A 59,777-nucleotide genomic window follows, 5' to 3' on the forward strand; every position below is an offset into this window, starting at 1 on the left:
TCCAGCCCTCTGTATAGTTCGTGCAGGGGTCATAGGACTCAGCGGAGTCCATATCTGATTGCTGGTTATCGTAGTCCAGCTGGTCTACGTAGGACTCAGCCATGTCCGACCACGAACCATATCCTGGGTCCCCCCAAAATCGTCCAGCGGGTTCCTCCCTCATCAAGGATCCCTGGAGCGACACAGACACACACACAGACACACACACACATTTGAGGGGGGAGGAGCTATACCGTGACACTTATCATTTTCATCCAACATAGAATATAATCTTGTGAATCCCAATTATTATCTGTGAAGATTTTTGACACACTAACCATCCCAGAAGTACTATTTTCAAATACTATTTAGTATAAAAGTATGCAATTTTGGATGCATACTAAATGTGCCTCAATGTACTCTAACTTGATTCATTTAGCGCTGCTTAGTACAAGTCTGGAGATCTTTTTTTTAATCATTATCAAACTTTCTCACAAAATAATTTGATTGTCTACCATTGTATGATAAGAAATGACAGGTATCCTATATCAGAAAGCAGATACATTTTTCCCCCTAGTGTTGACTTCTCTCTCATGCCCAAATCATCCTCTAGATTGTAGTGATACTGACCATTGAAGAAATGAAATTAGGTGAAAGGCAAAGCCTTCTTTTCTGCTTATGCAGACATTCCATTGCCTGCTTTAAATAGTTTTATCCAGTTTTTGATTGCATATAATACTGTGGTAGTAGCAAGTGAAAAGACATGCGAGTAAACTGGAAATGGCATGTGTTTTTGTGCTTTTTATGCAGGAGACTAAAATCAAATCGAATCTCACACTGGGGAAGCATTTTATTGAGAAGTGTAAACAGAATCCGGTCAAAGTATATCCAGATACGGACATAAAACACATGCTAATGCAAGGTGTAAACAGGCCTCAAGATTTGAAAACCACATGATAATGGTCTTTCTGGGAGTTGGTATTTCTGCATGCAGCTCCATACAGGTATTTTACTCACTTGGAAGAACAGGTAGAACAATGTGCTAATGACCCCAAGGTCATAAGTTCAATTCCCAGAGAGGTCTCATACTGTCTAATGAAAATGGCATGTAAATCCCTCTGAATAAGACATCTGCTGAATATGTAAATATAGTTTTATTACTGTTGATAAGTTCTTAATGAACAGTTAATGATTTCATTTTAAACTGTATTCATAGTTTAGAAAAACACATACATTTTTGGCCCCTTTACAATGTTTTCATCAGAACCTGGTAATAAACTGCAGTCTGGGATTCTCGAACTGATATTTTTCTGTTTTTCAATAATAGGAATCCACTCCACTCACCTGCCCATGTTTATCTATTACAATCAGATGCATGAGCAGATGTCCTCTCTCCCAGTGATTATTTAATTGTGATTGTTTCTCTAAGCAGACCACAAGCCTACAAAAAGTGTTTAGTGACTGCATCTAAGTTAAATGAAGTAGTGTGATATATTTGGGTTTCTTACAAAAAAAAAAAATGCGGGTTGATTTTTTGTTGCAATCAGTTTGCGCAAAACTGAAATGGTGCTATTTCACAATTGCGCCAGTAGATGGCAGCAATAGTAAAAAGAAAAAACCTCTGGTTTCTTCCGTTTCACAGAAAACTAGGATGGCTAGAAAATGCGCTAAATGCACATTTGTGGCCATAGCCAATAGACAGTATGCATCTGAAATTTTAATTATTTTGAATTTAACATGATTTTGTTTAAAGCAGCGTTTATAAAAAAAGTTATTTTGCATTTTAAATCTGATGCATCAAAAAAAGGAAACAGAACTAAAGTCATCTGTGTAGAATTTGCTCATAATAGGATTTGTAATAATGTTGCTCATTTTCTTTCACAAAAATCTTGTAAATTGTGATATTCCAAATATTTAGGTTGTTGTTTTTTTTATTTTATTTTATGACAATATGCATAACGACTACCTGGTTCTTTAAAGTCTATGTTGAGCATGTCTGGTTACGCCCTTTCAATGTCACCGCATTGTTGAAAATGGTCGGCGGTTTTAGCTGCACCCTTTGCACATCTGAAATATATAATGGCCTTTTAACTACAGTACACTGGCTGATTAACACTGTACCACTTAAGAGTACCAGAATTTGATAGATAATCGATTAAGAAATGTCTTTATGTAGCTGTTAGGATGGCTTTGCACGAAAAGTGATAGGCCTAGGATGGCGCGCGAATTGTGTTGTAAATAGTCTTTTTCTGTTTACAGTAGTACTGCTGCTTTAAACGGAACCAATTTAGAAATTACACATTTGCCAGTCGCGTTATTATGTTCTCTCTAGCACACATATTGTATCGGTGCGCAAATTGTATCGCTACGGTGAAATGTTCTTATTATTTACATATTATCAACATTATATCACGCGACCTGGTAATCCCATGTCCTCTTTCGGCAACCGTCTCCAGATTGGCACTAGTTAGTGTCGAATGAATCACCACTTAATACATTTAGGAATAATAAATTAAAGACTAATGGTCTAACTTAGACTGTATTTACAGAATGAATGCAAAATTGAAAGTGTGTCTTTCTTAAACGCTACCTTAAACAAATACACATTGTTTCATAGTAGTTGCATGTGTGGTCGCGGATTTGGCACGCACGTAGCCCTGCCCAAGCGGAATCCCAGTTTGCCTCTGTTTTTAGGGTCTCCTCGTGCAGTCCGCTAGCAGGGTCTGGGCTATTTATATCCCCGTGGCGCTGTTTCGCCGCTGTCGGCATCTCAGTGCGTCCGCAATGCTAAAACAAACCGAGAGCTCTGTCCCGGCTATATGCTACCGCTCGTTTCTTAAAATAACCAGGAGGAGAGTCGTGATCAGCTCGCCCTTGAAAGCCTTGTCTTGAGAGGGAAAAAAATCTGAGGGATTATGGACTGATACAAATAGTCACTCGCACCAACTTTGCTCCCTTGCTCTGGTTGAATTAATGCGCCGCTATTTTTAGAACTCCCGTGTTTCCAGGGGAAACCTAATGACGCAATGACGTCAATGCAGGTCAATAGCTGACTGGAGGAATTGAGCGCTTCCATTAGATTTTGCAGTATTTTCAGAAACAAGGAGAGGACTAAATGGAAATGTTTTAGAACGCTAACAAATTACTGCTTTTAAACGTTTGCTTTAATGGCGACACCCTTCCATCATAACAGCGTCAGTAACGGGTGTAGTAATGTATGTCCAAGGAATGTGTTTTCCTCTTCCACTGGAAGAGCATGCCCTAACTGATGTGGAGTAATGGTGTCTGAACAAGAGCGGGCGGCGTTTTCGTGTTCTCGACCTATTCGTTTCCAAAATGCTCGCTGCGCCCGGTGAAATGACTCTCTCGATATCTTTAAGATACGCGATGTGGCTCATCCATTGAGATTCATTCGCATTTGATGGTAAAAGCGTCATTGGGGTCTCTGAAGAACGTTCGTGGTTTTCTACCAAGAACAGTCAGGCATTCCCGAATTCGTCTACACATGTCAAAGGTAAAACATACCTGGACCTCACCATTTTGATTTTATGCAAAACATGATTAAGTTTGGTTGTTGTGTTAATAGAACTGTGCAGTCTCTTCGTTTTATCAGCACATGTATTTATAATATTCACTTAATGTTATAGGAAAGAAGGTGTGAAACAATTAATCAGTTGGCTAAATATAATGAAATACCATTTGGGTGTTTTTAACTGGACTAGGGATGCACGTGATGGGCATTCTGAATGCAGCCACGAAGAACAACCGAGTAGCTCAGTCCGATAACAGAAAGGTAAAATTGGCGATATCTTTGATAAAGTTGGTGTCATATGTCTCCGATTTATGCAGAATTTTAAAAACAACATCAAATCCATCGTTTTTCTCATTGTCAGTGAACTGAATATGATATACTTTTTCTTTTTCCTTTTCTTTTCTAATAATATGTGCACATATATGAAGCTGGGCAATAATTTATACACTTTCATAACATCTTTCGATTCTTACTCGTTTTGTACATAAAACATGCACGACAAAACGTGAAATGTGTTGATTTCATAGGAACAGATTGTGCCACTATGCATGCGCTGAGGCGCACGAATGTTTCCTTATGAAAATTGTTCAGAAATGTATTCGGATCGTTTGCCTATCTTTTAAATATGTGTAGCAATCGCATGATGTTTTTTTCCAGGTTGGGTTGTGAAATACAGAAGCGTTTCACATTTTTTCCTACACACTTTGACGTGCAGGGCGTTACCGACGCGGCAGGCGTGCGTTCGAGTTCAGCACCGCGGACAGTTCCCCGTGTTGCGGCCATAGTACACTCCGGACACGCGCGCGCACACACACGTGTAGCTAACCCCCACCTCCAACACACACACATACACACACACACACACACACACACACACACACACACACACACACACACACACACACACACACACACACACACACACACCTTATTTAACGTGAAGCTGGAAAAAAAATAACTATATATGATTGCATGTACATAAATTACATGTACATACATCATAAATAACAGAGTATTGTATCAAAAGTTTTAACTGTGCTTTTAAAATTAGGTTTAAATTCAGTTTTGTCCTAGTCTAAAACATTAAATATTGAGTGAATAATTTACTCCAATACTAAACTTAAGATATGTGGAGGGAAACCAATGCCATGTGTGGCGTACAAGCTGTCTGACTATGAACGTTCTGTTCTTCTTTGAAGTGCATATCTCACACTAGGCACCTGTAAGAGTGAGGACTACTTGTGGGCCTGTTCCATTAGAACACTGGTTCACCTGTTGGTTCTGTTCAGCCTCCTAACATTGATAATGAACCTGTATCAGCCACACCAAAATACTGTATTTTTAAAACCGAAGATGATCATAAAATGACAAAACAGATATATCTCTCAAATTTTAAATGAATACACATTTCCACTACACCAATGGACAGCTAAGGTGAAGTGGAACAAGAGAACAGTTTTCAGCGGAAGTGTTTCCTGATGTATTCTAATTTAGCTTTGCTTTCTTTCTATCTTCATATGGCTTAATCATTTTTTAAATAGTGGTTATTTGATTACATTTTGACAATTGTGCAAATGATGTTTGATTTAGTTGATATTCTTATAACCATATTTCTAAAATTCAGTGATCAAAATCCTCTTTTCATTTTGGTAAGTGAACCCTGAGTAGAATCTACTATGTTATGATTCCTATGCCTATATGTTAAATTTACAATAGCAATGGCAATACCAAACTATTATTAGTTTTTGAATCCTTCATGCATGAAATAAACTGATATAAAATCAATTTTATATCCAAATACCACACATATTCTATAAAATGTGAATACATATTCTATAGCTAGTTTACACATTTGAAGATGAATTCCTGAAAGCAGAGCCCATGTGGAAAAAAGCTCATGAAGAAGCTCAGAACACATTTTGATCAATAAAATCATTTTCATTCACAAACATTTACACTTAAATCCAATTAAGGATCAAAAGTAAAGATTATTGTTTGAATGGCCCCTTTTAGTGGCTATACTGTGTAAATATAAAAAAATAAAAAATCTGTTTTAGTGAAACAAACGTCTGGTCTCTAAAAGTGGGAACAGCCAATAATCCAGCATTAAAGTTTGCCTTAGTAAGTATGTAGGAGTTTGCTACTAAACATGCATAAATGTAAACATACTATTTCTATTTTTTATTAAATGTTTGTGTGAAGTGCAGTAATAATAGGACCTATTAGTATGTGGAATAGAATGAAGTACAATGATAAATTAAACAATACTCACAAATTGCAACTGAAAAGAGTCAGTGTAGCTAGTGCTCATCCTCTGTCTCATGCATTATTAAGACACCTGATGATACAGGCTAGGTTTAATAAAAACTGAATCACAGCATGTGTGTAATTTAATAGAGCAAATGATGTCACCCTGATTCTCCTGTAGGTAATAAGGTGTTTATAGCATGTTCCCCACCTGCATGTCAATTTATGTGACATATAGCTAAAGACAGATTAGATGATTATACATTTTAGAACCCTAAATGTATTTGTCAGGATTGTTTTCAACAGGCTTTCCTATTTAATCAAGACAAATCCAATAAAACCATAATGTATTTATGTTTAATGATAAAAGTTTATTTGTGCTTTTGATGCATGCTAATCTATAATAAAAGGAATCTATGTTTCTCATCTGATGACTTTATATTATAAATTACACACTGAGCAATGATGTCACATGTGGTATAGACCCATTTCTTTTCATACAGAGCCAATATAAATTAGTATGTTAATTTGTCATTTAAAAAAAATCTAATTTCATTGTAAAATAAAAGCATATTTTAAATTATTTCCACTTCAGGAACCTAGAATACCAGCATATCAATTTTAAGTTTCCTCCACCATTTTGAAATTGCATTGGCAGGAGCTTAGCTCATTTTGCTCAAGGTCTGTCTATAATACTGGAATAATTTACTCTAGATATTTTGAGAGTTTCCAGATATTAATAACCTTTTTAAAAATGTTATCCATTATGTCTGACGTCATGCTTACTTTTCAGATAGCGTCCTTCCCCATCTTCCTCATGATTGATGGTTATCTACTGCAATTCTTTGTCTCGAGTGATAAAACTCTTTATTGGCAATAAATCAGATCTCTAAATTGTTGACTATTGCTGTTGAAAGATGTTAATTTCCTTCTTTTTAAGAAGAAAATTCTATCAGACAGGACAAACACATTTTCTGATTTCATACTTGCTGTGTTAGTTATAGGAACCAATTTTCAAATATTAAAAAATGAACATTGTATTTCACAGTACATTCATTCATCCTGATATTGTTTTTTGTTTGGACAGTATTTTCTCAGTGAAGTTTCATATTCGTACGATGTGCTCATTTTTCGGTCTAAACACTACTACACTTCTTTTCATGAAGACATCTTCAGAATTTTACAAGGTTTCTGAACTATGACTGAATTATAAAAATATATATATAATTAGAATTTAAATATCAGTGATGAAGCTATTAACTCAATAAAATACATTACAAATGCAAATAGATTTACTGTATTTACAATCCTCAATTGCTTCAACTAAATTATATCATATATCAACATCAGTTATTTAGATGTCATATGAATGCAGTTATCAGCATGTTGATAATTGAAATTATTCCAGTACCAAAAAAAGACTGAACTTTCTCCATGCAGATGAACAGATGGACTGACCATACGCTTCTGTTTTTTAGATCCAGCATGAACTCCTAAAAGTGTACGATCAGCTTTGTGCTCCTGATTCTCTTCCCCTCTTCTGCCCTTCCCAAGCCTTTTTGCGGTCTGGGCTTGCTGTTCCGTAACCCAGTAGCCAGGAAGCCCTTACCCCAAAAAGTATTTGTGGAGGGTTAAGACAGCACATACTTCTCAACTCTCAGACTCAACATCAGGACAACTAAGACCCTGTGCACTTTCGTATGTCCGGTTTTTATGAAAAGAATTCTTCACCAACTAACACATGCCCTGTCTGGTCACCTACAGTAACATTAGTTGTTTATCTGATTCTACATCTTATTTGAGAAATTAGTTTAATATGAATACAGTAAGATTGATGTGACTTATTAGTCAGTAAGCAACATTGTTCAATTTGTTTCAGAACAGTCGCAACAGTTCTAAGCCGTAAGATATTACAGATGATCCTATACTGTATTATTGAACCTATGAAGTAATCATTAAACCAACCTGTTTTCTAAATTCCTCTTATAATTTCTTACTTTCAATAAACTAATTGTGTAGTTATTGTTATATGATAATTCATATCTAATTGTATTCCATGTGGGCACTTACATATCCTGGACATTTTTAACACTTTTACAGCATAGTTCGCTCTTCTATGCTTTTTCATAAAACAGCCACTAGATGGAGCACCTCCCCCTTTTCTACACAAGTGGCGGGGTGCATAGTTGAAACATTCCAAGGTGTATAGAAATTATTTTTAAAATTTAGACAGCTTTGGCTTTATTCAGTCGAATCATATTTTTAAAATGCATTTTACATTACTCATTTGACCTCAATGTTCGTTCTATTCCTAGGTAAAAATGTTGTGCCAGGTAATGTTTTTAACATTGGTTACCTAATGGCAGTCACGTGAGAAGCTTGGAGACGCTGGTAGTACTTTTAGCATACGCTTCAGCAAAATTTCCGTTACAGGTGTTTGGCGATCCTCGGGTTACAAGGTGTAGACTTTTAAAAATGTAAAATCTACGCATATAGATACATAGTGATTGGACATTGGCTAATATTAGCAAAATGAGCGAAATTTATCAAATTTCTCGACCACTTCAGTTTTTCTGTTACGTATCAACATTGTCCTTTACAGTGACCTTGTAAAAGGACAACAGTGTTGTGTTTGGTGGTTGTGAAAGGGAGAAGAAATACTCCACAGACACTTAAGCCACATAGGCCTATGATCCTTCTCTGGAGTAGACATACCGTTGTTTCGTAGTTTGTGTGGTTCAGAAGTGCATAGCGTTGTACATGCCATGGTAAAATGTCTGAACTGGGGGAAATTACATCAGACCTGACTAAATGTGACGCAAAGTACATCCTATATGAAATGACCACATTAATTCCAACACATATTTCATTGCATGTTTAATGTGTGGGGAGTATAATGTACCATCCCGAGCACAACCAGCTAAATCAACTCCATACTTTACACGAGCACTGCAGAAGTGTGATTTGTTTTACTGATTAGCTAAGTCTTGGAAAAGGGGGATGCCATTTTTTAGTAATCCCTTAACATGAAACATTATTTAAGATGTTAGAGCTTAAGGGGGGTGGGGGGGTTGTCTTCTTGTTTTTCTATAGTAAGCAGAGAATAGCAGTGGCTGATCTTTGGGCAGTTCCTATGACACATGCAAACCACAAGGTCAGGATGCAGAGTTGTGTCCAAGATCACTGAGAGAGTGTGGAAGACGTTATCCAAAACAAGTGAGAATTCGCTACACAGAATGAAACTATTAATAAGTGCCGGCTCCTTACATGACATTTGAGCATGTATGCATGCATATTTCTTGTACAACCTCCCAGAGTTAATTCTGAATCTGTAACCCCAGCCTGCTTCATTTCTGGACCTACAGACGCCTTCTGTTAATACTCATTTTACACCTTGAGTTGCTTGTTTTCCTTTCAGAGACAGATTTGCTCATGTGATGTACGGTCTATAATTTGATCTCCATTGTCTCTGCTAAAACAGTATTGTGGTTTTAAATATTTCTGCAAAAAATCTAAATATTTCTGTAAGGTGTGGCTTCCTCGATGTTGCTCTTTGATTTATTGTTTATTTTGTCTACCTTCTGTAAGTAACAAATCATTTGTACATGTGGTCAGAGTCAAATTTTTGTTTTGTTTTGTTTTTTTTTGTTTCAAAATATAAAATGAGAAATTTACAGTACTAGTTTGTTACAGATTATGCTGTAACAACCATCTTTGAATGTAAAAGCACATGACTGACTATTTCACTAAATTTCACAATTTTCCATGTGTTTAACATTTGCTGCTTTTGCCCTTTTAACACACACACACACACACACACACACACACACACACACACACACATACACACAAGCACACCAAAACACAGACCAGCTGATAATTTAATACAAATTTAATACAAATTTGATCATTTAAATACAAATACAGAAATAAATCCGTAATACAAAAAATAAAGTAGAAATATTCTTCCTGGAAATTGAGTGCAACACATGAAGAGTGCCTCCTCCTTGACAAAAATGTTACATGGAGCAAAAATGAAAAAGGACAGTTTACATTCATTAACATTCCTAGAATTCCTCTGATGTTGCCTGTTCTTGGAATCCTTTAATCCGGACTCAAGGCTTTTTGTGTATGTGTGCATTTCTGTTCAAATATTAATTTTACTGGTGGCTGATGTTAAAATGTTTTATAACTATTCATATGCTCATAAAAATTATATGCTCAGAAGGTCACTGGTGGCACATTCTGATTGCAGAAAATGTCCTAATCCAGGGCATGGAAAAATTGCTACTCTATCATTTCTCCTGTCTCAGAGAGTGAAAATGACCTGTCCTGCCCCAGAAAGCAGCCAAGCCTCAGTGTGGCCCACTACACCCTTGGGAACTGTGGTTCGTTTATGAGTTCTGCTCTGCACTTGGTGACTTCAACTTGGAGAGGCCCATGGATCAGAAATAGGTGGCTCTGAGGAGTGCTGATGCCATGGTACAGATGTTCTCATTTGCGCTAGAACAGCAAGAATCTCTGTCAGGGCTAACCCTGTAAAATACCCCCATCCTCCACCCAACAACCTGAGGTTCAGTGTCATTGATCATTCAGAAAGCATGGCATTGGTTGGACATCTTTCCCTCTTTATCTATTATAGTATTGCCCTGCAACACACATGTATAGTCTAGTTGTATATGTATTGTCTATCTAAAAGCAAGTTTTATCAAACCCAAATGAACACCTGATACCTCTCTATTATGAAACAAACTCCAGGCCTTGTAATGAAAAGATAAAGCACTTATCCCTTTAACCTTAGTCTGAGAATGCCCCTGTAGTTATTTAATATTTTTCAACAAGAATATATTTGCCAAACTATTAGAAGGGTCCTGTATACAGTACTTGCAATGTTCTATTAATCTAGATATAAATTTAGTATAACTACTGAAGAATAATAATAATAATAATAATAATAATAATAATAATAATAATAATAATAATAATGACAGAAAAATAAGTGGTGAGCTATTTGCAGCACATCCTCAGTGTGAGAAACAATGGAATGTGTGATAACAGTGGTTGATAAATGAGTGAGAGTCTGCTTCATCTCCTCAGTGAGACATGAAGAACCAGACGAGCTGTGGCCTCTGTAGCCAAGCAGAAAACTTCCTCACTGGAACCACATTCCAAACTCTGTTTCCAAACTCCCCTCACACATCTCCCTTTATATCAGTACGTGCTGCTGTAAGAGTTCTGAGAAACACTCCATCAAGGCAGAAACATGCACTTGGTGTCCAGTGTCAACACGGGACTCGGACTTTAGATTCTGAGCCAAAGCTTTTCTCAAAGACTCGATATCTCACATCTAACTCCATGGGTATAGTCATGTCCTTTTAAAGCCATGGTATTTATTATAAAATGCCACGGCTTAAAACTAAAATCTACACTGGCTGTGCCGTTAATGTGTGCATAGGTGCAGCTTACTCTGCAAGTACTGGTGTACTTACTCTGCTCAGAAGAAATAATGCCTGTTACATACCAAGGCATCATGGATTACATTGTTTTGACTTTTTACCCTTGAGCGGATTTTGCACTTCAATTATTATTATTGTTGTTGTTGTTGTCGTCATCAGATCACACACCCACAAGGACATTCTCGAACAATTCATGGTCCTATCTCTTCCTTCTACGCAGAGCAGGACCCTGGAGGCCAAATAAAAACCTCACCAGAAACAGAACACACACACGCACACACGTACACGTGTATGTGTGCCAGAAACAGGAGCAAGAATACAGGAATAGAAACATTTCCTGTGCGTGTATTTTCCCTGTATTCCCGTAACTTCAACTGCAAATGCATGACCGTGGCGTCGCATGGCCAGGCAACATGGAACTCATTCGGGAGTCATTTGTGATTCCTGTAACCATGTGCAAATGTGTCTCTGGATCGCTGTTTAAGTCATATTTGTCGGACAGAATCCTGAGGCAGCACGAAATCTTCGAGTAGACGGTTGTGTGATGCTGACACTGCTCGGCGTGAATGTGAATCACAGGATAAACAACAAAGTTGTCGATCGTACTGTAATGTTGCCATTTGTGAAGTCACACACCGATTCAGCTGACAACACGAAGAAAGAGCGTGTGTTTAGATTCTGGGATGTGGGCATTTAGCCATCATCGGGCCTGCTGCCAGAAGCTGATCACTTACAGAAGATTCTTAGCACAAATCCTACGGCCAGAGATGGACTAGAGACACTAATTTTGAACCTAGAAGACGCAGGAGGTGTTGCTAACAAAAGGCTGTTGAGCGTGATAATACAGATCTAAACGTGGACGTTAGCCACATTTGGCCAAAAAGTTGATTCTATGCCCACTCGGTCAGTCCGACGTAGTCGCAGCCAGGAGAAAGTGTGTTGTGTACAAATCTTTGAGAAGCATGACCTAGAAGAGTTTGCTGTTGTTGTTGTTGTTGTTGTTGTTGTTGTTGTTGCAAATAGTGAATACGGAAGTGCTCAGCGGAAATAATTAAACTCTAATCATAAAAAAACAGCATTTCCCCGCTGTTTTCCTCCTGTTTTTTTTTTGTTTTGTTTTTTTTGGTGTGTGTGTCATTACGTGTTGTGTACTGATTCGTTCGACTTAAAGTTTCATATTCCTAACTCAGATTCCATTTCTTTCTCTTCGATAAGGCATGACTCACAAATCTTGTATTTCCTAGCGTCTGGGGGAAGCTGAGATATTCCTAATGAGCTCACATAGTGAATCAATTGTACCTGTTGTTACCGTGCTTGTGTTTGTGCAATCAGCAAAGAGGAGAGGATGGAAATGAGATCCCTCTCTATCTCATTTTGTGGGAGATTACTTGGGTCTTGTCATGGCCTACACCCACCATACAATTAGCATGTTCGTCATGCGATTCTGATCTCACAGCGCGAAGCCCGCACGTAACTGCGTACACCGGCGTCGGTGTGCCAACGTGAACACCCGCGACGGAAGCGTTCCAGTTGTTGCGCCACACCAGCCGAACACTCGACAGGAAATAGGATGACACCTCCAAGAGAACAAGGATGACCAAGAGATTGTGTTTAGCAGATAATTGGTGAATGGCATGTTACAACTCAGTAAAAAAGGAAACTAAAGAAAGGTTACGTGAAATACGTAATTACATAAGTGCCAAACATTGTACTAGCACCATTTTTAAATAAGCAATTTGTTTTTGAGATGTAAACACTGACGAAGGGCAAATCCACAACACGACGGTGTGCACCTAAATAGTGCAAATGACACCCAAAAAGTGCAAGTGACATACATTTTAGACACAGAAGGGTTTCTGTCGAAACAGTTGCTTATCATGCACTATGATCTACATCATCCTGTGAGTCACATACACTGAGCAACACCTATAGAACGCTCACAAGCCCACACGAGCATTTATGAACTATTATGCCAACACAGTAAAAAGCTGCAGTTTCTTTTCAGGGTGCAAGGAGGATACTCAAGTTTTTGGTGGACATTTAGGATGAGATGATGGGTGGGGATCCCCCAGGTGGGGATCGGCTTAGGGAAACATGGGCAAGTTACAAAAAACATGGCTCCTTGAGGCAATCTGAACATAGCACAGCCTTGGACCCCAGACCCTCAGTGAGCCATGTCATCTGATATACACAAACACCACAGAAGGTAAAATTACTCTATAAGACCATTCCATTACACCCATAATATTTTCCACAATGTTTGCAGAATGAATATGGGTAATATCCTCGCTACATAATTTGTTCTTCTTAATGTATTTGTCAGTTTTGAATTACACCCATCCTAAAAAGTGACATCTGTTCTTGAAAAAGATGCAGTAAGCACATCTGACACTGCATGGACTACCCAGTGAACTGAACATAAATATTTATGAGTTTATAGATGTGGGTGTGTGTTTGCTGAAAGTGAGTGGGGTCTAGTAAGGGGGGGGGGGGGGGGGGGGGCGTCCCCTTCTCCCAGTTCTGCTGTGGGACAGTTTGGCAGGACAGCCTGAGGTGATTCATTGATGAGTCAACAACCATCAACTATAAAGCCTGAGCACTGATGGAGGTTAAGCATGACACAGCTCTCTCATCTAAAGGTAAGTGCCCTCTCTCTGTTTGTACAGCTCTACCGTTTGCTACACTGATATTATTTAAAGTCTACATGGTTAGTTTACTCTAATATGCAATTAATATCCAGCACCTGCAATTAATCACTATTTAAAAAATATCAAAATGGAGAAAAACTCAATTTTAGATTGTTCTTTGGGAATTTGGGAAACCCAGTGTTAGCTGATAAGACAGCAGACCAAGTTATGGAAACTAAGAAATTTAAATTAAATTATTTGTTAACTGTTTGGTGCTGTAATGTCAAGGTTACCTGTACATTCTTAAATTCAATACATGAAATAAGGAAAATGTAGTCATCTTAATTGTTTTTACAGCAAAGTTTTTTTTTTCAAAAGGTATTTGCAAACAAATGTATTTAACTAGTGAATGCAACAAGATTATAGGTCAGGTAAAGTTTAATAGTGTAAACATTTGGAAGAATATCTGAGTATCTCTCTCTCTCTCTCTCTCTATATATATATATATATATATATATATATAGAGAGAGAGAGAGAGATCGATCAGGAAGCGCAATTTTTACTCCTGTTCACCTGCATTCCCTTAAACAGTAATACAGGTTTTAGTGTTTTTTCAGTCGGCAGGTACAGCTGGACTCCTGCAGAGGCACAGCCCCCTAGAAAGCATGACGCCCACCCTGTTTTACTCCTGCCTTGTGAGCATGCTCACACTGTGCCATGGCCTCCCAGTCCCTGCAGACAGCGTCAAAAACTTTGTCAAAATGCAGGCTGATAACATCATCACCAGGATCCAGAGACACAAAGATGAGGTAATGCCAGTTTTATGCCAAAAGAAGTTCTATGAAAAGATATTAAGTAAAACCTTACTATAACTCCTTTATTATGTGTTCTCACCTCGATACAAATACATAAAATATGTCCAACAATAGCAATTTGCAAAAATGTATTATAATTGCACAAATTAAATAAATCCATACTGTGAAGAAACAAATTCATGCTGAGCCAGTGCCTTCAACCATAGTTGCAGATATTCCATAAGATGGTCCTGGACAGCCCCGAATTACTACCCGAGCTATCCTCTGATAAGCCCATCGAGGGCCTTGGCTCCATGGTGGACACCCTGAGCACCTTCCAGAGTGTCCTGCATAGCCTGCCCAAGGGCCATGCCAGCCAGCTCCGCGTGGACATCTCTGCCCTGCAGTCTTTTCTGGAGGAGCGGGCACGTTCGCTGCAGTGCACACACCGCAAAGCCACCACAGAGAAGACGCTGGAGGCCTTCCTGAAGGACAATGGCACATATCATATCACGCTGGGCCATGTGGCTTTGGACAGACTGCAGATATACCTGCAAAAGCTTACACGCAAGCTAGACCATCTGAAAACCTGTTAAAAGTGTAATCTCTCTGCTATCAGACATTTTAATACCAATTTACTTTATTTATTTATAAACATATTTATAGACCAAATAACTATTTTTTGCAACTAGGTTTTAAAAAGTATGCAAAGTTTTGTATAATGTATTTTAAATGCATAAAGCTTATAAGGGGTTGTTGAGAAAGCCATTGAGAATGTAATAGCAAATGGCATTTAGAAAGGCAACAATTCAAGTGAGTGTGAATGCTCATACATCTATGCACACACACAAGCCTATACATATACAAATGAAGCACATCCTCCGTATACCTGCTGACCTCACTACCAGCCATGTTGATGTCACACCATTTTACCCAGAAGACCCATGATCGCTGTTGCTGGGAAGCACAAATCTTCTCCCCCACCTGGATCACCAGCATATGCTCACCATGAATTTGCATTTTTATGTCTTCTGTAAATAATGCAAACAGTGTAACAAAGTAAGATCTAAAGCTATTTGCATCTGTAATCTAATTTATGAAGTATGTCAGTTTTTTTAACACGCTTATTTTTTTATATTCACAACTTCAAATGCACTGAAATAAAGTTGTAGCTGTTACAAGGACAAAGAAACAAACCCAAATAGGAATTCTTTAAGCGTACCCCAGCCATGAAAGGCTTTCACTAGGCTCACTTAAGGGGCAATCATTTATACAGTGACTGGCTGCTTGATGCTTGTCCGAGACAGTCTTTCCAGCTGTAATCTCTCCATAAAGGAGCTTCACTGAGACAATCATCTATGAACTCAATTAAGGGCACATCATCATATTCATGAACTATAACACAAGACCTTTCAGTAGCAAACACCACTAAGAAATGTTACAGATGCTAAGACCATTTTTCCCCCGTGGTGTTTTAAAACTCAGAAACCCATAGTTAAACAACAGCAGTCTATTAGCTACCAGACTGTTTAGAACACAGAGGGAGGCACATTTAACCAGCATAGCAAATATTGACTGCCACCATCTTTTTCCCTAATTTGTAATTCTCTGGCATGGTGATTGTGTTTTAAATTTATTTGGAACAGTGATGTAATACTAGTCTGTTTTTTAATTAAATTCTATAAGTTTCAGTTTCTATCCTAAGCATATTCCTTCTTCAACAGTTCATTAACAGGCACAGGCTAGGTGCAGCACTAGTTATTAAAGCAAATTAAAACTTGCCATCTTTAACCAAAAGTGACTTATTGCGTGGATTTGTTTAATTGTCCACAGTTGGACAATCACATCATGCTGGGCCTTGTGGCTTTGGACAGACTGCAGCTATACCTGCAAATACTTACACACAACCTAGATCAGCTGAAAATCTCTTAAAAGTGTAACTGTTTAATTGTCTACAGTTGGATCAAACAAGTAGCTTCCACTATGTCTGACAGCATAAAAAAGGGAGGAGGACTGTTCCACAACTCCACAAATGGAGAACAATATACATGTACATTTTTCATCCCCCATAAAACAGCTCATGCTAGAGACACCAATTAAACAAAAGTCTTTCTCTGGCATGTGCTCACATGCATGCCCACACGCAACCAAACGCAAACAGCCGAATCAGCTGAACCATTTGTTCTTTTTGACAAGCGAGCCCTTAGTACTGGAGTTGCCCAGGAGTTTCTTCTTGTACTGCTCAACCAGGCAGTCAAAGCGGTCATCATCTTTGTTCTGGATCTTTCTCTTCACTGGCTTGGCACTCTGAAATAGGACACATGTAAACCCACTTTGCTCAGCTGCAGAGGTACCAGAATAATTTTAAATTGTAGCCATTTTCTAAAAAATGAACAGCTACTATAAACATATTGTGTACCTGACTATGACAGTGAACTGTAACTCTTCTTATTAGATATACCACACAGGCAGAAGAATGCCCTCACCTGTTTCTTGTTTAGCTGTGGTTTCTCCAAAGAGTGGGCCCCCTTCCTCACCCTCCTGCTGGGCGCCTTGCTCATTTTCTTGGACTGGGTGGGCAGGCAGCCTTTATCCCGATGCCTGGGCCACAAATCAGAAGCATGCAGGTCAAGCTCAGATTACTTTTACAACCCTCCACATGGTTCAGTATGAAGGTACTGCAGAGAGAGAGAGAGAGAGAGAGAGAGAGAGAGAGAGAGAGAGAGAGAGAGAGAGAGAGAGAGAGAGAGAGAGAGAGAGAGAGAGAGAGAGAGAGAGAGAGAGAGAGAGAGAGAGAGAGAGAGAGAGAGAGAGAGAGAGAGAGAGAGAGAGAGAGAGAGAGAGAGAGAGAGATCAGTACCTGATCTTCGGGCCTCGGTGGGACGGCATGGGGAGGACCTTCTGCCGCTTTCTGCCGTCATCCAGCTCCACGTGTTTCACCTCATGCGTGGTTCTGAAGCCTGAGTAGTGGTCTCTTTGAGCTGCTTGGCTCTTCTTGCCATCCGTCTTTGCTAAGGCCGCCAGGCGGCCTGCACCTCTACCCGCTCCCGGAGCCTTCTGCCAAGGCTTTTCGAGCCCATGGCCCCCCTCGCCAGACTGGGCCACTTGCTTCTGTGGACCAAATAATGAGCGCGATATTACATCCACCACCACTTAACGATGCCAAACAGCTGAACTGATGCTGTACTGTAGCGCAGGATTACTTCCCTAGACTAATCCTGACCTTAAAAGAAAGCAAAGAGGACCAAAACAGCTTCGTAATGAAAGCCTGAAAACACTCTCATAAGCATATTTCACAAATCACTGAAATTAAGTACACCAGAAGTTTTCAGACCTCATTAGTGCACTTAATGTATTTCATAAAATCGCTGTTCCAGAAAATGCAAAATACAGCAAAGCAGATCTTCTAATTACCAATCAAAACAATTCATATTCCCTACAATACATAAAGAAATAAGTATATAAAATCCAGTTTTTAGCTTTTCAGATTCTTTATATGATGCTCAATCTATGATCAAATTCTACTCAGGTTACAGCATGTCAGATATGAAGCTGGCTTTGGCTGGCTCATCCAGATTTTCCAATGGCATTTTCTCATTCCGGAATTTACCTTCTTGCTTAAGAGGAACTGCGTTATCTGTGATGTCATGAAACCATGGCTGCTGCTCACCTTCTCACTCCCAGAGTCAGAGGCAGAGGCAGGTTTGGTCCTGCTCCTCTGAAGCCGTGCAGCCTTCAGTTTCAGCTTCCTGCTGTCCTCCAAGGAGAACTCCACGATGGGCCTCTGATCGGGGAATGAAAATCACGGCAGAATGAGCTCCTGCACTGGCCGCACGAAAACACGCTGCCTCATGGCAAAACACAGGGTTGCGACAGTCCCAAACGCTGCTCCAGGACAAACATTCCTCCATGTGAATTCAGCGAATAAGACAAGATTGGTTCCTCTTGGCACTTTCACCTTATTTTTAAGAAGTTACATTCAACTAGGACAAAAACACATTCCATTTGACCAAGTGGGAAATGCGAGAGTTTGTGGCATTTGGGGGGAGTGGTGGTGGTGAGTCTGACAAAGGAATAAAGGCATTTACTTCCAAGAACCTGCCCCAACAGCCAACAGGTCTTCTGTTCATTGAAATGCCCCATGTGGTTACACATATATTTACTTACTTGTAAGCAGGCAGATAACAATCCTTCAGTCCAAAACAGTCACTATATGTCTGCAGGGCATCCACGAGCCCTTAACTCTCTAACTTTTATTCTTACAATCAAAGCATTAAATTAACTAACTTTCAAGAAAAATTAAACTGAAATGTAAAAAGTTTAATTGCATTTCTTCTTAGGAGATTACCAAACGAACCATGCTGGACAGGTGGCCAGCTCTGACCATTGGTACCACACTGACCTTGCTGGGGGTGAAGATGGTGGGATTGTTGTTAAGGTGACGCAAGGCCTGAAGGGCATGCTCGTGCTGATGAAACTCCACGAATCCATAACCTAGCGACTTGCCCATCACCTGACCACGCACTGGCTTCCTGTCATACATGACGTGACACTAAGATAGGAAAAGAGTAACAGATGTAAGAAAAACATAGATAGGTTTTGATAATGTTAAACTCTGAATATTTCTAACAATGGTCATGATCAGTTCAAACATAATAAATCTCAGTATCGTAATCAACATGATCTGGTACTGCCATCTAGTGTTAATGCAAGAACGTGTCGCTCATTTCAAGTGATTCATAGGGTTTTTGATTATTGCTCAGATTCACGTGCGTGTTTGTGTGTGTGTACCTCAGAGATGCGGGCACCCTTGCCTCCCCCTGCTGCAGAGGTACAGAGCTGCAAGAGTTGGCGACGGTCTACGCTCTTTGGCAGGTTATGGATGCACAGGCGTGTTTGAGACACAAATATGTTCACATTCTTCAGCTTTGCCCTCTTCAGGTCCTCAAACTGGCAAAACACAGTCGTAACATGACCATAACACAGAAATCAGTAACATACTATATGCTCACAGAAGTATTAACAGGAAATTTAACAAACTTGTATTCCACAGTAACAGTGATACAGGACTTCGTTAGCCTCGGGGCCCACCTACCCTCGCCCTCTTGGCCATATCGGAGTCAGAGACACCTTCTGCTGCTTTGGTTCCAGCACGGATCACTGGTTATAGACAGAGGAAAAAGGGGCAACAACGAGCCAGATAAGTAAGAGAAGTGGTCAGAAAAGGTTAACAGGTCATGACTACACTGAGCTACTCTCTCTGTAACTGTGGAGTGCTATTAGCCACATATTGGAAACAGAGCAGTACTATGGGGCTCAGTGATGTGGCACTGGCTGCACTCACAGCCCTCTCTGGCAAGGTAGAGGTTCCTGGAGCCTTTGTGAGTTTTCGTCGCCTTGCTCTTCAGTGTGGACGCATCCTCTCTGCTCACTGCCAGCACCATGTTCAGCTTCCTGCCATCAACGCGCAAGCCGCCGGTCTGGAAGGCGGAGACCGCGGCTCAGTTGAGACAAGGCACGGGAACGCGGCGAGCACGCGCGCACACGCAGGCAGAGCAGACACGCACCTCAGACTCGTCCTGGGCCACCGCTAGGCATCTCTCCGCTGCTTCTTTAGTTTTGAACTGGGCAAACGCACAGCCTGGACATGCAGCGAGAGAGACAGTCAGCAGGGTTAGCCTGAAACAGCAGAGCTAATCTAATGTACAAGAAGGGCAGTGGACACCAGACCTTTGTTTGCAATAACAGGCCTTTGTCTGTGGGAGGTTTTAGGATGAAATGGCTGGATAAAGCTCTCTGTATTAAAGCCCACCAACCTTTTGAGAGTCCTGTATCGGGATGTAGCACCACCTTTACATAGTTCAGTTCACCAAACTGCAGCAGAATCTCCTCTATGCCCTCCTCCTCAGAGTCAAAGGACAGGTTTCTAAGGGAGACGGGGGGCACACTCAAAACAGCCCATAAAGCAATGGAAAATTCACCATTCACATGAGCTTACACTGCCGCCTTTTAGAGGGTTGAAGATCTGAAGTTCTATAAAACACAACACTGAAACACAACAGATGAGTTTATAAAAAGCTTGTGTTGTCCTTATAGTATGTGTAACGGCTGATTCATGTTCCTAGTTTTCTATTTGGCCATTTTCATTACATCACCAGGAATAATGAGTGCTAACTGATTTTGACTAAAGGTTTTGTTCAGGTTGATTCACTTTTTTAAAAGCCTCTGGTTATTTAAAACTTGTTGTCATTATCTATCATCTTAATTTTGTAAAACATTGTGCTTGTGTACTTGCATGTGTGTGTATTAAGGCAGCTAAAGTTAGTACTTGCTGTAGCAATACTCAACCAAACTAACTATAAATAATAGGCAAATCCTTCTAATAAAGCAAATAAAACAAACCAAAACAAAGCCAAAACATAAAACGTTAAAGAACTCTCAGTTCCAGCTATCCTCAGGTGGCCATCAACAAATGTCAATTTATTTCCTAAAGAAATACAAGGCCAAACATGACCACTAGGGGGCCATATAATATCACCATATAAATATTATATTTTTATGCATAGGTTACTACAGTACTTTTACTCCATACCATTTTAAGACAAAACAGATACTGAAAAGTATGCAAATGTTGTGATATTATATTTGTTTAGAATCAACTTATATTGCCAAATTACTATTTATTCTTGCTTTGCCAAGGTATTTAAAGATTCTAACCTTATGAAAACAGTTCTTCCCTCATTTACATCTGAAGGGAGGGCATTCTTTCTCTTTTTCTTCAGTTGACCTTGAAACAAAAATACAAAAACCACTATGATGCAGCCACAATCAACATCAGAGCCAAATGAATAATAAAAACCAAAAAGCAAGCCAGTGTGATATTTCTTAACATCAAGTCATACCACTTTTTTCATCATCATCGTCATCCTCCTCCTCATCTCTGTCATCACTGTCTGCTTCCTGAGATTCAGAGTCATAATGCTCTTCATTCGCTTCACTTTCACTGTCTTTATCAAGATCCTCATCACCAAAATCATCATCATCATCATCATCATCAGATGGCATGTTCTTTGTATCAGACTCTGTGTGCTTGTTCTCATCTTGCTGCTTTTTGGCCCTTGAGATGAAAGAGTTGTCCTCACACAACTACACTGCCATTCAAACACACATACCCTTATAACAGAAAGCATACACTGGCAGTGTTAAGGTGATATAAAATGACCAAGGACGAAGATGGGGAGAAAAGAAGTAAAGTCTAAATACTTCAGTAAGGTTTCTACAGCTTGTGGACTAAACACTTGCCAGCATGTCACGACTTGCGGCAGTCATGAGCCACACACTGGCGTTTTCACGTTCAGGCGCCAGAGGGAGGAAAAGACCATGACTAGCGCTTACTGTTCCTGTGGAGCATCATGCTCTTCACTGGAGTCTTCAAATTTCTTCATGTTTTTGTCTTTATGTCCTGCAGCCAACAAGCTGTGTTGAGTGCAAAACAATTATTCTGTCAATTGTATCCATTCATACATTAAAAGTTAATGGGTACCTGAGGTGGAGCCTGACTGAGTTGCTACAAACTTATCTTTAGGGACCGCCCAGTCTACAGCAACCTTCCTGTCTGTGGGAAGAGGTGAGAGAGAAAGCAGGTGAGAAGTTATACAGGCATCGGAACCAAAGCTAGAAGCAGATACTTCAGTGTGGAGAATGAGTTACCTTTAATTTCTTTAAGGTTTGTTTCTGCAAGAGCTTTTCCTGCTTCAAGCATGTTTTTAAACTGGATGAAAGCAAAGCCTCGTTTCTTTCCATCTGCACAAATACAGTACAATGTAAATTCATATTTTTGCAGACACTGCATTTTAGAGCATTGTCTTGAGTTATACCTGGTTTTAGAGGGATCTTCACATCCAGGACTGTCCCAAACTTTGAGAATGTTTTTTTGAGATCATCCTCAGAACACTGATAAAACACACAAATATTACAACTATAAAATCTGTAAAATAAATAAACAAACAAAACAAAAAATTGGATAAATAAAATGCGAATTAGGTAACATAAAATTTACAAGCCCACAGAAGAATAGGCAAAGCTGGACTCAAATTATTTTCACTCATTTCATCGCTTCATATTCACAGAGCAACCAAAACAAAGTGGAAAACTACACATCTATCACTTAGGCCACACTTAAGATATAGAATTACATATACATTAATCAGTTAGCATGCATCATACAACACTTACTTTAAAACTAAGATTTCTAATTATAAGTCTGGCCTTAAGCTTTTTCTTCCTCGTGCCTTTAGATTTTTCATGACTTTTGATCTCTGGTGGTTCCTTTGGGCACTCTTGCGGAGTTTCTTGCAGAGCTATGTAGATTTTTCAAAAGAAATTAAAAGTCAAAAACGGATTCCACATAAACATAGGAACTGAAGCAATACACGTAAGTACAGCATAATGTATACCTTTGTTTTTCTTTCCTTTATCAAGTTTTTTCTTTGCCTGTACCACAGATATTTTCTTTCCGTCGTAGTCGTTGATTTCTGTGAGAGCTCGTTGAGCATCTTCTGCCATAGAGTACGTAACGTAGCCTATACCACGGCACTTTTCTGAGCCTTAGATGAAGAAAGCAGGCTATAGTTAAGCTCAAGATCAAATAAGGCAATTCTTTCAGCCAGAAACAGCAAGACAGCAATGCCACCCGTTGCGCAAAGGAAACGCACCACACAAACTAGGACATCATGTAAGTAGCAAAATAAATAAATACCATCTGTAAAGCGAGTATGACTTTCAACACTCGTAGCTAGGTTAGCTAGTACGTTCTCCACACTCTGGTGCGACTAGGACTGGCTAAATAGCCAACTTACCTTTATTTCGGACAACGAAACAGTGCTTCACTGGTCCTACTTCAGAGAATATTTCCTCCAAGTGGTCACTGGACGCCGATGAGGGTAAATTTCGCACAAATAAGGTTAATGCTGACATTCTGGTTAGATCTCTAGCTAACTGTGTCGAAAACTCGGAATGCTCCCAGTCGTGGGTTTTAGCTAACCTAACGTTAGGTTCGCTCAAAGCAACCTTAGTTAGCCAAGCTAGCTTGCTAAATTCGATGCCAGCAAGCTAAATGTCCTCATTTGCCTGACCTTTCAATGCGAAACGGACAGTTCTCCAACATTTACAACTACCAGTGCTGCATTTATTAGTCTCAAAGAAGTGTAAACATTTCCACACTACACACGTTTTACTACGAAGCTGACATGCTTTGAAAGGAGCGGAAGTCATTATTCTTTTGTTTTACATGGCAGGCGACTCTTGCAAGCAACAGCGCCGCACACAGAACTGGAGAATATGGACGGGAATATACCCACAGGCGTAGAGCCTTTTATTTATTCTATTCTTTTATATATATATATATATATATATATATATATATATATATATATATATATATATATATATATATATATAAAAATATATAAATATATATATATAAATATATATATATATATATATATATATATATATATATATATATATATAAATATATATATATAAATATATATATATATATATATATATATATATATATATATATATAAATATATATATATAAATATATATATATAATATATATATATATATATATAAATATATATATATATATATAAATAAATAAATATATATATATATATATATATATATATATATATAAATATATATAAATATTTTTTATATATATATTTTTTCTATTTATTGGATGTCATCTTAAACAGTTGTAAATCAAAATTAGAACTGAATTACAAAATGTCAAAAACTGTTTTTATACAGCATTATAGCATCAGCAGAAGAGAAAAATCTGCAAAATATAAATTCAGTAGGCTACAATTACAGAAGACACCATGATAAATATTAGATATTGGAATTTTTAAATTATTTTAAAAGTAAAATCTAAAAGTAAAAGTAAAATATTTTGCTGGATTAAATACATTTTAGACAAGAAGGACTTCACATGTCAATTTAAATGTCCATCACATTTTAGCCTTGAAAGGAGTCATCTTCACAGAGCACAGGAAGTGTTCCAGGAGAGACAGGTACTCTTGAGGATGAGCACGCAGATGTCCGGCATGAACAGACTCTGTCCAATTCTTGCTCATCACTGTAATGCCCCTCTTCTTCCAGTACTCCAGCAGTTCCTGCATAACCTTTGGATCACACAGTGCATCACTGTCAGAGTAGTAGAAAAGTGCAGGAGCTGTCACTAGAGTGTTTCGGAACACATCAATGCTGTGGTTGAAGTAATCCACTGTTTGGTGTTTGAAGACCTGGAAATATAGGAGGCTAGCATGCTTCACTAGGCTCTCCAAAAGAGGGGACACATATCTGCTTATACCTGGAGTGCAACAAAAGCACAGAAAAATCATCAGAAGATAAATGGCTGTAAATAATCCAGACACACCCACATTCTCAACAACTCAACCACAACATTACTGACTTTATTGCTATTGCAATTTGATGCATATAACCTAAACATCTGCAAAAGTTGCACTGGAAAAAATAAAACAGCACTGAATAAGTAAGCCATGTTGTCTCATTTCTTACCTGTAATCATGTGTTCCAGTGAGCCTATGACCAGGCTGTCATAGATCTGTCCCTGGATCCTACTGGTCAGGTCCTGGTAGTGCTCAGCATTTCTGGACATCTGAACAAGCATCTGGGCAAAAGTGTATCCCCCGATGGAAATGGCATGGATAAGCAGGGGTTGCTGTGAGAAGCGCTCGCTCTTGAGGAGCTCCAGCACCCTGCTGCTGTTCTGAAACCCCCATCGAGGCCATAGGAACATGCTCAAATTACTCTCTACCACGAGCACGTTGAAGCCTGTTCTAAGGTAGATCTCACAGTATTTGGCCTGAGCCTTTGGTTGGGAGCCCAGCCAGGGCAGCAGCAGCAGCAGGGGTCTGAGTCGGCCAGTGGATGAAGGCGGCACCGTACACTCATTCTCATAGAAGGTGATACCTTTGCTGATCTTTTGTGTAGTTACCCCACTCAGAGAAACCTCTGTGGAAAGCATTCCAAGAGGGGACCTGTAAAGATACAGACTTATTAGTAAAACAGAATATGCTAGCTAACAAAGGTGTGGGAAAGTACACAATTCTCGCTGAGAATTTTTAACTCTTTAGCAACTGCTGTTTCCTCCATCCAACAGATATGACATAAGTATTTCTTCTGTCCATCAGTCTCTTGCATCAACTAGAAGGGACTTTGGACCAACCATTACACAGAAAGATATTTCTACTAGGCAGTGCATGAGGCATCTCTCACATGTACAGCCTGTGCAATGGTTTAGGTCACTTAAACCTCTAAAAATGGAATTTGACAAGTCACCTTTTTTAGGTGATTGGTTAAAGATTTGCTCAAGCAGTCTGTTAGAGTACAAGTTGATACATCAGCTACAATACACAGCCAGTATGTATGAACCAAACAGGGGGAAATACATTACAAAGACAGAGAAAGTCAAAATAAGATAAGATAAATTAAGTAGGAACATGTAATTAAAAGACTAAGAAATGCAATTTTAAAAGACATCCATGTGGTGTTTTTTTATATGCTAAACGACAAATCAGGTGAGAAATAAGCCATCAGCACCAAGACTAAGCATTTTGGCTTTGCAACTGCAGTCTGAATCTGTATCATAAATCATAAATCGGCTGTCTGAATCTGTATCCTCATTTTTGGACTTCGTCTTTGGCTTCACCCCTCCTGCTTCGGTAGCTGTGTATATATACGTATATGTAGATTGTGTAAAGAGTGTAAATATGGTTTGTTAGGTATTTTGGTGGGGGGTTTTTTTATACTTTCAAAACAATATCAGAGATGTTCTGTATGCACTTAAAGTTGCAAAAGTATAAAACGTGAGCCTTCATGCATCTCCCACATATTTGGAAATCATATAGAAATGGGTGGTTTATTTGTAAAAATCAGACTGTCCCAGCCAAACCTCCAGAGAAAATTCTACTTTGCAGTAATCATTCCACAGAGGACTGTTCTGAAAATTTTATTAAAACAAAAAAGTTGTTATTGCAAAAACATATATAGAAGCCACTGTTCTATCCATTTAACCTGGGGCTACACTGAGTATGAGCCAACATGTCCATTTGTTTTGTGTACTACAAACCTACCTTGTGCTAGATAAGGTTTCACAATGTGAACCTGCCAAGTTAAACAGTGATTCATGTCAAGTTGATAGATAGATAGATAGATAGATAGATAGATAGATAGATAGATAGATAGATAGATAGATAGATAGATAGATAGATAGATAGATAGATAGATAGATAGATAGATAGATAGATAGATAGATAGATAGATAGATAGATAGATAGATAGATAAATTTGATGATGGCTTTATTCATTGCAATAATTTTCAGAAAACTGAGTTTGGGGTTGTTCACAATGGTAACAGTAGCAGAGGGTAATGACATGGATATAAAGTTGCTTGTTTGGAAATATCTTTTCAATTGGGAATTCTAAAGCATGTTTTTATTCTTTTCAAATGTACACATCGCCATGCATTGTCAATACAAATGTTTTTCCCTCCTCAAATTTATCTTATTTTTTAATGTCACAAATTACAGAGAACAGTACAGGGGCATCAGAAGGAGAGAAGTATAAAAAGCAAACAAACAAATAATCTAGGCTGTGAGGCCGTAACATGGAAAAGGAAGAAGTGCAACCGGCTAACGTAATAGAAGTTGTGAAAAAAATGAACATAAACAAAACAAAACAGAAGCACAAATGGAAGAGCTTTTTGTGTGTATTGTACAGAGGTTATCATTTACAAATAATCTTACTGGTGCAATTCATTTAGGAGTGACCCAGGCCAAAATAATAACCAAAACCCACACTACTGAAATAAAACTACACACTAATTAATCCTAATAACACAAGAAACATACAACAGACTTTCCTAACTCCCTGATACATAAACAGAGACAAAGGCCACCCCACAAAAATGGCAGACACTCCCTACCACCAGTATCCAACACCAAAATACCTAACAAACCATATTCACACTCTTTACACAATCTACATATATGTATATATACACAGCTACTGAAGCAGGAGGGGTGAAGCCAAAGACAAAGTCCAAAAATGAGGAAAAATAAGGTCAAACAAAGTTTCAATCACAGCCAAACGAACTCTGAACTAACACCCAGTCTCCTTTCTCATGTGTGTGTGGGGGGGACCTCTCACACCCCCACAAACACCCCCCACCCCTCACCCCCATTTTTCCGTAACATTAGTAAATAAAATATACATTTAACAAGATAAAAATAAACATTAGAATCTCACTAATCCATAGCACTGAGAACCTGTTCAAGAATATGAAATGTATTGGCAGCTTTTTTATTATAAATACTATCATGCAAGAAATCATAAATCAATTTTAAATCTATGAAGATTTAAGGTTAGTCTCGTTAGGTTTCACTGTCAATACAACTGCTGTACCCTGCACACAGTACACTGTGGAGTCCACCACTCGCCTGTGGGAAAGAAAGAGGACAGGGAGGGCACAGCTAGGTATCCCAGGGTGCCTTGTGCCTCCGCACAACGTGTAAATTAGTTACATTTAATGTTGAAAATGTTATTTCCCTATTCTGTGAAGTTGTGTGTATTTTGTAGTTTATTAGCATAGTTATGCGCATGGAAATTTAGTTGGTGTTTGTGCTGTTTTAGTTAATTACCCTTCCATATTTCCTTGTTTCTTTGCCGTGCTGTTTTCAAAAAGAAGTGTGTTATTAGAGCAAAAATGCCTTATGTTTTCTCTGCTACTGATGTTATAATGCCGTATATAGACCAGGCTTGTCTAATATTACCAACACATTATTAGCTGTTTGATAGCATAGTCAAGTCAAATGCAGCATTAAGGACTTTGACTGTAATCTGACTCCCAGATGGTGGAATGAACTTCCACTTACTGCCTAACCAGCAGACTCATTTGAAGAATCACCTATTTGTGGAGTATTCAAATTACCCCAAATTTTGTACTACTATTATATATCACTTCTAGCACTTAGTGTGGCATTGTAGTTGTCATAGTTTGATATAGCACTTATGCTCATTTTGCATTTCTTCTTAGCTTCAGCATTGATTCCTGCATTTATTACTATTCTAGATCCATGCTATCTTTGACTCTTAATGTACTGTACTGGCTAGGATACATCCTAAGTGTACATGACAAACCACTTTTATATGTTGCCCTGGATAAGACCATCTGCTAATTGCCTAAAATGTATATGTATTGTCCTTTGGCATATTTGTGTGCATACTGAACTTACCAGTTATGACAAAACAGCTTTATTCACTGATAGTGGCTGACAGCAGTTCTGTAAAATCATTAATGACATTTTCAGAGTATTATGGGGCCTTTAAGCAGACAGCAGTAACATTTCTGGCCTACCTTTGAGTACAGAATAAAGAAACTAAAATCTGCTGGAGAAATTACAATGTTATGGGTGTGCACTGGAATGTATATTTTTAAAAGAACATCTACTCTACCTCCTTTCTTGATCTCTCCAGAGACATATTTAACATTAACTAAAAATAAATGAGATACTGAGAAAAGCCTTTAGAGTTACTCTAGCTTCTAGAGTTAGGCCTCAGGGCTGTCTGAGCTTGACATGAAAGTGTTAACACTGGATACATTTTCCAGATTTAAAAGATTACATAATTTATTCATATTCCACTTAAAACTGGAATACAGGTGGTTAGAAGGCCTGCCAGATCCCTGCTTTTTCTGAGGGCATTTCTAGATGTATTGCTATTGTAGCAAGGACCCTGCACACATTAATAAAATAAGCACTATGCTCTGTATGCTACCGCTGCTATCAGTATTGCATGTTGTACACGCTGTACAAAGGTAAGGAAAAATATGACCTTAAAAAAGTGTGACCTTTGTGCTAATAATGAGGTAGTGAGTGACAAGCTCTGTCAGTAGGTGAACGGGGGTGTGCAAGTGAAACCTAAGCACTGCCAGACAGAACGGGAGAGCTTAGTTCTACAATCAGCTAATACATATTATCCATGAAAGCACCGCAAGGGGCACAGGAGAGAAAGAGAAGGTGAAGGATAAGTGCTGTTGAAGACCAAGTTAACCAGGAAGCCGGCATACAGGCCAAAGGTTGAGACTCACACAAATTTTGGTTTTCAAAAAGTTTACTGCCTCAGTTTTTTGTGTCCAGGGTTCAGGTGTGTAAACAGAAGATAATAAGCAAAGATAATAAGCAAGGTAAAAACAGAATGAACAGACTAAATTCTGTCAGAAAGCAGGCAATAAGCATATCTGAAAAACAAAAATGTTCAAAAACAGACATGCAGCAAGAGAAACTATTCTGCACCTAATCACTCCAACAAGGAAGAGTGTAAGACTGCATGATGAGGACAGAAATCCAATAATGTTATATTGCAAAACATCAACTGATAAAAGCCTTGATGTGACAATAAAATAAATAAATAAATAAAAAACTTAAACATCAATCACCAGTAATGTTGCTTCATCATTAAAGAGCACCTCTGTCCCATGTTTATAGTACATGTAAGAAACTTCATAACTAATTATGTCCTACTTTGAGGTAAAGGTTAGTAAACCTTTCAGCCGAATTCAATGGGAGCTATTCTGAGACGCCTGATAAATGCATACCAGTATTCATACAAGGCTTTTCCTTCACAATCACACTTTAAGTATCGTCATGTCATGTTTCTATAATACTTCGCAATGCAAAATGAAAATCTAAATTTCGTGTTATTTTTCTGGATTTATATTCAGCTTTAAATTCACATTTACACGCATTGTGCGCACGCTTATCGTTGTATGGGTAAAGAGTTTAGATCAAGAAATATGTCCTCCCCACAGCGCACAAAAGCCAACTGCCTAAACGCAAGTGTTCAAACACAAAAATAAGGATAAATTGACTGAATGCAAAATGATGCCTGAAGTAATAATTGTTACTACATAATAAGTAATTATCTATCTTGCATGTCAACGCTTTTAACTCTCAAGCATCAAGGTGAAAAACCAACAGTAGGTTATATTTGGAAAGTGATTTCACTTCGCTTACGGCGCAAATGCAACTATCAACCTAGTTATAACTCGGCTGCATGCAACGTGTTAACATAGCAAAATCAATATTAGTAGCTAGCTACCTAGATCGATAGTTAGCTTGCTAACTTTTTAGGATAACAAGCTAGCTTTAGCCTACCAAAAATACGTAGACCTTTTAGCCAGCAAAACGTCCTTAGTCTAGTGATGAAAATTCACGAAGATGCTCTAAATATTTACAGGTAATCTCAATCTAAAACGGATGACATTTACAAACACACGTAAAAAATCACAAGCACTGTTCTTTCCCGTTGCTCCTAGTGAGGTCTAAGTTAAATACATAGCTAGATAACCTATATGCGTCTGCCCCACCTAACAAGCTATCTTCTCTATAGAGATTAAATAGCTACCGTTAGCATAGCTAGGTTAACTGATTAGCAACATGGCCTGAACGGGCAATAATGAAACGAGCTAACGAATTAGCAACGTTTCCGTCTGGTTATGTACAAAACCGACAGCTACCTTATGTGTATAAGCCATTCAAAGCATAGCAACACTTTAGGGCTAATTCATAACGCAACATAACTTTACCTTCGCAAAAACAGAGAAGATCTAAACATATATGCTTTACGTCTGGAGATATCTGATGTCCTTGGTCTTGAGAACAATTGCGGACAAACCCCGATAAACAGTACAGTAATAAACACTACGCAGAGCCAGAAAACGCAGAGTTGCCAGTTGCAGTGAAAAGTATAGAAGAGAAGAGTTTCTCCCACACCCATTGCAAGACAAGGAAACTCTATAATAGCTACAGATACCGTATGCCGAGGCAAAACACCAGATGGAAGGAAATAAATCAGGAAAATTAATCTTCAAAGTAACAGTCTTCAGTTTCACTTTATTATTTTAAACCAATATATCACTAATTATATACATATTACCAAATAAAGCAGGCACACATTTGTTGTCTAGATAACCAAGGCTGGAGCTTGTTTCCCCTTTAGTGTTAGATGAGGGATTCTAACTGCTTCTAAAGTTGGCTTCTTCGGCATTTCTTGCTACAAAACAAAATACGTTTCCATTCAAAGTTGCTTTTGGGCTTAAACATGTTTGTCGATACTGTCGGTAAAATTAAATATTAAAGCGTCATGTGTCAGCAAACATTTTAACCGCTAAAGCAATTACCGAAAAAATAAAATAAAATAAAATCAGTTCAGTGGAAACCATAACATTGTAAACACGGCATTTTTAGCTCCGTGGAATGAGCAACAGGCACTGGACGGTCAAGTGACTTTTCCGTCAAAATAAAAGTCAGCACGGAAAACCAGTAGTTGTGTTGCACAAAAAAGAAGAAAAAGGGAAAAATCGACGTCCTGAATTTTAAGCAAGACAAGGCATGTTAGACTGCTATTTTCCCAGCTAGTTAACTAAAGGTAAAGTCCTCATTCATGGTATTTTGCTTATGGAATATATTAGATAATCTAATGCTGAATAGCAAGCAATTATGAGTTCACTATATGATACACTAATAAAACATATAGATGCTTTACTATGGGACATGAGGTTTTGCAGTGGGATGTTATTATCTACATAATTTAAAAAACAAGAAATAAAATGCTTAAATATTGTTTGTTTGTTTTAAAACAGGCTGAGACACTGAAACATCATCATAGCCAACATGGTTACATTTTTCAAAAAGGTTTCTGTTATGTAGGGTGTTTAGCCTGTAGGCAAATTACTGTGGCTGGGAAATAGTTTTCCGCTGGTACTTTACTGATACTGTCATAATCATGTGACATGACTCATTGAAATGCTAATTTTAAGTAAAATATAGGTTTTCGGACAACTGGGACCACATTTAATAACAGGTGATAAGTCAAAAACAGGACATTTCTGTAATTTTGGGGGTATACCCATAATTAAACTAGTGTGGCTGGGACATACAATTTTGTGCTACAATTTATTGTGTCATTGTCAGGATACATGACTCTTTAAGAAAAATGCAATTTTGAAGTAAAATATAGGTCTTTGTACAATTGGGAGCACATCTACTAAGCAATGAGTCAAAAACAGGGCATTTCTGTCATTTGTTGTGTATAGCCTGAAATCAGATTAGATTGAATTTTAGTCACTAGACGTTTTAGTTTATAAAATTCCTTCTTTCTGTTTATGGATGAATTTTTGGTCAATATTTAATTTTGTACTGAATTTTTAAATGGATTAAATCTTCATTAAAATGTTATTTCTTCTTATTGTTTGTTTTTAGTCTGTTTTCGCTTTTAAAATGTACGTTACATGACTTTTATTTTGACAGATTTTGATTCACTATTGTTGAATTAAGTGTTAAGTGTTGCTAGAATCACAATGCTTAATTTTTGAGGTATTTACAATTAATCTCTTTTATACGGAACCCGCCAGGGCTTAGAGAAATATTTGGAGGAAAATCTGTACCCATGGTATAGAAATTTCTCGTTTTATGAACTGTACCCTTGTTTTAATAATTTGTACCGAATAATTTGTAAACTGTACTTTTACTTTTACGGGGGGGGGGGGGGGGGGGGGGCGTTAACGTGAATGTGGACATTGATGTCATATGTTCAACCAGCCCCTCATTGTTCTAAATCAAACCCTCTTTTAGTTCTGCCTCAGCTGCTACTTTCCTGTGCTCACAGACACTTTCATCAAATCCACATGAATACATATAATATTTACAAAATACAATTATTAATGATTGGATAAGTTTCAGCAACAGTTAAACATAATAAAGTATGATATATCAGCTAATGATGGACTGAAAATAAGTTTGAAATAATACATATATACACACATTTATAAATATTACTTTTCTACACACAAACACTCAACTCTTGTCCATAAGTGTCTTGTATTTGTTCCAGTAGACCACTTTTCTTCAGATTACCTTGGACCTTGTTGACTCAGGCGACGTCCGAGCCAATATCATTTCTGGCTCTCATTATTACTGAGGTAGGCAGGTAGTATATAGGACCTTGCCTAAGGGACCACACTGGAGAGTCACCGTGGGCAGCCCTCAAACCTCTAGTCTCCTATACTGAAGTCAGCCCACTGAGCTACACTAAGTGGAAAAAGGGGGGCTAAGGACTAGTGAACATCAGAGCTACTGTCCAGGATGAAACAACCAAGATCTAGGAGTACACTAGGAAGATGTCCGCAAGTGAAGAAGTGCTTAGTGAATACCTCAAAGAGCAGAAATCTGGGAATCTACTACACTAGTTGCAGACTGTGCAAAGATGCCCCTGAGCCAATCCAGCACAGAACACCGGAATGCAAGATGCTAGCAGGCACAGTGTACATGGAATAGCATAATGAAGTGGCAGGCATTATATAAATGAACATTTGTGCCGAGAATGGGCTCAAAGTCCAAAGTCAAAATGAGCTACACCCCTAAAGGTGAAGTGAGAATGACCAATCTTAAAATCCTGTGGGACTTCCAGATACGGACTGACAAAATGTTAATGGATAACCAACCAGACGTAATAGTGATGGACAAATGGCAGAAGAGGCTGTAGTGACAAATGTAGCAATCCCAAGAGATAGCAACATCAGGAACAAGGAACACGAGAAGCTTGAGAAATACCCAGGGCTGAAAGAAGAGCTGGAAAAGATGTGGAGGGTGAAGGCAACAGTGGTTCCGGTGGTAATCAGAGCACTCGCAGCTGTGACCCTCAATTAAGTTCTGATGGATTTATACTTTTCTGGTCATTTTCCAAACATAATACTTTTCTTTATAGTTTATTATTGAGCGAAGGGATCTTCTTTTACACACTGGTGATAACACAAGGGTTTGCTGTTACTGATGTCCCTCACCTTCAAACTTTATTATTTACTCTTAGACCAAAAGTCACAAAAAAATAGTAATATAACCTAACAAACTCCAACTCCATAGGCAACTCCTGAAATCTTTACACCTATTGTGTTGTGATTTTATAGACTACTACTTCTTCTGCTTATGTGATTAACTGAAGTACATTTAGCTGAAAATGTCTCTGGCTGCTCTACCCACTTCTGGATGAAAATACAGGTGGGTCATGGGAAGAGTTGTGTTGGGAGCCATGGGTAGAGTTTTGAGTCATGGGTTGAAAATAACTGCTTTAATACCTTTAATGCTTTAATACCTTCTGGAGTCACAGATCACTGATTTTATTTAAATTTTACACTTATACATTCACATTTGCAACCCGTGTTTTCATTTTCATTTTCAGTCTTTAAAATGCTTAATTGACTATGTTTGTTCAAATACAATTTTGTGTGTTTTTTTGGGTCCAATATGTTGATACAGTATATCAAAGTGAAAAATAACCTGTATGCACAAGCTTATATAGGTAATGTTGAAAAAGATACCAAACATTAGCATTGTAAACATTATTTAAGGTGGTATATAAAATAATCTCCTCCTAAACGTCAGCAAGACAAAGGAGCTGATCGTGGATTGCAGCAAGAAGCAGGAGCAGCACTACTAACCTTTGAGGATCAGTGGAACCACGGTGGAGAGAGTAGATAGTTTCAAGTACCTTGGTGTTCACATCTCGCAGGACCTGTCCTGGTCCCGCCATACCAACTCCCTGGCAAAGAAGGCTCGTTAGCGTCTTTACCACCTCAGACGCCTAAGAGACTTCAGACTGCCCTCCAAGGTACTGCGGAACTTCTACACCTGCACTATCGAGAGCATCTTCACGGGGAACATCACAGTCTGGTTTGGGAACAGCACCAAGCAGGACAGACAAGCACTCGAAAGGGTGGTGCGTTCAGCTGAGCGCATCACTCGTACGGAACTTTCTGACCTGCAGACCATCTACGACAAGCAGTGCCAGACCAAGGCCAGGAGGATTGTGAAGGACCCCACCCATTCCAACAATAGACTCTTCTTTCTGTTGAGGTCAGGGAAGCACCTTCGCTCCCTGAAGACCAAGACAGAGAGACTGAAGAGGAGCTTCTTCCCACAGGCCTTTCGGGCCCTGAATCAGGGAAACTGATAAACTGTGGGGACCACCACCACCATGAAACATAACTGTAATATGTTCAATTACCACCATGTAACATAACTGTAAATATGTCAATTGCAAGATGGGACTGTACATTCTGTACATTGTGTACATACATATTTAAATATCCATATATACATTGTACATTGTGTATATAAACATAATATACATATATTGTACATACACTGTAATATATTTTTGTATATATATAGAATATATATTTCGCTATGCACCCCTGTTTTCTTTTTCCTCAGTTTGGACAGAGCATGTCACATAATCATGTCACATGACTCATTAAAATGCTAATTTTAAGTAAAATATAGGTTTTCGGACAACTGGGACAACTGGGACCACTCAACCATTTCACTGCGAGTATACTGTGTATGACTATGTATGTGACAAATAAACCAAACTTGAAACTTGAATATAAAGGCAAAATCAGAATTATAAAAAATAGCCAAAATAGCCCAAGACTCCTAAAGGTCAAACCAATTAGTAATCGTCACATTTAATTTCAGACATAATAAATATTTATTGACACTTATTCACTCAATGAATGACATTAAAACTAATCTAGTGTCAAATATGTGGAAAGAAAATGTATTCTCCTCTTGCAAATGTGCTTCTCTGTGCTGTGTTAGGTATTGTTCCTGTCTTGTTATTATGCAGTTTGTTCACTGAGGTAAGATCAGGAAAGTCAAACACTTAGATGAGCTAATACTGTCCTGGCAAAGAGACAGAGGGAGAAGAGCTCAGATGAACACTGTCAGTGATGGCAGAGCTCAGATTAAAAAGTGTAAGAGCTTTGGGCAAGCAGAGAGGGGGAGTGTCAGCCAGTGTGTCTTTATGAGGCACTGAGACAGAGATGGTGCATGGGTGTGAGGGGGTGTGTGTGACAGAGTAAGAGCGAGAGCACTAAAACTCACACACACATGCGCAGGAACGGGCACAGACAGCGCTTTACAGCTGCAGAGCAGCAGCAGAGGGATTACTCCTATTTTCATCTCTGCCTTCATGCTTGCTGGGGTGAGCCCCTTTCTTTTAGCTTAACCTACATGCATGCGTAGGCGTGTGTGTGTGCGCGTGTGCGCGTGTGTGTGTATGTTTGTGTGCGTGTGTGTGCGTGTGTATGTTTGTGTGCGTGTGTGTGTGTGTGTATGTTTGTGTGCGTGTGTGTGTGTGTGTATGTTTGTGTGCGTATGTGTGCGTGCACATCTTTAAACTGCTGCTATTTGGGAATGTATGTCACTGAATGCAGCTGGTGAGGGATACTAGTGCACCGTGTGGTCAGATGGAGAGGGAAATTCAGAAAGAGGAACCAGAAGAGGAACAAGGAGGGCAAGGAAGACTTGATAGGGGAGCGAGGCAGTTGAAGGTCCTACTGCAGAGGTCTTAATGCAGACTTCAGATCCACAGTCCTGGAGGCATTATAATGGATGGTAGTGCTTGCTATGGGTATATCTTTTTTTTAATCTTTTTTTATCTTATCTATTTTTAATATTAAATTGTTAAATTCATCTCTCTCGCTCTCTCTTTCTCTCTCTCTCTCTCTCTCTCTCGACTGATATGAGGGGGAAACCTAGGTCATATGTCTGATCAATACTCTTAGAGTAAGATTGATGAGAGCTAACTGGCTGGGAGGTTAGTGCTTCAGCAGTAATCCAGGCATTCAGAGCCCTGGAACTAAAAGCTTTACCACACCAAAATGCAGCTAAGAACTGGCTCAAGTTAAAAGATAACAGTCTGACAGGACCCTGCCTGGACCCTGCCTGGACCCTGCCTGCCTGTGTGCTGACTACAACAGAGAGGCAACTAAAGAACAACTCTTTTTACTTGACTTGTTTTACAGGTTCAGTAGCAGAGGAGTCTGGAGGCCTGAGATGGAGGAAACCAGGCACATGTTTGAGCAGTGATTTCTTGAAAAAGGTTGCAAGCATGGTCCATTACAGTGGACCATTTTTACTGGCTTTTAGTCTCACATTTTTCAGCAGCCTACACACCGTGTCCCTGAATAGAGATGGAGGAAGCCAGGTCTGGACTCTTACAAACCGAGTTGTAGATCCCACAAACCATATCCAGCCTGCTAGCAGCTCACTATGGACCAAACATACATCTAGAGCCAAGATTGACACCATTACTCCATCAATGACCATCTCCCTTTTTTCAGAGCTCATCATGAACTCTGAGAAGAACAGCACAGCACTGGAAGATCTGGGAGTTGCTGCCTTCACAAAAGCAAATTTCCAAAGTAGACGGAACAAGAAGTCGTCACGGTCAGCTTCAAGTGCAACATGGGCTGAGAATACAAATTCCTTTAAAACCAACAAAACTGGCATTTTGACTGATATTCCAACCAAGAGACAAAACTCTTGGTCAGCTACTCAGGGCGACGAGCAGAATCCTGTAACAGAGCGTTCTGTTACCTCTTCAGGACGTAAAGGTCGTTCTTCTGAAACTGCCGTATTGGCAGAGCTAAGATTGGCTGCATCTCCTCAGTCAGCTGCCCAGACCTGGAACAAAACATTCCAAGCTCTTGAGCCTGCCGATTCCCCAAAGTTCATCCACTCCCGCACAGCACAAAAATCTCCCGACCAAGAAAGAGTAGAAACCAGAGTCAGTGCTGAGTGGGGGCTAAGGCAGTCTGAAGTCATTTCACATAGACTGGATACAGGAGAGCTTTCAGGCGGTGCAGGTCTGGGACAGAGACAAGCAGATCAATGGTACAATGGTACGCAGGTAGAGGATTTTACAAAAAAGCCACTTCATGAAATGGTTGTGAGTGATTCCCTCAAAGGTAAATAACCTTCATTACATTTGATAGCTACAGTTTCATATAGCGATTGATGTTGATTCTGTGCTCCTGTGAGAGTCTTAATATGATGTATTTATTAAACACGCCACCCACTTCTACAAGCAGTCAGTTCGGTGCTACACCATCCCTGGTGTTGTCTGCAGTCTTATTGCTAAAAGCCCTCCATTCCTACAGGAGACATGCTGTGTCTCCACCAACTTTCCATCTTCACTTTCCTGTCCATGAGATGTCATGGAGCTGGCGAGGGGCTGTCCAGTTGGTGTCCTGCTTGCTGCAGTGTGCGTGCTCAGTATTCCAGTGGCGTTTGTGGGGTCGTCTGTCACCACAGCACGATAGAGGGAGAGAGTAAAAAAAGTCCAGCTGCCTGCGACCCTGTGCACTGTACACTCTCTTCTCTCACTTCAATTCTATTTCTGTTAAACCTCATCAAGAGTAAATGATTATGACATGGCTCAAAGAATGTAGTTTTTTAGCAGATTAGTTTACTGTCCTGATTTAATAATGACATGATGATATGTCATCCACTTGCCATAAATCTGTAGGAACTTCGTTCTAGATACTTTGAGTCAGCTTCTCAGACACAGATGCAATTTTTTCCATTTGAAAGCATTTTCGTATTAGACTAGGCTTGAGCTTGGCCGGTGGTTTAGGTACAGATATCTGATCCTGTGCTCCCTTTATCCTGTACTGATGAAATCAGAGTCTCTCACCAGTAAAACAAGGTCTGGCTTAGACAGAGTGCATCGAGACAATGCCCTGTATAAGGAACATTAGTGGAGAGCAGACAGCTAGAGTGATCTCAGTAATGACAGCATGCACCATTAATCAAGGTTAGCTCACAGAGCATGCTCTCCTGTATCTTAGTGAGGTCAAAATTAGGCAGATGCCCCAAAGAAGACAGGGATGGGGAGGTGAGGGACCCTGGAGACTGTATTTATCTTAGGGAATATTGCTGAATCATGATTGGCAACACACCTGATGCACAGTGTACCTACTGTTCAATAAGCAATAATAAATGCTGATCATTTAGATGATCATTCCTTACATTGTACTTTTTCTGTCAAGGCACCATTTATTAAGTATGGCAGATTGATCAGGTTTTCTAGTATTTAAGTATTAACACTTTACATAGGACACCCACACTGCGATGCATCTAATTATTCTGATTATTTAAGCCATGTAGCTGCTACAAGTGTGCCAGTTGTAGCTTTTTTAAATAGCCACACAAATGAGAGCAGCAACAAGGTCAATACTCTCTATTTTCTGAGTGTGTGTGTGTGTGTGTGTGTGTGTGTGTGACCCACTTAATACAGTCCTACTTCCACATCTCTCCCTGGACCAGCTAATTAACACAGTTCATGTTGTATGTGCCTCTCAGGTCAATAGTCCTATTTTAATAATGATATGCATTCTGGAACTAGGGTGGCTGTAGTTTTGGCAAAAGTCCCATCTACTCAAGTATGTTTTTGATATGTGTGTATCTATTTGTGTTCAAAAGACCCATATTAAATATGAGACTCTAGATTATTTTGCATCCTGTATTTCAACATTAGGCTATAATATACAGACTTTTCTATATATGAGGAGTACGGTGCATTCTTAAAAGAAGACTCCATTGGATTAAAATGTCTACCTTAGATACATATGATAATAAACAGAAGTTACAGTTCATAGCTATTGACAAAAAGTGTGAAGTGCTAATATTAATATGCTAATTAATATATTGCATATTTCAGGCTTGTCTGTGCTTGATGACGGACATGACAATGACTTCATGGAATCTTCCTCTCAACCGGATTGCAACATGGATACCACAGGGGCCTGCAACTCCTCTGACGACCTCAAAATCAACCCTTACAACAACCTTTTCAGCACTCTGTCTCCTGCTTCCCCGATGCCCTCTCCTGGTCACATGACCCCACCTCACTCTGCCATGACCCCACCCATGTTGGTGCCTCTGCTGTCCGACTGGAACGCGGCACTGGCAACGTGGGGCCTGGCATGGGAGCTGCAGGTCTATGGGCTGGCCTGCATCTTCTCACTGGTGGCAGCTCTGTCGGCACTCGGCCTGCTCTGCCTGCCCATGCGCTGGCCCTCCGACTGCACACGCTTTGGGCTCCTGCACCTTCTGCAGCTGCTGGCTGGCTCCAGCCGAGCCCTCTGGCTCTTCTACGACCCATACGGGCAGCAGGGGCGCCTGCCGGCCGCCTGGGCACGCCTGCTCCACGAGGCCACCTACCCATGCCTGGCAGCCGCCTTCGGCCTACTACTGCTGCTGCTGAGCGCTCGCTCACCCGCCCAGCTCCTCCTGCGCAGCACCCTGCGCCGCTGCTCGGGCCTGCTGGCCGCCCTGGTGCTGGTGCACACCGCCCTGGTGGCGGGCACTGTGGCTGTGCTGCGTCTGTTCCCCGGCCTGCCCGTCGCAGCTCTTCTGCCGGCGTCGGCCTTCACGCTGCTCTCCTCGCTGCTTGCCGCCACCTACCTGCTGCTCTACTGCCGTACCTACGCCTGTGCCAGGCACATCTACCAGCTGAGTGAGGCTTCCCCGGAGGACCCAGGCCACCGGGGACGCCGCTACCCGCTGGCTGAGGCCAGCATGTGGGAGCGGGCAGCCGATCTGGGGCTGCTCTCTGCACTCTTTCTGCTGGCATGTGCCGGGCTCAGGGTTTACGCCATGGTGCACGCGGGCGGACTAGCGCCTTGGCCGTGGTGGGGATTTCAGCTCAGCTGCAGAGTGTGCGAGGCAGGCGTGTGTCTCAGCCTAGCGCTCGTCGTCACACACCCTCTCCTGTGCTGTGGGGTAGCTCCCTTCAAGCTTGGCTGCTGTGGCTCGCTGCTCAAAAGGTCATCCACAGGGGGCGCTGTGACAGCCAAGCCCCCTATCCTGTCGAGTGGCTGGTCCAAGAGGCCTGGCGAGAAGCTGGGCCTGTGCGATAGCATGGCGCATCATGAGAGCGAGAGCGTGCCGCTATACACCCTGGTGGAGATGCCGCTCAGCGAATCGGATGGCCTGGACCTCCACTTTCCTAGCAGCCCTCCACGCCAGGCTTCCGCACAACCCCCCAGAGCAGCAAAGAAGGCCCGGTCAGTCTCCCGGAGTCCCTCCCTGGCAAGCCTGGCTGGCGACTCCACGGCTGACCTGCGGCCTCCGTCTCCCATCGATCTGCGGCGCAGCATCGACGAGGCTCTGAACAACGAGGCTCTGTTCCGCTGCAGCCTCTTCGGCTCCTCCAGGCTGTCTCTGAGCACACGCGGACCCCCCGACGGGCAGCCCTGCAGGGGGACCTCGTCCGAGTCTGCTCTTTACCGCACTGCCTCGTGTGGAGAGGTTGATGCGCCCTCGGTGACCTTCCCCTCACAGCAGAGTGGGGCAGCACAGAAGTGCTCCAACTCCAAATCTCTGTGTGGAGGGCCAAGGAGTCATGGAGGTCAGGCGCCTTACTATAGCAGTTTTGGTACCGGGCGTCAGAGCAGCCTGCCTAGAGGGGTGCAGCTGGGGAACCCTACCCAGAAGCAGTATATGATGCTTGGCTCATCCTCCAGAGAGAGTCTGTTTGAGGAGAACCCCACTCACCCACAAACTGATGAACAGGCTGTGCAAGCTGAATTCATGAGCGTCTGCAGACAAATAGACGCGCTGAGTGTCAGCAGTGACACAATCGAACTGTAGGGCAATTGGACAGGCATTTTGAATGCCTGAAGTTGCTCTGGTAGAACATTTTATGCTCAGAAGAACATGTCATTCAAAATGGATCCTGTTGGAGTGTTCCAACCTGCAGCAGTTTGCTACACATCTTATGAAGAGATTGACAATTTTTTTCCCCCTAAAGAGCTTTGTTTAAGAATGAACTTTCTACACATTGAACTTCACAGGTCAAAATGATTTGCATATATGGCATATGATACCAGGTGTAACACTATGATGTAAGTAAATATAATTTTTTTTAAATCTACTAGCAATAAGCCTACCTTTTTAGCAATTCAGAACCTTTCAGAAGAAAACGCTGAGGTGTGTTTCAGATTGGTGTGTGAGGGGGCTGGTTTCACAGGAAACATTTACTTGTGGAAAAGAAAAGTGCTCATGTGAAGTCTGCATGAAGATGTCATTATATAAAGTAACTAAGTTAAAGAAGACCATTTGTGTGACACTAATATAGCAATACCATCATTGCATGCTTGTGGTAGGGAATTAGTTATACCCTTTTGAGTGGGTATTTCTTCCCTATGCAGCTGTATGGGCAAATGTATGAAAACATTTTCTCCTCTGTCCTGGCTTTCATTCATTCATTCCAAGATTTTGCACTACTTCCTAATGTACTGGGTAGAGTTAGACGCAACATGAGTCGATAAGGAAATTAAATAAGGAAGTCAAGGAATTATTTGGATGTATAAATTAATGACAAATAAACTTAACAAAAAAACCCTCATCTTTGCTATCCAATTGTTTCTGATCCATTCCATCAAATCTTTTTGACCAATCCCCTTTATTGGAATGCTGTTGCAGGGCTGTCTAATTTTCATAGTTTATACTGCCCTCTATTGGTGCAAATATGCAAAGAAAAATCAATGACACACAACTGACTTTTATATCATAACCATCTTTATTAATGCAAATCTATTGCACCAGATGATTGCATGCACAAATTTATTGGGATTTAATTCTGTGTATCAGGATAAGTAGGAAGTAATCGTGCAGAACATGAGCAGCCAAAGCCTGACATACAGATAAGTCATAACAGTCTTCATTATCCCTGATTATACACACTAAAATGTCAGTCTTTAGCTTTATCTGCACTTTACGTAGCCAGAGCACAGAGATTTAATTATTTGAGATGCTTAGAGACCATTGTGTGCCCTCTGCTAAAACAGCAGGCCAATAACTATTCTTTCACCTGAAGAAATTCTAAATGAAATCTTTAGTTTTTCTCTGCAATAACCTCCTTTACAGAAGAATATTATCAAGGATGCATGAACATTAAACAAAATAAAGCACTATAATAAAATAGATTTCTTTTACCAGTTTCTCTTGTCCAAAAGACTTTGTACAAATTCTGGGAAAAATATGGCTAGTAAACCCACTGTAAACCCACGGTATACATTCCACTGAGCTCAAAAAATGATTCAAGCAATAGCAAAAGAATAGTCACTCATATCAACACCAATAAAAGAGCCATATCCATACATTATATTTTTGCTGTTAAATAATGAGTCTAATATTCACTATGGCATACACATTCTCTGCAAAGTAGCATTCTTGCTATTACTGTTAGCAAGTATACAAAACAAACATCTTCATTTTTACTCCATTTCAGTTCATTTTAACTAACCCTGTTTACTTCACTGCATTAACCAAATAAATAGGCAAGGGTGCTCTCCCAGAAAAGGTCATGTGGCCTGCAACCAGTGTAAGAGCATTACAGCATTATGCCACAATGCTCCCCATAAGCAAGCCAGGTGATGCTCTACTCAGGTCAAATTCACTGAAAAGTTTAATGAAAGCTAACAACAAGAAAGCTACTGGTTTCCATCACTAATGAATAAATTGCAGCAGTAGCGGTAATGTTGCGCTTGACACATTACATCTTAAGATAGTATCAGTATTTCTATTGATCAAGGCTGTATGTGTACTGACCACAATGTTTGAACAAAATGCTAAAATGACATCAGAGAGCATCCATGTAGTGTAGTGTAGTGTTAATACCACGCTCTGCTTTAACTTGTAAGGCATGCAGGTGGAAAGAATCCCTGATATTAAGGCTAAGGTTCTGGCCCCGTAGCTGGCAAGCTGAAGCGTCTCAGCAGCCCACCTGCCCTGCTTCAGGAGAGTTCCCACTGCCATAAATCTCACTGTGTTCAGGATGCCACCTCTTAGTGCCACCAGGTCACAGTATTAGAGCTTATTGCTAATGACCCCACAGATAAGGTGTTCTACAAGACATTTGGTTACAGTGTATCCAACGGTATGGAGGGTAATATCACATATTGTGTCACGTAAACATCTTGGTAATTTAAATTAGGATTACCACCCACAAAGGACATTGGAGGATTGTCATACACAGAGAAAACAGCTAAATACAGTTTCACACAGCAGAAGCAGGAAGTGCACAGTACATTCTGTGTTAGGGCAGTTGGACTTCACTGCAGGTCCTACCTGAAGAGCAACAGCACATCAGCCTTTCCTCGGAGGAGGGTCACTGTTGGGAAGGAGGAGAGGAGTGTTCGAGGGAGCACGTGATGATGTTTTTAATTGGTCACAGCTGGGGTCAGAACATTTGGGAGCACTCTTGCTTGGCTTCTGTTGCCACTCTCAGTATAGTCGCTTCTCATAACTAAGAGAGAGAGAGAGAGAGAGAGAGAGAGAGAGAGAGAGAGAGAGAGAGAGAGAGAGAGAGAGAATGAGAATGAGAATATGTTAATATGCAGGAAAAGAAGAGCAAATATGCAGTTGTGATTCAGAAGGAAACAACTGCCATTTTAAAGCATGTTTTAAGGAAGCCTCCATGACACTGCTATCTTTAATAGCAATAGGACACATTATGGTATATGTCTCCACTCCTCCAATTATAAAAGGGGAAAGTTAATGTCAAATTGTTAACAGAGCCTGTTCAGTGTAAGTATTTTTGCCCAAGCCAACCCTCTAAAAGCATGAACACCGAATACAGATAAAAGGGGTTATAAGGTGGAATAGGTGAAGGGAATATCACAAGACAACACAGGAAGTGATGGGCCCCATAGGAGAAAAATTAAACTTATCCTTCCCTAAATCCTACATCTCACTAAATACCCAGTACAAACCCCTCCACCACTGTTTACAACAGAGGCACAAATACGTGGAGAGAGTACTTACATTGCACAAAAGAATATCTATGATGAGTGCATAAAAAAGAGGAGAAGAGGACAATTTCACATGGAAAGTCTACAATTCCAGACGTATGTAGGAAAAGGTAGTGTTTGACTGAGAGCTAAAAGCTAAAAGGTAAAGGGTGTAGGAATGATCCATTTGAATGTGGTACTGGAGACAAACTGTGGAAACATCACTGAGATTTTACTTTTGTTTTGTTTTTTGCAGGGGTTTTATGGCCTTTTTCAATGTTTTTGAAAACCGGCTCGGTCTTTCTGTGGAGTACACAAACACTTCCTGTATTCAATGCATTTGGTCCCATTTACAATTTTCTCCCAATTGTCACTGGATCAATTTAATTATGTTGTGAAAGAGTTGAAAAACGGAATTTGCTACAGATAAGATAACATTGAACTGACATCACAAAACTAGCAAACTATCCTGTTATTGTAGTTTTTCACATTTTCTATTTAGGTGTTTCAAATTTGCTTTTTGTTAGGCGAGCTACAACTTAGCTAGCAGATGTCAGTTATCTGTTGTAAATTGGTTTGCTTGAGCTATACTGTACGCTACAATGCAGTTAGATGACTTACTTAATCTGACACATGACAGGTCATTTTCTTCTGTTCATATCTTGCTTTGACAAGCCTGAGAAGCTGACCTGAACTCAAATTACACTGCTCAACATGACCAGACTGGAAGTGGATTTCACCCCTTTTAATATGCTCCTCCTCTGACCGTCCTTCAACAGACCACAGAGGGAAATGATATGTTCAACACAAACAAATAATGTGATGCCATTTTATTGTGCAGTACTTTAGTTTCTATATAGCAATATTTTACTATTCAGCTACTAATGAGCTCTCAATTCAAGGAATCTAGTGACATTTGCAAGAAGAAAGTATGTAGGACAAAATGTCAAATATTAAACATTTTTATTTATCACATGGTGTAATAGAGGCAGTTTTTGAAAATACCATTATTTCTTTCATAGAGAAAAACCCTTTAGACCCTGGAGTTCCTAATATGGGCAAAACACCTATAGGATGTAACTGCAGTGGTCTGTTTTACTCCCAATCTGTGTTAAGTCACACTGTCAGATGATAGACAATAAAAAGCTACTCAGAGGTGAACATCTTAGAACCTTGACCTTGATGCATTATGGGAGACAGTACCTGACTTAATGAAAAGCTTAGTTGCTAAGAGAGAACAGCAAATACATACACAATTCCCCTGTTGCTGATTAGAAACCTTCAACGTTTCTGAATTAATTATTAACAAATTAATTGTCAGCATCATGTCCATGTCAGATTCTGTGGAGATCAGCAAGAGTCAGCAGGACTCAGCAGGAGGATTACTGTGTATTATTATTCATAACACTGTGCATGTAAACCGTGAGAACAGACACACACAGGTTATTTTCCAGTCACTGAGCATGATGGATTTGTTAGGAGGAGTTTAGTGAGCAGAGAGGACAAAGACTTACGAGTGCAGGTCATGAACACCCCCCTCCACCTGAGCAGACATGGTCCTCTTCTCAAACTTCAGCTCTCCAGAGTACATCATAGAGCTACACTCAACATAGAAAAGGGCATTAGACACACACACACACACACACACACACACACACACACACACACACACACACACACACACACACACACACACACACACAAAAAACAATAAAACCCCAGCTCTTCATAGTACATTTCATAGCTACCCCTATATCCCAGAACTAATAACACATGTAATTTTTATACATTACATAAAAATATCAGCTCTCAGAATACATACACAAGTACATAAAATGAACATCTACCTTAAAAGAAAAGATCTTCAAAGGTGATCATTTTAAATGTTGCAGGCCATAATAGTTTACAGTGTGGTTGCCTTACATGCAACATGTGGTGTCTGTCAATCACTGCTCATATAACTTCACTGCTCATATTAATCTGTTATATTTTTCTGGATTTTTTCTACTGAGAATGGCACAACTATTCAGCAAAATATAAGCATATAAGCATAAGTATCAGCACAATATATGTATTACTACTACTGAGTATCAACACAATATAAGCACTGCTACAACTATTGAGTACCAGCACAACACAAGCAGTACTACTACTACACAGTATCAGCACAATATAATCATTATTACTACTACTGAGTATCAGCACAATACAAGCTACTACTAACAGCACCTTACAGGTACTGGTATAGAAAACATATCACACACAAATTGTCAGATACACCCAGCACCTCATCAACACACATGCATAAACACATGAGCATGGACCTCTGAATAGTCCTGTAATGAGATTATGCTGATTCATGCTCTTACCGCAGGATGGACAGGCTCTTCGCACCAATATCCTGGCAGCCATGTTGAATTCCAGCAATGAGGTATGGGACAAACTTATGGATGGAGCCTTTGTCCTGAACGGAGCCAGACACTCCCTGAGCTACCTTCACCTTATCGCCCTCACTGTAACACACACTCACACACACATATATGTTCAGATGCTTGGAGGGCATATTTATAAGCACTTCACTGTGTCTGGGTGTATTTTAGAGTGATCTGAGTGTATGTGAGCAGGCTACCTGAAGTAGCGCTTCTGGCTGCCGCTGTTCTTTTCCATGGCATCCAAGGAACCCATGCCACGGTACTTCTTGAGCCGCACACCATCTGAGAAGAAGTACTCACCAGGGGCTTCGGTGGTGGCAGCCAGCAGGGAGCCCATCATCACTGGGGGCAGTGCAGCACAGAACAAGGAGTGCAGCACAGGTCGAGGGCAGTAGTGACAAAGACACACAAGCACAAGAGGAAAATGCACAAGCAGGAGACCATTAACATTACAGGACTGACTGGGCAGGCATGGCTAAACTGTATATGTATCTCTCAGAAACATTAAAGTTCAGGTGAGGAGGCTTGTCAGGGCAGAGACCCGTGGACGCTCCCAGAGCGAGAGCCTTTACGACATGGCCCACTGTCTGAATGCCACCATCAGCAATGACGGGCACTCCGAAACGACGGGCATACTCCGCGACCTTATACACCGAGGTGCCCTGGGGTCTCCCACATGCCATCACTGTGGGCAGAACACACACACAGTTTCATACTGTATCTCTCATATTGCATAATATTGAATTTTGAAAGCAAAACATTATACAAATAGAAGTATTAAGTGTATAATTAGTTCTCACACGCAAACATACACACACACACACACACACCTTCCTGTGTGATGCAGATGGAGCCACAACCCATCCCCACTCTAAGAGCATCCACACCAGCATCAATCAAATTCTTCGTCTGAGCAGCTGTCACTACTACACAGACATACACAGAGACAGAGCAAGAGAGAAGAAGGATGAAAGTGAACACAGCAACAAATGAAAAGAACCAAACACCATCAATTCTTACCTACCTCAACCCTCTCAGTTTACAGAACAAGCAAATGTGAGAATTGTGACTCACCATTCCCCCCCACCACCTGGAGCTCAGGATACTTCTGTTTAATGTAGTTAATCATGCTGATCTGAAACACTGAGTTTCCCTGAGATGAGTCCTAAAACAATAGACATAGCCTTCAGACCAAATTCACTATGTCCAATCACAGTCCTGTGTTACACAGCCTCATAGCAAAAATAGTTTGTCATTTGATTCAGGCACCATACTCAGGATGGAGCCTAATCCCACTCCCTTTAGGACCTTAAGACCTACCAGCACCACCACGTCCACTCCTGCCTGCACGAGCAGGTCCAGCCGGTACTTGTCATCCTCACGGGTCCCGATGGCAGCGCCACACAGCAGCTGTTTGCGGGAGTCTTTAGAGGCCAGAGGGTAGTCTCTGTTCTTCTTCAGATCAGTGCGAGCAATTATAGCCACCAGCTCATCACTGTCGTTCACAATGGGCAGTTTACCTGCAATCAACAAGCATCCCCACGACCGACCCGTTACTCAGAGAAGAAGTGGAGAAGTGAAAATAACCTTTCAAAGTCCTTTAGAAGCAGTTTCACCTCTCAAGCTGAAAAGATGAAGAATCAGACCTTTTTTGCTGCGCTGCAGGATGTCATTGGCCTCTTTGAGTGTAACACCTGCTGGTGCAACCACTAAATCTTCCCTCTTTGTCATTGCCTGGCAAATATCACAATAAATCACAAAAAGATGTGTTTAAAAAATGTGATTTTATACACACACACACATATATATATATATATAGACACATTTTTTATTTATATATTTATATATATATAAGTGTGTGTGTGTTTTTATATATATATATATATAAATAAAAAATGTGTATACATATATTGCCCTCTTTCACACATTGACACTTACAGAAATATCACAATTACATGATAGTTCTATTCCACCTATATTTTTAAGCATTGTATGTCATATGTGATTCATTTGTGTTTTAAAAACCTTTTTTATATTGTATGTACAATCAAAGATGAATCACAAACCTCCTCCAACAGCCGGTCATAGTCCTTCTCTGAGAGGAAGTCAATGTCTCGTGACGTCACGATTCCCACAAGCTTGCTGCCCATCTTGCCGGTTTCGGTGACAGGGATTCCAGAGAAGCCGTGTCGCACCTTGGCCTCAAACACATCTCCGACCGTGTGCTGTGGACTCATCACCACCGGATCCGTGATGAAGCCCTGCTCGAATTTCTACCATGACACCATACATTGCTCTGCTGATGAGAGGCCTCAGGGAAGCTTGTGTGTAAATCTGCATGTTCAACGTGTTGTTCATTATATTCCTATTAAGACAATTCACTGAAAGTTTGACACCTTAACTTTCCGGACTTCATTTGCTTGGAACTCTGGGGTGCAATTGTGATGGATGATCCCAATACCGCCCATGAGCTGTAATACAAAATCACAGAAAGCTAAATGGAAAAGCAACAGGACTTCATGGTTTTGAGTGTGTGGGGGATACTCACAGCCATAGCGATGGCCATGGAGGATTCAGTCACAGTATCCATGGGAGAGGAAATAAGCGGCGTCTTCAGGGTTATCTTCCGGGTCAGAGCAGAGGTCAGATCCTGAATGACAGACGCAAATGGTAACAGAAAGGAACCAATGTTTTACAGAACAAGTATCTTTGTTTATGTTCATGCTTGTATTTTCATACAGACTATGCATTGCACAAAGATAAGAACAGTTTGGGGTGTTACTTTGGACAGCTTTCACATATGCACACATCTCTGTCCCATTATTAATTTGACTTCAAGTGACTTGGATGTGCTCATTCAAAGCACAAATATTGCTGTTTTTATAAGCAGGGCATCAGTTTAACCTCCCTGTGGTAAGACAGACAAAAACATCCTACGTTCTCTCCCACATTCCAGCACACACACACAAAATGTAACACCAAATTTAAATACCACAATATATACTATCCCATATCCATTACACACGGGAATTTTGGTTCGCTCCTCCCTCACTGTCATACACACACACACCCCTCAGCCTCTCTGCCTGTGACAACACGCCCTATGCACCTGGGATGCCAACACCACCTATTTTGCACATCTTATTTGCACTCCTTCATCCCTCTCTTCCACTATGCCACACTCCACCCTCTGTTGTAGTCGTGTTCGCACTACATGGCAACTGACTCAGCTCCACCATCTCACTGAAGGTAGAGGAGACCGCCAGCTCACTAATTAATTAGGAAGATCCCGCCCCCTCCACTAAATCATTACTAGATGTGCTGCATTTACTGAAACACACACACTGGTAAGCCCTTATGAGGCATGTCAGGAAACCTGCTGAGCTGTTTTGGTGCATTTTGCAAAAGTACTCACCACTTCATCTGAGGTAAAGTCAATGAAGCCAGGCAGGATCAGAAAATCACTGAATCAAAGACCACAGAACAAACAAACAAAGAAAAACAAGCCAAATAAAAAAATATATACCAATTAGTTCACTGAGACATACATGCTACACTCTCACATTCTCATATCAGTTAGTGCATCATATACCAAATGACCGTGGGGAGCTCCACACACCCATGCTGATAGAACGAGGAGACATGACTGATGATTGCTCCCATAGCCACCTGCGACTAGCAGAAGCTCGGACACTTTGTGTGCATACATGTGAGGTCAATTTCAACTTCAAACTTCATGTCCCAGTAGCATGAATTGAACATACCTGCTTGAGGTGCAGAGTTGAGCGCATATTCTGGAGTATGGAATAAGTTAATCTACCTAAGAGTATGTTGTCCAATGATGTCCTGTTAATGTTCTTAAGCATGCGTCATGTCACAGCCTATCCATTAAAGTGGCATTACTGTCCCACCACTGCTTGAGAGGACACGGGAGACAGAGAGGCAGCCAAAGGAAGCCTAACTGTAAACAGAATAGAGCAGCGTATGCGAACATCCGTGTGTGAGAGAGAGAGCATCCCAGCAGTACGACAATCATAAGGCCACAGTTGAGAGTGTCCTCTAATGTGGGATATAATGCAGATAAAGCCTCCATTACAGAGATTAAAGATGGCGGCCTAGTGACAGAGTGAGACAGAGACCACTGCTCAGCTAGATAGTGCCTAGGGATACATCTTCACATCTTTGATAACATCATCAAAGAAAGCTATTTGCACTGCCCTACTTGAAAAGCAGAACAAGAGAGGTCATGATCTCCAATTCTGTTTCCCCCCCCCCCCCTTAGGCTTGAACCATTAACTGCTTTGTTTCTATGGATACAGTCTGAAGGTTACCATAGTGCTCAGAGCCCTCTCCTGGACAGATGTCCAAAGAAGAGCCTGTCTACAAAAAAATCTAGGCTGTTTACACACAACTCTACCCGATATGACATAGCATGTCTCTCTTACACAGGTCTGGACAGCTTGCAAATGCTGCTTCTTTAGGCTATTTAAGTCATTGTGATCCATGATCCACAAAATGAACAAAAACAGTCTCTGAAAAGTACAATTTTGTGTTCAAAACATAAAACGTGCTTGAATATCCTTGCACCATGGCAGTGAGCTCCAGTTGGCTCTTTGACCACAGTGATGTGATGTGGAATGAGTCACAAAGACTTACTTGTATGTGAGACCATCTCCTATAGCAAAAAGCTGCTGGGCAGTGAGCCCATCTTCAGGCACATAGCCTGTACCCCCACTGATCAGGTAGTCAGCCATACTGCAAACACACACACACACACACACACACACACACACACACACACACACACACACACACACAGAAAGAGAGAGACAGAGAGAGATTCATGGGATTTTATTGAGCTAATTGCTGCCTCATTTAAGATATTATGCCCCCTTCTACCCACAACACACACACACCTAAAAGAAACTAATTTTCTTTTTTAAATTTATGAATACTATAAAAACATCAAAGCCTTATTTTAGTGGGATTGTAACCTTACAAGTGTGTTATACAAATAATTAATAAAGAAATAGCTGATACTAAAAATACATTATACTAACAACCTAGCAAATACAAGTCACATCAGAAGATGTACGCTAAAGGAAGGCTATTCTGTCTGTGCCCTCATGTAAACAGAGTTAAAACGTAAGCGTTTTACTGATCCGCGGATCGAAATATTTATCCAGTGGGTGTTGGCCGAGGATGCTAAAGCTATTTCTATTCGTTACGCTTTGCCCTTTCTCCATTTCGACGTGCTATCCTTTTATTCGGGAGAGCCGATGTCTCGCATTCGCAGCATGCAAACAATAACCGTCATTATCGTACTCAAGTAGTACACACGGATTTAGTGTGATATACTTCCAAGACTGAACAATGATGCTTTATTCTTAGTGAATGTGAATGAAAATCCCGCTTCTCGGGTTACTCACAAGACGATAGCGTCGCGTACTTCAGACAACAAAAAACGACGTCAAGGAACACAGCTGGTCTTCATCTGCGACCGTTACAGACTAGCCTCTGTGGCATCTCTCAAAGTCAAGCGAAAGTCTAGCCCTTAGCTAAATCACCCAGAATCACAGTTGGAGTTTACACATTTTAAAGACTCGACCTGCTCAGTTTGAGAAAACTCTCATCCTCTCAACGTGGTGGATGACGACGGGACATTTTAAGGGCGCTCACGTCTCTCAGCTCCGGCATGGAACTGAAATACTGATAGTGCGTTTCAGTTGGATTTGGATGTGAAGTGAGAGAGAACAGACGGGCGATGCGCCTTTGTTTTACTGTCCACGCTATTAGCTGGCCAGCCCAGTTCAGGTGTGAAATTTCCGTTTGGATGAGACAAAAATGTTTTTGACTTGGGTTGAATTAATCATCTTGCTTATAAAAGGAGGACTGGTGATGTAGCAAATCTACACAATCGTTTTGAAGCCGTGGTCAGGCTGCCCAATACTCAACTTTATTATGTTATTCACAAAGGATCTGACACAGCCCCCAACTGAGCTTTAAACACCTGGAAGTTAATTTAGTCCATTCTGTAAATTGAAATGTACAGAGATATGGGTCTGTAAAACAAATGGAATGTGATGCTTTTGAGCATTGCTATGACAAAATGTTTTCATATCTGTTCTACAACACAGATTATATCGGTCTTTGATAATATAATCCTTAATCAGATTTATGGTCCTTTTTACTCTGCTGACATGGGAATGTTAATATGATGGGCAAAGAAGGCAAGCAGTTATATTTGAGTAGTGCTGGACATTATTAATGAGTAAACATCACTATTTACACATTAGGACATTTTTTTTATACTATGACATGACTGTATTTCTCTGTAGAGACTAAATTTATAGGTCTATTTTATGTGATGATAATCCCCGAAAGGAATGTGTTCTTCTCAGACCAACAATATGGAATTGGGCTAAAATTGCACATCACTGAGAACCCAACCCAGTCTGTGCAACAGTTTAAAAGTACACAATCCAAAAGAAAAATAAAGTCCACTCCTAATGAACTTGTTTAGTGACACTAACGTTAACCTAGTGATGCAAACGGTTAATTTTGCTGATCAGCACTCCTTTGAAACCGTAGGAGTCTCACCTCTCTGGTTCGTAGCCAGCCTGGATGCGCGTGGCGCTGTAGCGCTGAGCTGCAGTCTCATGCCCATGAGATGTGTTGTGGCCAAATGGCCCCTGGTGCTCAGGGTCGCGAGGCGACAGCTGCAATCTGGCTGGCTCTGTGTCGCCCACAAAGAGGCGGTAGTCGATCTGGTAGCTGTCGTGCTTGCCATTGGCAAAGTGCTCATAGACATGGCCCTCCATGTAAGCGATGTCCAGTACTCCAATCCTCCTCTACAACCCTGCGTGAGCTGACGCCCCGGGCCTCCGCCCACCTCCCCTCTCCACCTGCACCACAGAGCGGCTCCTGGGACACTGCGTGCGCATTCACCAGTGGTTGTGCTGGAGCCACGCACACAATCCAAGTTTGTTCCTCAGATCGAGATGGAGAGCTTTCTCTTAGCCGAGGAGCAGAGTAAGAGATTCATCCAACATGCATCATACAAGCAGCAGCTGAATCAGGTAGACTGAAATACGGCTCTGATAGAGGCTTCATCCCAAACAAAATAAAGCTACTGGGTGTCTTGGTAAGACTCTGTAAGTGGTGATCCCTAAAAAGGCCTGTCTGCTGCCATTGGACTACTGTTTTCTCTAAAGTGCTGTCTGGAGTGTTGTCAGAGACAACCTGGTTGTGGAAAAATCTGCTGTCTTCAAGGATGAGAAGAGATGAAGTTGCTACTTCAGCACTGGAAAGTGACAGCTTCCACACACGGAACCAACGGCATAGCAGGGTGCAGGGCTTGAAAGAATACAAATCACTAATTTCTATGGACTGCAAGAGGACATATGTTTCTCTGGCTCTGTCTCTTTCCAGCTTAGTTCTGTTGCTGACAGAAGAGCATCCGTTTCATAAGGAGGATTGCAGCATTAAGAGTGAGAGTGTGTGCGTGCGTGTGTGTGTGTGTGTGTGTGTGTGTGTGTGTGTGTGTTTTGTGTGTGAGAGAGAGAGAGGGTGGAGTAGTGGGGAGGGGGAACTGAGGTGCATGCTGGGTAACAAAGGAAAGAAGGACAAGGGAGGGCACAGGTGGAGTTATCTGCTTAGTGATATCTCTAAGGTATAGTAGTTCCTCATTTCTACGTCATGTGTAAGAAAGGTTCATGTATAAACAAAATTTGTATTTGTAGATATCTTTATGTGTGTGTGTGTGTGTGTTGGTGTGGGGGGGGTGCAAATATGGGACTGTGTGTGTTGGCATTGGGTTGTTTGGCATGCAAGTGTGTATATGTGTGAGCAGGTCATGGAAACAGCTTTTGCCCAAAGAGACAAACAAAGTCAAGCCCTAGAGTTTGTGATGGTTGTGAGGGTTTTTCCCAAGAGACACTGCCAGCCTCTACAGCAGTAGCATTAGACAGGCTAGCATGTACTCTTCACCTGTACAAACTAGTATACACTCTGGTACAAGTACTAGCAGACACTCCATTAAAAATTCAAACTAAATTTTAAATAGGTATTCAAGAAGCTAATTCTCCTTAAAGTATCCACAGCTGAGGCTTGTATTTATTCTTCTGACATCATAGAGATTAGTCTATCCCATAAAACAGTTGCCTTCTGATTAATGTGTGTGTGTGTGTGTGTGTGTGTGTGTGTGTGAACATGTCTTTGAGGGTCAAAGTGACAGTGACACTTGTTCTAGTTCCTCTAATGTGCATTCATCTTCCTACTTTAGGATTAAAAAGTGGCTGTTGTCCTTAAACCTTCGAGAGAAAAACTACCTACTGTATATGTTGATTACGTGACGATGAATTCAGTTCATCCTAAATATTAGTCCAGTTTAAATATTAGTACCATCTGCTTTCTATTTAATATTCCAGACTTTGTGTTGTTTCTTTTTGCATACGTAATTGTGCCAAAAAAGTGTCATACTTCTTGCATTAACATGCACCTACACCCCCCCCCCCCCCACACACACACACAAACACACACACACACACAAGTAGGACAATGTGTTGCTAAGGTTCCTGTGAATGACTTCATCTGCAGGTGACAGAGTGCTTGTGACAGTTGCAGAGGGATTGGGAAGGAAAGCCTCTTAGTCACTACCTGTACTGCCCTCATTGCCATTGAAATATAACAAGGTTACAGTCAAGCTCTGAAGCTTCACTCAACACTCTGCCCAACCGCCTTTAATGCTCATAAAGTAGGAGTTTGCAGAATTTGTTTGTTGTTATGCTACACACTAAATGCATGGCACACAAATGTTTGATGCAGCAAAATGTCAGTGCTTTTTTAACAAAGGAGAAATGAGCACATAAGCACCTTCCCTATATTATGTGAAGATGGATAATAAAATGATAACAGGTGTATCTATTTGTTGTTCTCATTTTAATATTCACATCAGGCTTGTGATTTTGCAAGGAAATTGTAACATAAATGTTCCTAGTGTTCTAGGGTTACTCTCCTGGGCTCATATTCTAATACAGGTGTGATAAGAACTTATATTTCTAAAGGAAACAATCTTTAAGAAACAACTGCATTTGCATAAAGGATTTATCTTAATGCTTTAATGTTTTAGTGTGCTAATGTCTGATTTTAAGTACACTTTGTTAAAAAGGCTACCACAAGTACTGTCCCTAAATATTAACTAGTTTCAACTTTGCTAATAGTTCTACTGATTTTCATAATTTTCTTCTTCTTTCCATTTGTTGAACATTAAAAAGCTCTGTTTCATCTTCTCTTTTCAGCTCTCTCTCGCTCTCTCTCTCTCTCTCTCTCTCTCTCTCTCATCCATTTTCTAGATGCTCCCCCTTGTGGTTTTAATATGCTCATCCACAATTCAATATAGAGCTCTACAGTCTATATCTGCACAGAGCTGATGAGTTTATAAAAGTCCACACTGCAAAATGTGCATAGTACTGACGTTTACATTACAATGCTCTGTCCAGTCATGCCAAAGCCAGTTTTATTTCAATTCAATGTATGTACATGAATTACTTGAAGACATGAATAGAAATCTATAGAGGCATTACTCATTATGTCATGACCCTGTTATCTATTAGAAACCCACAATTTATCTGAATTAATTATTCATAAATAAATTGTCAGCTTCATGTCCATTCAGATTTCAGTGGAGATCAGCAGGGGTCTATTGCTGTGTATTATTATTCATAACACTGTGCCTGCAAACTGTGAGAACAGACACACACAGGTTATTTTCCAGTCCTTGAGTGCTTTTGTGGCACTGCTTGACAGTTGGTGGAGTGTTCCCTAAAAGAGCCACTGAGCATGATGGATTCGGTAGTAGGAGTTTAGTGAGCAGAGAGGACGAAGACTTACGAGTGCAGGCCATGAACACCCCCCTCCACCTGAGCAGACATGGTCCTCTTCTCAAACTTCAGCTCTCCAGAGTACATCATAGAGCTACACTCAACATAGAAAATGACATTACACACAAGCATTCACTCACACACAGCTTCCTCTCTTCCATTTTCTGCTGACCTTCCAAAGAACCCTTGATGCTATAAAAGATAAGAAAGACCATAAATAGAAATGTGTTTGTAGACAAAATATATCCTAGCATTTGAAAAACTGATGTTTTTCAGTGTACATGAAAAGGGAAGTAGATTCATCTGAACCCACATCTTGTTTTTTCAGTAGATGAGTACTGCTGTTGAGCCTTCTTACAATGACAATGGTTTTATTTAAGCCCTATTCAGTAATTACACAACACTGAAAACATCACAGTAAAACAGCAGTATGACCAGCACTTAAGAGTAAATACCTGAGTGCTTTTCACTTGGCTTAGAAGATTTTAAAGCATGCATTAATGCTACATAAGACCATATTGGGGTATTTGAGAAAATCAACAGCAAAGCTAAAGGTCCAGAGATTATAAAGGTTACCATGAAGGTGATACACATAATATGGGTTTTCCCAGAAACTAGTAAACCCAGCTGACATTTGCTAGACAGCAAACATTGGAGGTGTCTAGTGGACAGGAAATATCTACAATAAACCTTTTATATTTGTTTATCAGGGAGTGTGTATTCTCACAACAGTTCTGAGGAAAATTGCAAATAAATGAAAATCCAGGAAGTTGCAAACAAATTTGATTCTTTTCACTAAACAATGGTTTCTCAATTGCATGCATCTGCGTGCACAAGGAAAACAACTCCTAAATAGAAATAACATTATCACATTAAATGATTTAAGGTATATGATCACAGGAAACAAAAGAAAGTCTGATTGCCTTTAAACTAGGTTTGAATCCTTTAAGCAGACAACCTCAGAGCAATGGAAAACTGAGCCGAAAGCAAAAACTTTGGCCAAGTGTGAAAAGGCCATCCATAATTACCATAATAAATGTTATCTCACGGTGCACCCTTGTTGAAATGATGATCAAGTAGAAATGTGTTCATTTTCAATAGACTAGGTTCCTTTTTTCCATTACACTAGCATAATGTCCTTAGTGGTTGCAGCCTATTCTGGTAACACCCTCATAGCAGGACAAACATTATAGAAGTATGGATAGGCTTGCTTGGTGAATGTTTGTCTGAAGGTGTGCACATATCTGTTGTTGAGAGGATCAAAGAAGGAGATCAGACCACTGTCCCAGTCCAGGAGCACTCTGATCTGCTGGAGGGTCTGCTTCATGGCAAGAGGCATCAGCCTCTCGTCTGACACTCCTATCCCATATTTACCCTTGTACTAACCCACTTGCCACAAGCCATGCTTTATGAGGTCCTCACAGACTCACAGAAGAAAAAGTGATACAGCCTATTAAAGAATGTCATGCTTCAGTTACATGCTTTTTTCTGTACTCACACTTCCTCCAAATGTCTCACAGAATCAAATCATTTTCAACCTGCCATGAAGTGGATACAAATCAACAGAACGGCATAAAGAGAAACCACAACAACAGATGAATAAACAAAACAAGACTTTCCATGTTCAACTTGACATCTTTATTAGTTGGTAGTTGTTTAGTTGTTTTTATTTTTTGCTTTCTGCGGAATATGTAAGGACCTGTTTCCACTGAAATATAAACCACTAAACAGAACTAAAGTGCTGAAAGGCATATGTGGAAAAGGAAAACATTACACAATCAAAAACAACCATATTTTGTGCATCTTACTAATTAATTAAATTTCAGTTCTAATTCAATGATTACATCCAACCTAGACATACAGGTTTTGCCTGTTAGAACATAGGGGAATCTTTTTAGCAATATATATTGCTGACTGAACTGACTGGCATCTATTTAGTGCAAATATCATGGTCATTCCATAGAAAACTACAATAAACACAAGCTGCAGTACAAGATCTCATCATGCATCTTACTGAGATGTAATCTGATCTCCATGTACTGTTCAGAGGAACTCAAAGTCTTTGTCCAGCTCTTTGAAATTAAAATATTAAGTCA

General features: G+C 40.2%; 5 protein-coding genes across 11 annotated transcripts; 2 read left to right on the forward strand and 3 right to left on the reverse strand.

Annotated features, from left to right (window-relative positions):
• The first annotated feature begins 13,827 nt into the window (after nucleotides 1-13,827).
• On the forward strand, nucleotides 13,828-15,247 carry lepa (leptin a). Its single transcript, XM_035525388.1, has 3 exons — nucleotides 13,828-13,853; nucleotides 14,459-14,650; nucleotides 14,863-15,247. The coding sequence occupies exons 1-3, from the start codon at nucleotides 13,830-13,832 to the stop codon at nucleotides 15,229-15,231; spliced, it is 585 nt and encodes a 194-aa protein (XP_035381281.1). The 5' UTR covers nucleotides 13,828-13,829; the 3' UTR covers nucleotides 15,232-15,247.
• Nucleotides 15,248-15,286: 39 nt separating this feature from the next.
• On the reverse strand, nucleotides 15,287-24,006 carry rbm28 (RNA binding motif protein 28). Of its 2 annotated transcripts, XM_027009684.2 has the most exons (20): nucleotides 23,494-24,006; nucleotides 23,092-23,241; nucleotides 22,871-22,995; nucleotides 22,513-22,588; nucleotides 22,346-22,438; nucleotides 22,179-22,250; nucleotides 22,031-22,097; nucleotides 21,538-21,752; nucleotides 21,353-21,422; nucleotides 20,452-20,561; nucleotides 20,203-20,276; nucleotides 19,980-20,115; nucleotides 19,731-19,795; nucleotides 19,427-19,585; nucleotides 19,038-19,187; nucleotides 18,306-18,419; nucleotides 17,496-17,746; nucleotides 17,122-17,236; nucleotides 16,846-16,942; nucleotides 15,287-15,666 (listed from the first exon to the last, which is right to left on the reverse strand). In XM_027009684.2, the coding sequence occupies exons 1-20, from the start codon at nucleotides 23,609-23,611 to the stop codon at nucleotides 15,311-15,313; spliced, it is 2,613 nt and encodes an 870-aa protein (XP_026865485.2). In that variant the 5' UTR covers nucleotides 23,612-24,006; the 3' UTR covers nucleotides 15,287-15,310. The 2 variants fall into 2 exon arrangements, with proteins under 2 accessions (XP_026865485.2, XP_026865486.2); XM_027009685.2 differs by lacking the exon at nucleotides 15,287-15,666 and having other exon boundaries at nucleotides 16,009-16,942.
• Nucleotides 24,007-24,384: 378 nt separating this feature from the next.
• Nucleotides 24,385-31,983, reverse strand: si:dkey-5i3.5 (uncharacterized protein LOC565091 homolog). Of its 2 annotated transcripts, none has more exons than XM_027009660.2 (3): nucleotides 31,314-31,983; nucleotides 25,226-25,707; nucleotides 24,385-25,016 (listed from the first exon to the last, which is right to left on the reverse strand). In XM_027009660.2, exons 1-3 carry the CDS (start codon nucleotides 31,502-31,504, stop codon nucleotides 24,655-24,657), a joined length of 1,035 nt encoding a protein of 344 aa, XP_026865461.2. In that variant the 5' UTR covers nucleotides 31,505-31,983; the 3' UTR covers nucleotides 24,385-24,654. The 2 variants fall into 2 exon arrangements, with proteins under 2 accessions (XP_026865461.2, XP_026865462.2); XM_027009661.2 differs by lacking the exon at nucleotides 31,314-31,983 and adding an exon at nucleotides 28,963-29,014.
• A 4,705-nt stretch (nucleotides 31,984-36,688) lies between these two features.
• LOC113577176 (proline-rich transmembrane protein 4) lies at nucleotides 36,689-42,504 on the forward strand. Of its 2 annotated transcripts, XM_027009673.2 has the most exons (4): nucleotides 36,689-36,769; nucleotides 37,002-37,198; nucleotides 37,593-38,537; nucleotides 40,292-42,504. In XM_027009673.2, exons 2-4 carry the CDS (start codon nucleotides 37,180-37,182, stop codon nucleotides 42,223-42,225), a joined length of 2,898 nt encoding a protein of 965 aa, XP_026865474.2. In that variant the 5' UTR covers nucleotides 36,689-36,769; nucleotides 37,002-37,179; the 3' UTR covers nucleotides 42,226-42,504. The 2 variants fall into 2 exon arrangements, with proteins under 2 accessions (XP_026865474.2, XP_026865475.2); XM_027009674.2 differs by lacking the exon at nucleotides 37,002-37,198.
• A 629-nt stretch (nucleotides 42,505-43,133) lies between these two features.
• LOC113577173 (inosine-5'-monophosphate dehydrogenase 1a) lies at nucleotides 43,134-55,042 on the reverse strand. 4 transcript variants are annotated; one of them, XM_035525662.1, is made up of 15 exons: nucleotides 53,230-53,623; nucleotides 52,457-52,555; nucleotides 51,216-51,264; nucleotides 50,349-50,450; nucleotides 50,197-50,271; nucleotides 49,867-50,073; nucleotides 49,447-49,534; nucleotides 49,121-49,320; nucleotides 48,875-48,965; nucleotides 48,631-48,726; nucleotides 48,342-48,485; nucleotides 47,998-48,142; nucleotides 47,738-47,881; nucleotides 46,883-46,966; nucleotides 43,134-44,884 (listed from the first exon to the last, which is right to left on the reverse strand). In XM_035525662.1, exons 2-15 carry the CDS (start codon nucleotides 52,552-52,554, stop codon nucleotides 44,863-44,865), a joined length of 1,545 nt encoding a protein of 514 aa, XP_035381555.1. In that variant the 5' UTR covers nucleotide 52,555; nucleotides 53,230-53,623; the 3' UTR covers nucleotides 43,134-44,862. The 4 variants fall into 4 exon arrangements, with proteins under 4 accessions (XP_035381555.1, XP_035381558.1, XP_035381557.1 ...); XM_035525665.1 differs by lacking the exons at nucleotides 52,457-52,555; nucleotides 53,230-53,623 and adding an exon at nucleotides 54,401-55,042; XM_035525664.1 differs by lacking the exon at nucleotides 52,457-52,555 and having other exon boundaries at nucleotides 51,216-51,223; nucleotides 53,230-53,622.
• Nucleotides 55,043-59,777: the final 4,735 nt, after the last annotated feature.

This window comes from Electrophorus electricus, chromosome 4, assembly GCF_013358815.1.
Source record: "Electrophorus electricus isolate fEleEle1 chromosome 4, fEleEle1.pri, whole genome shotgun sequence".
In the NCBI taxonomy this organism is placed as follows: domain Eukaryota; kingdom Metazoa; phylum Chordata; class Actinopteri; order Gymnotiformes; family Gymnotidae; genus Electrophorus; species Electrophorus electricus.

What these genes read in the sequence shown, in the direction of transcription:
- rbm28 (XM_027009684.2), bottom strand. Translation starts at nt 23,611, where the DNA reads ATGTCAGCATTAACCTTATTTGTGCGAAATTTACCCTCATCGGCGTCC. An exon ending in CGATACAGGACTCTCAAAAG is followed by an intron (nt 20,277 to 20,451) that starts GTTGGTGGGCTT and finishes CTGCATGTCCAG; the next exon opens with GCTGTGCGTTTGCCCAGTTC. An exon ending in GAAACTCCTGGGCAACTCCA is followed by an intron (nt 15,667 to 16,845) that starts GTACTAAGGGCT and finishes CATTATTTACAG; the next exon opens with AAGACATAAAAATGCAAATT.
- si:dkey-5i3.5 (XM_027009660.2), bottom strand. Translation starts at nt 31,504, where the DNA reads ATGGGTGTGGGAGAAACTCTTCTCTTCTATACTTTTCACTGCAACTGG. An exon ending in TCTTCTCTGTTTTTGCGAAG is followed by an intron (nt 25,708 to 31,313) that starts GTAAAGTTATGT and finishes GTATCTTTACAG; the next exon opens with GTCCCCTCTTGGAATGCTTT. An exon ending in ACTGGAACACATGATTACAG is followed by an intron (nt 25,017 to 25,225) that starts GTAAGAAATGAG and finishes GTTGCACTCCAG; the next exon opens with GTATAAGCAGATATGTGTCC.
- LOC113577176 (XM_027009673.2), top strand. An exon ending in TGTGAGTGATTCCCTCAAAG is followed by an intron (nt 38,538 to 40,291) that starts GTAAATAACCTT and finishes TGCATATTTCAG; the next exon opens with GCTTGTCTGTGCTTGATGAC.
- lepa (XM_035525388.1), top strand. Translation starts at nt 13,830, where the DNA reads ATGACACAGCTCTCTCATCTAAAG. An exon ending in CACAGCTCTCTCATCTAAAG is followed by an intron (nt 13,854 to 14,458) that starts GTAAGTGCCCTC and finishes GTGTTTTTTCAG; the next exon opens with TCGGCAGGTACAGCTGGACT. An exon ending in TCCAGAGACACAAAGATGAG is followed by an intron (nt 14,651 to 14,862) that starts GTAATGCCAGTT and finishes CTTCAACCATAG; the next exon opens with TTGCAGATATTCCATAAGAT.
- LOC113577173 (XM_035525665.1), bottom strand. Translation starts at nt 54,621, where the DNA reads ATGGAGGGCCATGTCTATGAGCACTTTGCCAATGGCAAGCACGACAGC. An exon ending in ACTTTACCTCAGATGAAGTG is followed by an intron (nt 50,451 to 51,215) that starts GTGAGTACTTTT and finishes TCTGTCATTCAG; the next exon opens with GATCTGACCTCTGCTCTGAC. An exon ending in AGCCAGAAGCGCTACTTCAG is followed by an intron (nt 47,882 to 47,997) that starts GTAGCCTGCTCA and finishes TGTGTGTTACAG; the next exon opens with TGAGGGCGATAAGGTGAAGG.